At 43.9% G+C, this 60,300-nt stretch overlaps 2 protein-coding genes across 2 annotated transcripts; both read left to right on the top strand.

Annotated features, from left to right (window-relative positions):
• The first annotated feature begins 9,785 nt into the window (after positions 1–9,785).
• Positions 9,786–17,803, top strand: LOC125920758 (carbonyl reductase [NADPH] 1-like). The gene is made up of 3 exons (XM_049627909.1): positions 9,786–10,197; positions 10,762–10,869; positions 17,113–17,803. Exons 1-3 carry the CDS (start codon positions 9,909–9,911, stop codon positions 17,592–17,594), a joined length of 879 nt encoding a protein of 292 aa, XP_049483866.1. The 5' UTR covers positions 9,786–9,908; the 3' UTR covers positions 17,595–17,803.
• A 2,298-nt stretch (positions 17,804–20,101) lies between these two features.
• Positions 20,102–25,941, top strand: LOC125920759 (carbonyl reductase [NADPH] 1-like). Its single transcript, XM_049627910.1, has 3 exons — positions 20,102–20,563; positions 21,114–21,221; positions 25,180–25,941. The coding sequence occupies exons 1-3, from the start codon at positions 20,275–20,277 to the stop codon at positions 25,659–25,661; spliced, it is 879 nt and encodes a 292-aa protein (XP_049483867.1). The 5' UTR covers positions 20,102–20,274; the 3' UTR covers positions 25,662–25,941.
• Positions 25,942–60,300: the final 34,359 nt, after the last annotated feature.

Below are 60,300 nucleotides of genomic sequence, written 5' to 3'. Positions count from 1 at the left end.
TTGGCCCACATGAACTTCATAAACATTGCCTCATCTGGGGGCACACTGGGACTCACACTGAGGGAGGAGCCCTGCCCACACCCCAGTCTCAGCACAGGACCTAATTCTGTTTCTCACCCTTGAGATTCTCCTAAGAAAGCAAGGAGATCTGTATGCTCAATACCGGTTTTGTTGTATGAACAATTTCACTGTATCTTAGAAGGCAACCATTCCCATTCTGCAGATGAAAGGCATATTCCCAAGATGATTGCTCTCTTTTTCTCCTATAGAGTTTCTCCCAAAATTGTTCCCTCAAAAGCTATGAAACTTTAGCATCCTTTTAATCAATCACCCACAACCTTTGTTTTGGGAAGCACGTCAGTACTCCTCAAAGCACTGCTTGGCTCAGAGGAGGGATCCTAAGAGGATAGAATCCTAGTTGGGCTCAGAGTGCAGCCCCAGGAAGGACATATCTGGAATAGCGTCATTAGGGAACCTCCTGGAACGTCTGGTCCCTGCTTTCATGGAGGAACGGAGGCAGCGCCTGGGCTCTAGGAATCACAGCACTGGATCCCAGAACACAGTTCTACTGGCATCTCTGACTGTGGCCAGGCCTCCGCACCACTAGCCCTCCGTGTGGCCCACAGCACCATCAGCTCCACACACAGGACCTCGCTAGCCCTCCACACAGCCATGTGTTCAGACACCGTGTGGCACTGGTGACCAGGGCCAACAAGGCATTGGCTTCTCCATCACGTACAACGTGTGCCTGCAGTTCTCGGGCAACATGATGTTCATAGTGCTGGATGAGGCGTGGGGACAGTCGGCTGTGCGGCAGCTCCGGGCCAAGGGCCTGAGCCCCTGCTTCCACCTGCTGGACATCAAGGACCTGCAGAGCATCTGCGCCCTGCATGACTTCCTGCCGAAGGAGTACAGGGACCTCACGTGTTGGTCAACAACTAGAGCATCATTTTCGAAGGTATCATCTTCGAGGTTAAGAACACTGGAGCTCTTGGGCCAGGAAACCTCTCTTAGGGGACTACCCAGAAGCGGTTGGGGTGGGTGTCTGAAGAGCTGCTGTGGGGCCTACAGCTCTGAGGGGTTCTAGAACGGCCTTCCTAGGGAAAGAGGTCAGATTGGACATGCAGGGAGAACAGAAACTTCCAGGAGTTGCAAGCCTTTCCAGCCAGAGGACCTTGACATTGCCATGGATCAGACTCTCAGGGACTTTACCCAGGTTTTTGAAAGATTCTCTCTGTTGGACTTTGTGCATCTCTATGAATTTTTAACTTATTTTGAAATACACAAAAAATGCCAAAGAGTCACATGTAGAAATGCCATTGTGCCCTCTTATCTTTGCTTCTTGCAATGGGTGCCAAATAACAAAGCTACACAACATCAACCAGCCAGATAATACAAGTTGGGACAAACTGTTCACCTGTCTACACATTACTGAGAACTGACCAGATTGCACATACAACAAAAAATTTTAAGGTGACTGGGGAAATCTTCTCAGATGGCTACTTCTTATTAACCTGTTCTCCTTCTCCCCTACCAGCTAATGATCACACACCCTTACATATTCAAGCAGAAGTGACATGGAAAACAAACTTCTTTGGTACCTGAGACATGTGCACAGAACTGCTGCCTCTAATGAAACCCTAAAGTAGGTGTGACGACTTACAGCGGTACTGTTTCTGGAATGATCTGGCCCTGCCTCTCTGACCGCATCTACAGACCCTCTCCCTGCTCAGCCGCCCCGGCCTCCCTGCTGTATCCCCACCTGGACAGGTGCCCTTCCCCTCAGGACTCTGTACACACGTGTCCAGCACTCAGCAGTGCCCTCTGTCCCACTGGCCTTTCACAACTGGCTTCTTCTTCTCCTTTATATCTTCATTCCAAACTCTCCTCCCAGAGGCCTTTTTCTGGCTCTGTGTCCTCACAGGTGCACTTCCCTGGGGATTTCTTCCTGGACCCTTCCTTCTCCCTCTCCCTCCCTCTGAGTGATCTTATTCAGGCTAGTGGACTCGTCCCTATCCAAACTTGTTTAGAGCCTCCTAAAATCCTTCACCTGCCTAGAACATTCCCAGAGCTCCAAACACATAGTTCTCTTCCTGCCTCTCCCTTTCCTCGGGATGTCCTCCCTTCCCTTCTCAAATTGCAGCCCTCCAGTCCCCTACACATACCCCCATCTAAACATCTAAAACGTGTCCAGATGACACTTGTACTTTCCTAATATCATCCTGGTCACAGACCCCACCATCCACTCACTATGATAAATGAGCTCACAATGCCCACCTCCTGATTATCACTGACCAGATCCTAACAGTTGTCCTTTGGGTTTGTCCCCACCTTCTCCATTCCAGCTCTTCAAAAGAGACTCGGCTGTCATTTCTGAACCATTGCAACCCTTCCTAAGAGACTCTGCTTCTTCAGTCATTTCCTTTCTGGTTATTCTCTGTACTCTTCGAGTGCTCACTTACTCCCAACAGTCTTTTAAGAATGAAGTGACCTCTAAGGGAGTTGTAATAGCCTTTGCAGCATGATATTTTACCATTACCATCCTTTAAATAGGAGCCATCAGGAAACCATAAAAAATCTGCATTGGTTAGAGGAGTTTCCTGTAAATTGTCATGGGGAGTCAAAAGGTAACCTGTCAGTTGCTAGCAATGCCAAATCCTCGGAGTCCAAATACAGTTCTCATTTCAAGATCTCATGCATTAAGTTTCTGACCTGAGTCTGGGTTAACTGCACTGGTTTCCCTGGAGACCTTATGTCTCTTTATGGCCCAAGTTTTAACAGGTAGATGCGATCTTCCTGTGAAGACGGTTGAGGAGGTGAACAGAGAAGCAAATCATCTACATGCTGAGACAAAGGAGAGCCTGCAGAAAACTTACTATCATCCAAATCAGCCTCTAACCGTTGTGTCAAAACAGAAAGGACTCTCTGTGTAGCCCTGGGACATTACTGTCCCTGTGCATTGCCATTCTTCCCAAGTGAAGGCGAAAAGAGACTGGCTGTCCTTATCAACTAGAATCATAAAAACTGTACTGCATAGGGCTATTACAGTGAAAAATTTGCCTTCAGCGGCAATGGATGTCAGTACGTTTGTTCGTGGGTTGGGACAAATAGGGTGCTGAGGTTAACAATGTTATTGGTTGCTCTGGGGTTTTGGACAAACCTCCATCCTCAGCGGTTAGGGTTTTTTGGTTGTTTGTTTTTTCTGTTTTTTACAGGTAAAACAGGTCTGTTACAATGACTTGTGCAGGGGATGAGACTCTTGAGCCTTGTAATCTATTATGAGCTTGATGCCTTGAAGGGCTTCTCTATTTGTAGGGTGTTGATTAATTTAGGGGAGAGGTTTTGAGGGACCTATGTGAATCTTGATGGGATGTACACTGTGGATTCTGCCCATATGGGTTGATGGTTTTACCCATAAGAGGATGATAGCTGATCCAATAGGAATAGATTAACAGCACCCTCAGACTCAGCTATAGTGCCCTCAGAGAACCCGCATAGGAAAGGTGCCCAAGGGTCACTTATTTTCCCTTGTTGGTGATTTTGGTTACGACTGTCAAATTCTAGAATCCCTTCCCTTTTCTGGGAGTAATTCTGGTATGATACGTTTCCAACAAAACTGAGTGCAAGAAATGGATAGGGGCAGGGGAACTAAGAAGAAAAGGGTGTGTATCTGTGCAAGGGGTGAGACACAAAGGAAAAGGTTCAGAGACAGGGACCTGTTAAAGTTTATTAGAGATCCCTCTATTTCAATTGTTTTAGTACTCCAGGCGGTGGAGCTGCTTTATAGCAGCGGGGTTAAGCAATGAGAGTGTAGATCCTGTGCCAATAAGGATAGAGAGAGATTCATTCCCAATCTGGAGATGCTTTGCCCAAGCTGATGAAGAGGGAAGATTGGGAAGAGCCCTTATAGTTCCTCAGAGCCCCACCACTGGGAATCAGGAGGACATGGGAAAAGTTGGCTAGTGGGCTAAGGTGCATGAAGTGCTTCCATGTGTTACAGTCTCTTTCCCAAAGTCCTGATACCTTGCAACAGTAGCAGAAATTACACTTCCGGTTCTGTTTTGGGGCCTTCATTGGCTGCACATTAAAAATTTCAGTAGGTCCTTCCTATAGGTGATTCATCTAGGGTGACCCCAAGCTGGTTTTCCAGGTCTGTTAAATCTGCAGTGGCCATAGTTTCCCATGCTATCCTGGTCCTTTTGACTAAAAGGGAAAGATCCCAAATCAGCCCAGTGAGAAACACAGACTGAAATGCTACCCAGGTGGACTCACATCTAAAGGAAGACCAGAAGTTTTCTTTAAAGACATTTTTGAGTTGACTGTAATTATTATGAACAGATTCATCAGGCCTTTGTATACAACCCTGAATTTTGTTCCAATCAACAGGCTTAGGAAAAGCCACTGTCCTTGCTCAGTGGACATTTCCAGCGAGTATCGTAGCAGAAGTTCAGGGTCTGTTCTTTATATCCTGTTCAAGATGTTCCTGCTGAGCTAGTCTCATCCAATGTTTTGCCTGGCCCTCACCAACAAGCATGTGACCAATTGAGAAACGTGGTTGGTAACGTTTGGCTAATTACGTTAAATTCTTCAGCAAACCTATGGGTGTTCTCAGTGACTTTAGGAAACTCTTTGACTCTGAATTCAGCCTTAGTCCAGGGAATATAAGAAATGTGGGGTCTATTTAGATCTTTAGAAGACTTAACTTGAAAGGGGCAGGTTTGAGTAGGTTCAGGAGAGGAGGAAGCAGAAGGAGCTTCAAATGAAAAGGAAAGTTCAGCAAAAGGATCAGAATGAGAGGGCCCAGAGAAAGAGGAAGGTGCAGAGACAGAGGAAGATGGCTGCCTCCTGTCTGTAAACGAAGAAGGTAGAGAGGAGGGAAAGAGGCCTCAGAAGCCATGTTGTTTAAAAAAATGTTTTAAGTTTATTTACATATTTGGGGGGGGAGGGGCGGTCAGAGAGAGAATTCCAAGCTGGCTCCACACTGTCAGCACAGAGCCTGACTCTGAGCTTGACCTCCCAACGGTGAGATCGTGACCTGAGCCAAAACCAAGAGTCGGATGCTTAACCGATTGAGCCACCCAAGTGCCCCATCATTTTGCCTCTTTCAATTGTGTGCCTCAATGAATTTAGAAACAGTACTTTCCAAAGGGGCAAACAGAATCCAAACACATCTGCAAGAGTCAAGGTACCATTTAAATTTTTTTTTTTAAGATTATTTATTCTTGAGAGACAGAGAGAGACAGAGCATGAGCAGGGGAGGGGCAGAGAGAGAGGAGGAGACACAGAATCCGAAGCAGACTCCAGGCTCTGAGCTGTCTGCACAGAGCCCAATGCGGGGCTCGAACTCACGAACCGCAAGATCATGACCTGAGCCGAAGCTGGACGCTTAACCAACTGAGCCACCCAGGTGCCCCAAGGTACCATTTAAAATAGACATCTCATTCTTTTTTTGTTTTGATTTTATCTTCTTTCAAGAAGAAACAGTTTTTTAACTGAATTTTGAGTAAACCAAGTTTGGAGATATTGAAAGTCCCCCATTATGGCCACTGAAGTTTCTGAAAGTTTGTAACAAAAAACCTCACTAAAAATGGAATCAGGAGGTGTCTGCAGGGAAAGTTCTCATGCCCTACCACTCCTACTCAATTGCAGGCTCAACTGCAGACTCAACAAGAAGAGACGAACTTGACCTTAGAAGGATTTGACCTTGCCCATGGATACTACTCTACTATACCAGCCAGAAATAGAGACACTTTCCTTTTCCCCCCAGGCAACACTCAGCCACTGAAAAGCCACTGCACTTCAGACACCCAATTTATGCCAAGGGACTTTTAATTTATAAAAGCCTTCCCAACTGCCCCCTTTCTTCTTAAAAAAGCATACCTGTCCTTTGTTCCCTGGACTTGTCTACAGGTTTTGCTGCAGCTTGATTTTCCTGACTTGCAGTTCTCTTTACTCTTGAATGTATGCATCTGTTACTGGTAAATTAACTGGCAGTTTTACTTTTAAGGTTAACAAGTCCTGAAATGCTTTTGTTTAAGGCGGTCCATTTAGTTAGGAATGTGCCTACAGAACAACCATAGATTTTAAACATAAAATGAGCCATAGTCCCAAAGGGGAGGGGTGTCACGAAGCATTTTCTTGCAGGGGATCCCATTTTCTTTAGCAGTTTTCCGGGAACAACCTAGTTCCAGAATGACTCAGACCAGAGGCCAGCAGGTTCCAAGAGGAATAGTCCAGTACCAAACAGAACTCGGACCCAAGGCTAGTGCATTTCCAACTGGCACAGTTCTAACTGCAACAGTCCAATCCCGAAAAGAATTTAGACAGAAGGCCTATGCAGCTCCAAATGGTACCATTCCAACAGGAACAGTTCAATCCCAAAGCAGAATAGGACCTAAGACCAATGCAGTTCAAACTGGTACTTTTCCAACAGGAGCAGTCCAATCCCAGAAGGAATTAGACCAAACGAGAAAGGAGTTCCGTTAGGAACAGTTTGATTCTGAGAAGGAATCAGAGGCCAAATGAATACTCTCAGAGATCTAAAAAAAGAAAGAAAGAAATCACAGACAAAAAGCATGGAGCTGGAAGTCCAGGAGAAAAGCTTACCCTCAAACCCTATGGTTGGTGAGAAAGCAGTGAGCCCAAACACCTCCATGGATACCACACCTGCTTGCCCACCAGAGTAAGAGGCCTTGGGGATCTTCCCTGGATCCCCACGTGTGTCACCGAGGAACGTCAGTTGTAAAAATGTAACCTGCCAGTTATTTTACCAGCAAAGTTGGGTTTCTTCGGGAATAAAGGGAATTGCAATCTGGGAAAGCCAAGCTGTGGCAAAACTATAGGCAAGTCCAGGGAACAAAGGACAGGTACATTTTTAAGGAGAAAAGGGGTAAGTCGGGAGGGCTGTTTTAAACTAAAAGCCCAATGGAGTAAACTGGGACGTAGAAGCGTAGTGCTTTTCATTGGCTGGGCTGCTGCTCCAGGGATTTAAAACAGGCATATTTTACTCTGTCTGGACTAGTACAGTTGTGTTCATGTGCAAGGGCAGCTCCCTTGATCAAGTCTCTCTCTCTTCTTCTTGGGACTGCAGTTGACTGGGAGTGGTAGGGCATGAGTTGCTCCCGCTGCCGGCTTCCTGACTGCATTTAGTGAGGTTTCCCATTACTGATTTTCCACAAAAGATAAAGATTGGTGGATTGGAATTGAGCACATGCAGGTACATCTTACTGTCAGTCCTGCCCCCTTTCCCTGTCCTGTCTGAAAAAGTTCTACTATTTCTACCAGTACTGAGTTCACTGAGTTCACCTCAAACAAAGGGCAGCTCTCAAATCTCCCCTGACTCCTTTACTCACCACAACATTGATGTGGGACAAGTTCTTTGTGCCATCACCACACATCCTACACATATCCCCCTTAGAAGGCAAAAATCACTTCTGGCTGATTGTTTTCTCACTTACTGAATAGTGTCATCGCCTGCTGTGTATTTGGTCGTGGACCTGAATGAGGAATGAGTGTTCTTCTGCATTTGCTGAGGCAGGCTCTAATCAAATATTGATCTTGCCTAAGGAAAACTAGACTCAGGGACATGGAAATGCAAGCTATATTCTCAGCATAAGAGCAGGGTTTTCTTGCCTTTGGAAATAGCAGAGTTCTTCCATTATTTGGGGGGATGGCAGCCACAGTGGTTCATGTTATCAGGACATTACCCTCTTCGGGGAGACTATCTGAGAGAAGTCCTAGCTAGGGCAGCCAAAGGAAATACTGTCCGTCCTCCCCCATACTTCAGAAACTTAGATACAAAAAACAATCTTGAATGTTTTGTACCAGATCTCTGTGGGGGCAGAACACATCCAAAAAGTCAATGTTAACCTTGTTGTTTACCTTGGAAGGAGAATATCAGAGTAGGATGACCTTATGGATAGGATACCAAAGGATAATAGATGTGGATTTCTTCTTCTTACTTTTTTAAAAAAAAATGTAAAAAATGTAAAAAAAAAAAACAAAACCTTTTTAAAAAAAATGTAAATTTCTTTCTTTTTAAAAGAAATTTCTTCTTACTTTTTTATTTATTTTGAGAGAGAGAGAGAGAGAGAGCAAGGGAAGGACAGAGAGAGGGAGATAGAATCCCAAGCAAGTTTTGCAATGTCAGCCCAGATCTAATGTGGGGCTGAAACTGATGAATCGTGAGATCGTGACCTGAACAGAAATCAAGATTTGGACGCTTAACCGGCTGAGCCACCCAGGTGCCCAACTTCTCCTTACTTTTTAATGCTTTCTGTAAAAACAGTGTTTCTGAAATAATCTAGCCACAGAAGATATAAGAATCTACAGCAGCCAGGAGCCCACCCCCTATCTTAACCCATCAATCAATGTCAGGGCCATGGAAACCCCTTTCCACATTCCATGTCTTTTCCCTCTCATTTCCCCAGAATTCCTCTTCCTGACTTTGGAGAATATTCTCTTTAGTGCTCATTAGCTGTTATTCTTCTTTTTTCTCATTAAATTATAATATGCATTTATTTCCAAAATATATTATGGAATGACTATTCTGAGGAATCAAGCACACCTGTGAAATCTGAACACTCTTGTTCATCAAACAGTAGCTGTAAAAGTTCTAGGAGCAAAACAGTCTTGTTAAGGCACACACACTATGTAAACCTTAAAGAAGGTGTTATCAACCTTGATTTGAGGTACTGCTTTTCAATGTCCAATAGTCTGGAAAATCACTAGGGGAATCAGCTGGCAGGGGGGAATTACCACAGTAAAGGCACCTCCCTCACACACCCACACTCTGACATATTATAGTTCTAGAAAGGTGGGGTGTATGGACATTACTACATTTGATGTGCTAGGCATTTTATATATTGTCCCCATCAAGAACATGAAGGAAAAACAGATCTCAAGGTCCCATGCACAGCCTGATGTAGACCAAGTTCATGTAGCTTCCAGCCTAATGGTTCTTCTCACTACTCAGGGTCCTCAAATCTTTTATGCTGAGGATCCTGTTCCTCAAGTGATTTCTTTCCCAGTAAGGCTAGAGGGACAGCCGATAAAGAAACTCACCTTGACTGGGGCCAATGGCTTCCCACCACAGAGCCCCTTGATACGTTGAAAATAACACCTATTTATATATAACACATTAACTGTAACCTTAAACAGAACCAAAAAGTAGGGATTTCAGGAAAAAGGGGCTAATGTAACCATTAAATCAAACATTCCCAACAATTTGTTGGCCACAGTGAGCTTCATAAACATTCCCTCCCACCCAGGACCCACTGAAAATCACACAGAGGGAGGAGCCCTGTCCACACCCCCATCACAGCACAGGACCTAATTCTCTGTTCCTCACTATTGAGATTCTCCGAAAAAAGTAAAGGGACTGTGTCCTCAGAGGCAGTTCCCCTGTGCAAGCAACTTCACTGCATCTTGGAAGAAAGCAACCTTTCCCATGCTGCAGAGGAAGAAGGACACATTCCCAAGACAATATCTGTACTCCTTCTTTACTTTTGAGGGTTTCTGAAAATAATTTTAACTCGCCTACCATGAATCACTAGCCCCCTATTAACCCAAAGCCAACCACCTTAGTTTGGGGAGCACGTCAGTCGACCTCAAGCCATTGCTTGGCTCAGAGGTAGCATCCTAAGAGGACACAGTCCTTGTTGGGCTCAGGGTACAGCCCCAGTAGGTATGGATTTGATACAGCTTCATTAAACTACTGGAACTCTGGCCCCTCCTTTCATGGAGGGATGGGGGTGGGGCTTCGGCTCTAGGAGTCACAGCGCTGGATCCAAGAACATAGTTCTACTGTCATCTCTGACTCTGGCCAGGTCTCCGCACCACTAGCCCTCGGCGTGGCCCACAGCACCGTCGGCTCCACACACAGGGCCTCGCTCGCGTTCCCCACAGCTATGTGTTCAGACACCCGCGTGGCGCTGGTGACCGGGGCCAACAAGGGCATCGGCCTGGCCATCGTGCGTGACCTGTGCCGGCAGTTCTCCGGGGACGTGGTGCTCACGGCACGGGACGAGGCGCGGGGACGGGCGGCCGTGCAGCAGCTCCAGGGCGAGGGCCTGAGTCCGCGCTTCCACCTGCTGGACGTCGACGACCTGCAGAGCATCCGCGCCCTGCGTGACTTCCTGCGCAAGGAGTACGGGGGCCTGGACGTGCTGGTCAACAACGCGGGCATTGCCCTCGATAGTAAGAACGTGGGAACTCTTAGGCCAGGAGACCTCCCTTAGGGGACCAGCCAGGGTGGGTTTGGGGCTGGTGTCTAAACCGCTGCTCTGGGGTCCAGACCTCCGAGGGGATCTAGAACGGCTTCCCTAGGGAAGAAGATGGACTGGAGATACAGGGAGAGCAGGACCCTCCAGCAGTTGCAAGCATTTCCAGCCAGAGGACCTTCACACTGGCATGGATCAGATTCTCAGGGACCTCACCCAGGTTTTTCCAAGTTTCTTTCTGATTGGATCTGAGTCATTTGGTAAATATTAACCTATTTTGCAATAGACAACATATTGTAAACAAAGGTACACAGAAAACCCATTGTGCACCCTTCCCTTAGCATCCCCAAGTGGTGCCAAGTTACAAAGCTACACGGCATCAGCCAGCCAGATAATCCACACCGGGACAATAGTGTTACCTAACACAGAAATGGCTGAGAATTCACGTTTGCAAGTGAAAAAAAAAAAATGCTATCGTCACTTCATGGAATATTCTCAGGAGGCAACTGCTTACTGACCTATTCTCCTTCTTCCTTACCAGTTGATGATCACACACCCTTACATATTAAAGCAGAATTGACAATGAAAACAAACTTCTTTGGTACTCGAAACGTGTGCACAGAACTGCTGCCTCTAATGAAACCCCAAGGTAGGTGTGATCAGGGGCCCAAGCAGTGCCATTTCTGGAATGATCTGGCTCCTGCCTCTCTGACCTTATCTAAGGGCCCTGCTCCCTCTCGCTTCTCAGCCACACCTGCTTCACTGCTGTGTCCCCACCACACAGGTGCCCTTCTCCTCAGGACTCTGTACACGTGTGTCCAGCAGCAAGCAGTGTCTTCTGTCCTGCTGGCCTTTCACAACTGGCTCTTTCTTCTCCTTCACATCTTCATTTCAAATTCTCCTCACAAAGGCCTTTCCTGCCTCTGTACCCCTCACAGGTGCACTTCCCTGGGAATTCCTTCCTGGACCCTTTCTCTTCCTTCTGCCTTCCTCTGAGTGATTTTATTCAGGCTAGTGGACTCTTCACCATCCAAACTTCTCAGGCTCCCCTAAAATCTGTCACCTGCCTAGAACATTCCCTAGAGCATTCTCTTCCTACGTCTCCTTCTCCTCAGGATGCCCTCCCTTCCCTCCTCAGATCCGACCCCTCCAGCTGCCCACCCAACCCCCCACCTAAACATCTCAAATGTGTCCAGATGGCACCTGTGATTTCCCAATATCATCCTGGTCACGGACCACTCCATCCACCCACCATGAAAAATGAGGTCATCATGCCCACCTCCTGATTGTCAGTGACCAGGTCCTACAGTTGTCCTATAGATTTTGTCCCCCAAGCTATCTGCATCCCAACTCTCCTCCAACAGAGACTCAGCTGTCGTTTCTGGACAATTGAAACCTTCCTAAGAGATGCTGCTTCTTCTGTCTTTTCCTTTCTGGTTATTCTCCGTACTCCCTGAGTGCTCACTTTCTCGCAAAAGTCCTTCAAGAGCAAAGTCCAATCCTGAGCACAACTCGTAGCGATCTTTGTCGTCAGACCTGCCAAAGTCCAGGCCCATCAACTTCCCTTCACCTTGATCATTGTTTGCACAAACAAACTGCCACAATTCCTTGGTTGTAAACTACTGCAATATTTACCCCCACGTTAATGTGATGGGGAACCACCACCCATTCAGTACACTAATTAAATAAGCTGATACTTTTAGAAAGATCAGGATGTCTGGCTTGAATGAGTACGTGCGTGTACAGTTTACTCTCAGTTCTGCCTCCATTGCCTCTTCATTCCTGGAAACTTCCATCACTTCTTCTACCACTGGCTTCATTGGCACCCAAAGGGCAGCTCTCAAATGTCCCCCGACTCCTTTACTCACCACAACGTTGATGTTGGACGAGTCCCGTGTGCCAGCATCACACATCCTACACGTATTCCCCTTAAAAGGCAAAAATCATACTCTGGCTGATTGTTTTCTCACTTACTAAGTAGTGTGGGTGTCTGCTGTGTATTTGGCCTCGGGCCAGAATGAGGAATGAGTGTTCTTCTGCATTTGCTAAGGCAGGCTCTAATCAAATATTGATCTTGCCTCAGGAAAACTAGACTCAGGGACATGGAAATGCAAGCTATATTCTCAGTGTAAGACCAGGGTTCCCTTGCCTTTGGAAATAAGAGAGTTCTTCCATTATTTGAGGGGATGGCAGCCACAGTGGTTCATGTTATCAGAACATTACCCTCTTTGGGGAGACTATCTGGGAGAAGTCCTAGCTAGGGAAGCCAAAGGAAATGCTGTCTCTCCTCCCCCATACTTCAGAAACCAGGATACAAAGAACAATCTCCAATGACATCCACCAGGTCTCTGCGGGTCAGAACACACGCAAAAGGCCAACGTGTGCTCTGTTTTTCGGTGTGTAAGGACAAACCAAAAGACAGAATTGTGACTTTAAGGATATTGAGAGATAGTAAATGTTGATTCTTCTTATTTTTTTAACCAACTGAATCATCCAGGCACCCCATTCTTACATTTTTTTCAGATTATTTATTTATTTATTTATTTTGAGAGAGAGAGAGAGAGGAAGAGAGAGAGCCAGTAGGAAGAGGCAGAGAGAGTAGGAGAGAGAGAAGCCAGCCCCATGCTTTCATTGCAGAGCCCAAAGGAGCCTTGAACTCATGAGCCAAGAGATCATGACCTGAGCAAAATTAAGAGTTGACGCTTAACGAACGGAGCCACTCAGGGACTCCAATTCTTCTTATATTTTAATCCTCTTTTCAATAACAGTTTTAGTTAAACCATTTAGGCAGAAAATGAAGATAAGAACTTAAAACAACCAGGTGCCTATCACCAGTCTTAACCATGCAATTAGTATCAAAGTCATATAAATCCCTTCCCACATTCCATATCATTTCACTCTCATTCCACCAAAATTCCTATTCCTGAATTTGAAAGATATTCTCTTTAAAAGGATAAGTTGTTGTTATTCTTTCACTCTTTAAATTATACTCTACATTTATTTCAAAAAGATATTAAGGTATAATCATCTCTAAGGAATTGAACAAACATTGGAAAGCTGAGCACTCTTGCTCATCAGATATAAGCTTAAAATACTAGGCAATAATATGGTCTTATTAAGGCTACTGTTAGGAAAGAAACCTTACAGAAGTTGTTCTCAACCTTCCTTTGAGAAGGTACTGCTTTGCAATATCCTGTAGTCTTAAAAACCACTAGACAAATTTGGAGAGAAAGTGACAATAGCAAATGTATCTCACTCACACTCACTCTGACATATTGATTCTAGAAAGGATAGGTGGCTGGACATTTCTAGGTGTGATGTGCTAGGCATTTTATATATGGTCCCCATTAAAAACCTGGAGGAATAATGGATTTCAAGGTCACAAGCACAGCTGGCTGAAGACCGAGGTCATGCGACATCCAAACTAGTGGTTCTTCCCACTACTCAAGGTCTTCAAATCATTTTCCCTACATCTCGCTTCTTCAGATGAAGCCTTACCCAGTAAGGCAAGGGAAACAGAAAATAAAAGGACTCTGCTCTATTGGGCCAATGCCTTCCTTATCGCAAGACCCCCAGGTACCTCAGGGAAAACCACAGGAGGCACATTTCAAAACTTGAAGTGTTTTCTGAAAAACCCTTATCAGTCAAGACACTAAAGAACTGGTCCTCTTGATATTAGAAAACATGGATCCTTCAGGGAATGTGACAAATGTTAAATCATCAAAGGTCATGAGACCAGCTTGGACTTACAGATTCTGAATAGCCTTGAGAGTCAAATGCTGCCCTTGAAGTTTGTGACCCCAGATGAGATGATGTCTAAAATACCTTGTGTTGTGGAGATCACTGTGGCTGTGCTTTAGGACACTGAAGTTTGGAGAGGGAGAGATGTTCCTAAATAGATCCCTGGCCACATACAGAGTAATGGCCTGGATAGACTATAAGCCTGAGACACACGCCAGCCCCACCAGAACAAGAGTCCTTTCGTATCTGGGTGACATGCTTTCACGCTGATTGTGACGGGGCAATTCCTTTACACGCTACCTCATACAGGTCACACACTTACAGTCACACATCCAGTCTCTTTCGCACACACTCACATGCAGACATACGACACACTCAAATGCACTCACACACCCTTATCACAAGGTCTTATGGATGGTCCATAAACTTCTTTTCTTTTAAGTTCACTTACTTATATTTGACAGAGAGGGCACGAGTGAGGGAGGGGCAGAGAGCGAGAACGAGCATCCCAAGCAGGCTCCAAACTGTCAGCACAGAGCCCAACGCGGGGCTCCAACCCACGAACCGTGAGATCATGACCTGAGTTGAAATCAAGAAGCAGTTGCTTAACTGACTAAGCCATCCAGGCGCCCCACCCTTAAACTTCGTAGCGCACGGGCTGCGTGCATTCCAGCTCAGAGTCCTCAAAACGATACATGAAAGCCATGAGTCTACTCTGGAGACCAAATGTTTGGATCAGACACTTGGCTGTATAAACTCCATAAGTACTTCCTATTCCTGCACTTGTGTTTCCTGTCCTGAGCTGTCACACCAGAAGGGTCTACCAACTCACCCAGCTCTCAGGTGAAGCCCGCTGACAGCCAGCCTGCCACTTGCAGATGTGGTCAGTGCAGGGGACAGGCCTGGGTTGAGGGAATGGTTGCAGCATCTACTATGAGGAATTTACCTACGAAACCTTTTACTCCCTGCCAGGCTTCCCTCATATACACAGGTAACCATTTTCACACCTGATACTGGACTTCCTGAGAGGGACAACACAGAATAGACAAGAGGGCAACAGCTTACAGACAGTTAGTAGAGTTTCTCCATTACTGACTATACTAAAGGTACATAAGAAAATGGCTCCAAGCCCCTATGAGTAAATGTTGCTGTCTTTCTGGTATACCAGTTACCCATTGTGGGTTCCTCTGCCCCTGTCTTATTTCATACACTTCTGTGTTTTGCAAATTTGAATCATTAATGTGTATTGTTTTTATTGTGAGACAGGCAGATGATATTTTTGAAAATACAATAAATCTAATTATTGGTATGTAATAAAACCTGAGAGGTGCTTACTAAAACATTTGACAAATAAGTTCCATTAAACTGACACTTAACATGTCGTAGATGAAAGGAAGGACTGGAATAACTGACCCCTTTCTAAAAGGTGTTTATGCTCCTTCCATAATTTGGCTATTGCTGAAAGTGCTGCTACAAACATTGGGGTACATGTGCCCCTAGGCATCAGCACTCCTGTATCCGTCGGGTAAATTCCTAGCAGTGCTATTGCTGGGTCAATGGATAAAGAAGATGTGGTTTATATATATAATGGAATACTACTTGGCAATGAGAAAGAATGAAATCTAGCCATTTGTAGCAATATGGGTGGAACTAGAGGGTATTATGCTAAGTGAAATAAGCCAGGCAGAGAAAGACAGATACCATATATTTTCACTCATATGTGGATCTTGAGAAACTTAACAGAAGACCATGGGGGAGCAGAAGGGGAAAAAAAAGTAACAGAGAGGGAGGGAGGCAAACCATAAGAGACTCTTAAGGACTGAGAACTAAGGGTAGATGGGGGGGGGTGAGGGAGAGGGGAAAGTGGGCGATGGGCAGAGAGGAGGGCTATAGTGTCATGCATTCTCTTTTTCAAGAAACTTGTATGGCACTGCCATTCCTTAGTGGGATGGAGCTCAGAGTTAACTGACTATGACTGTTCTTCCTGAATATTTTCATAAAACAGGGACAGTTTGCTAATTTTAGTGAAGCTCTTATTGTTCATAAATTCTCATAACCTTTCTATTAAGCTAAAGATACTCATGTAAATAGAAAAATAGTAAACTATTTATACATGTCAATATAAGTTCACTTTTATGAATACTGACTATATTTTTGAAAAAGAATTAGTGAGAACTGTGAGATTAACACTGTTAACAGATTTACAGAGATACAATTCACACATCCTACACTTCACCCATCTCAGGTATGCAATTCAGTGGAGTTTAGTAAATGGACAGAGGTGTGGAGCAATCACGACTTCAAGATTAGCACACTGTCATCACCCCAAGGAGAACCGGTGCCCTTAGCACCAGCCCTCTGGTCTCACATTCCCACTGTCCTAGCAACCTCCAATCTATTTTCTGTCTGAACATTTACTTTTCTGGACATCCCATATATAAAGAATCATATAATGAGTAGTCTTTTGTGACTGACCACTTTCTTTTGGGTAATGTTATCAAGATTCATCCATGTAGTAGCATTTCTTTTTATGGCATCTCTTTAACATGTGACTTTTCCATCGCCCCTTCCTGTGACCATATTGCCTGGTGTTTTCTCACTGCTCCCGAGTTGATGAAATCCCAACATAGAGGAAATAGCCACGCACATTAGCCCGTGAGGTGATTTGTTTTTGCCTGGTTACAGCAGAGCAACAGCCCACACCATGCAGTTTTTCTCCTTCAAAAGGTCATCATTAAACTGATCAGTTGTTTGTTGGTTGATAGACACTTGTTCATAGAGCACTGGCCATGGGACCATAAGATGTTAAGATGATCTCGAAGGTGACCTGTGAAGAAAAGTGGTTCTCTACTCATGATTGCAGTGAGTGCCTCCTTACCTTCAGATAGCATGTTTCTATATAAATCACTCTCTCCTCTTAATGGGACACCTGGGCACTGCACTCCCCATTAGATCATTTCTCTGATATCATCTGAGACATTATGAGTGTTACAAGGTTCAAGACTGTATCGTGTCCATCACCTATATAAGAAGACTACATTAACACTCCTAGGAAACTGGTAATTGTCTCCCAAATGGACAAATGCAGGAATTTTGGTACTCATCATTCTCGTGCATGCAATTCTATGTGACTATTTGTGTTGTATTTTAGGCAGAGTGGTCAATGTGTCTAGTATAATGAGCTTTGTAGCTCTTGAATACTGTAGCCCAGGACTGCAGCAGAAGTTCAGAAGTGAAACCATCACAGAGGAGGAGCTGGTGGGGCTCATGAACAAGTTTGTGGAAGACGTAAAGAACAGAGTGCACCAAAACGAGGGCTGGCCTGATATCCAAATACCTACATATGGAGTGTCGAAGATGGGTGTCACCGTCCTGTCCAGAATCTATGCCAGGAAACTGAGTGAGCAGAGGAGGGGAGACAGGATCCTCCTGAATGCCTGCTGCCCTGGGTGGGTGAGAACAGCCATGGGTGGACCTACAGCCATTAAAAGCCCAGAAGAAGGAGCAGAGACTCCCGTCTACTTGGCCCTTTTGCCCCCGGATGCCAAGGAGCCTCACGGGGAGTTTGTTATGGAGAAGAAAGTTGAACAATGGGGACCCCCCTCTCAGTTCCCTTCATGGGTCCCGTTATGATACAGTCATGATTTGACCAAACAGATTACACTGTCTACAATGTCCTTATCCACGTCAAGTACTCACATTGAATTGGTTACTAATTCTGTGAAGTCTTCTGTGATTTCTTCCATAATATATGAGAACAAAAAGTGGAATTAATGACCATAATGAATGAACATCATAGATGAATAAACAATTCTAAGTAGATGTCCACATGTGCAGATTACCCCTTGCCAACCAGCCCAAAAAATTAACAGAACCTAAGTTAGGTCAAGAGAAGGGACAATTTAACACAGGGGTTCATAAACATTAGTGAATGTGCCAGATGGTGAATATTTTGCCTTTGCAGGTGAATGGCCTCTGTTGGACCTACTCAAATCTGCTGTTTAGCTTGAAAGTCACCATAGATGATATATAGACCCATAAGGGGGTGGGATTTCCCTAGCCAGCATACTTTATCAGCCTCTACTATGACATGGGCAACCCCACCACAGATAGACATTCACTGTGGTCTCGTTAAATATCAAAGTCATTGGAGGAAAAGGAGCTGCAAGGTGTGAAATGGGAGTGGGCACTAGAGGCATATCCATGAGACAACCTGAGACAAGGGGGAAAAGGGAATATGGGTTGGTATCAGTGCATATGAAAGAATTACTGTCAAATCTCAAGGCTAATGTGCTATTCATGTAGGGATAAATGGCCACCAAGTGTGTAACATTAACACAGTTCAGCAAAGCCTCCACAGAAGATGAACATATAAGGAAAGTGAAATACTCATCATTGTTGGGGCTAGTTTGGTGGACACATGGGTGTCCGCAGTCCTATTCTTCCCACTTTTCTCTCTGAGAGCTTTCAAGACAAACATCTGGAAATAAAAAGGTCTTGGCTCTGCTGCCTTACGCGACGACCTTGAGCAAAACCCTGCCTGTTGCTGTCTGTCAATCTCCTCAAGTGTACAATTCAGGGGAACTCATAGGATTGCCGAGAAGAGGAAAGGCACTAATACAGGTGAGCAGGCTGCAAACAAGGGCGGTGCAAAGTGCCCTCCGTAGGCGTCCCCAGACTGGGGCCTGACACCTCAGGGCCCTGAGGGGAGCTTCTTACTGCCCCACACCCAGCCTGGCTCCCGGGGGGCCTCCCACCACCTCCCACCCCTCCCAGAAGCATCCATGTGGTACAGACTCCCTCCTCTTGTGATTATTTTCCAGTCTTCACCAGGGGTTTCAGGCTGACAGAAATGAGAACTGATGGGCCCTGCAAGCAAGTGTGGACTAGGGTCCATACTTTAAAAGTCTTTCCCTTCAGGGGCGCCTGGGTGGCTCAGTCGGTTAAGTGTCCGACTTCAGCTCAGGTCATGATCTCACGGTCCGTGAGTTCGAGCCCCGCATCGGGCTCTGTGCTGACAGCTCAGAGCCTGGAGCCTGCTTTGAATTCTGTGTCTCCCTCTCTCTCTGACCCTCCCCCGTTCATGCTCTCTGTCTCAAAAATAAACAAAAATTAAAAAAAAAAAAGTCTTTCCCTTCAGAAGGGCTATGAATTTTCTCTCTGTTATTTGGCTTTTCTAAACAGACCCACGATGAATAACAAATTCTAGGACAAAACAGTAGCATGTCAACTGCTGGGTTGGAAATGTACCCCAGTATCACAGAGATCTTTTTTCCCTGATGCTTTAAAAATAACACCTATTTGTATATAACACGTAGCAACTGTGACCTTGGACAAACATAAGAAATAGGCAGTATAGGCGAACAGGAGATTATGTAACCATTAGATCAAACATTCCAAGCAACTCCTTGGCCACAGTAAGTGTTCATAAACATTCCCTCCCACTTGGGGCCCATTGAGAATTACACAGAAGGAGAAGCCCTGCTCACACCCCAGTCTCAGCACAGGACCTAATTCTCTGTTTCTCCCTCTTGAGATTCTCCTAAAAGAGCAAAGAAGTCTGTGTCCTCCGACAGTTCCCCTGTAAAAGTAATTTCACTGAGGGGTGCCTGGGTGGCTCAGTCTGTTGAGCATCCGACTTCGGCTCAGGTCATGATCTCACGGTCTGTGAGTTTGAGCCCCGTATCCGGCTCTGTGCTGACAGCTCAGAGCCTGGAAGCTGTTTTGGATTCTGCGTCTCCCTGTCTCTCTCTGCCCCTCCCCCACTCATGCTCTGTCTCTCTCTCTCTGTCAATAATAAGTAAACATTACAAATTAAAAAAAAAAGTAATTTCACTGCATCTTGGAAGAAAGCATCCATTCCCATTCTACAGAAGAAGGACATGTTCCTGAGACAATATCCGTACTCCTTTTTTTCTGTTGAGGTTTCTCCAAAATAATATTAGTTCACTTACCATGCATCTCTAGCCCCTACTAACCTATGACCAACACCTTTCTTTGGATAGCAAAGCAGTCCAACCAGAACTAATGTTGGGCCCAGAGGACAGATCCTAAGAGGACACAGTCCCGGTTGGCCTCAGGGTGCAGCCCCAGGAGGTACAGATTTGTTATAGCGTCATTAGGAAACCTTCTGGAATATTGTCCCCTCCTTTCATAGAAGAACGAAGGCGGGGCCTCGGGCTCTAGGACTCACAGCACTGGATCCCAGAAACAGTTTTGCTGGCATCTCTGACTGTGGCCAGGCCTTGCCCTCGGTTTGGCCCACAGCTCCATCCGCTACACACACAGAGCCTCACTCGCGTTCCACACAGCTATGTGTTCGGACACCCGCGTGGCGCTGGTGACCGGGGCCAACAAGGGCATCGGCTTGGCCACCGTGCGTGACCTGTGCCGGCAGTTCTCCGGGGACGTGGTGCTCACGGCACGGGACGAGGCGCGGGGACGGGCGGCCGTGCAGCAGCTCCAGGCCGAGGGCCTGAGTCCGCGCTTCCACCTGCTGGACGTCGACGACCTGCAGAGCATCCGCGCCCTGCGCGACTTCCTACGCAAGGAGTACGGGGGCCTGGACGTGCTGGTCAACAATGCAGCCGTCTTCTTTGACAGTAAGGACGTGGGAACTCTTAGGTCAGGAGACTTCCCTTAGGGGACCACCCAGGGTGGGTTGGGGCCGGTGTGTGAACCGCTGCTCTGGGGCCGTAGCTCAGAGTGGATCTAGAACGACCTCCCTAGGGAAGAAGATAGTCAGGAGGCACAGGGAGAGCAGAACCCTCCAGAAGTTGCAAGCCTTTCCAGCCAGAGAACTTTGGCATTGTCATGGATCAGACTCTCAGGGACCTCCCCCAGGTTGTTGCAAGCTACTCTCATGGGACTTGAGCGTCTCCATGAATTTTTAAATTATTACTAAATATACAAAACCCCACAGGGCCACCTGAAGAGATACCATTGCACCTTACCTTAGCGTCTTGCAGTGAGTGGTGTCAACCTACAAAGCCACCCAGCATCAACCAGTCAGATAATAAATGTTGGGATAAACTGTTCACTATCCTACACACTATTGAGAATTCACCCGATTACACACAAATGCTATTGTCACTGCATCAAATTTTCTCAATGGCTACTACTTATTAACCAATTCTCCTTCTCCCCTACAAGTTGGTGACCCCACCCCCTTACATATTCAAGCAGAAGTGACGATGAAAACAAACTTCTTTGGTACCCGAGACGTGTGCACAGAACTGCTGCCTCTAATGAGACCCCAAGGTAGGTTAATTGTTAACCAGATCTCTATGGGCTCAGAATCCATTCAAAAGGCCAATGTTTGCTCCGTTTCTTGACATGGAAAGACAAACCAAAAGACAGAATTATGGCCTTAAGGACATTGAGGGATAGTAGATATTATCATTTTTTAATCCTTTCTTCAAAAAGAGGTTTACTGAAATAATGTAGCCACAAAAACAAAATAAGAATCTACAACACCCAGGTGCTCACCACCAATCTTAACCAGGCAATCAGTATCAAGGCCATGTAATCCCCTTCCCACATTCCATATCTTTTCCCTCCCATTCCCCCAAATTCCTATTGCTGAATTTAAAGGATACTCTCCTTAAAGGGATGAGCTGTTGTTCTTTTTTCTCTCTAAATTATACCAGGCACTTATCTCAAAAAAGATATGAAGGTATAAGCTGTGGTGCCTCAATGGCTCAGTCAGTTAAGCGTCTGACTCTTGATTTCGCCTCATGTCATGATCTCACAGTTTCGTGAATTCAAGCCCCACGTCGGCCTGTTGCTGACAGCACAGAGCCTGCTTGAGATTCTCCCTCTCTCTCTGACCCTCCCCTGCTCACACTCTCTGTCTTTATGAAAAATAAATAACACATAAACACACAAAAAGATATTAAGATATAAACATCTCTGAAGAATTGAGCAAACATTGGAAATCTGAGCACTCTTGTTCATTAGATATAAGGTTCAAGTAAAGATGGAAATACAGTCTTGTTAAGGCTACACTTACCCAGGAAACTTAGAAAAGTTGCTCTCAACCTTCACATGAGAAGATACTGCTTTGAAATATCCTGTAGACTGAAAAACCACTAGAGAAATTTGGAGAGAAAGTGACAATAGCAAATGTATCTCACTCACACTCACTCTGACATATTGATTCTAGAAAGGATAGGTGGCTGGACATTTCTAGGTGTGATGTGCTAGGCATTTTATATATAGTCCCCATTAAGAACCTGGAGGAATAATGGATTTCAAGGTCACAAGCACAGCTGGCTGAAGACCGAGGTCATGCGACATCCAAACTAGTGGTTCTTCCCACTACTCAAGGTCCTCAAATCATTTTCCCTACATCTCTCTTCTTCAAATGAAGCCTTACCCAGTAAGACAAGGGAAACAGAAAATAAAAGGACTCTTCCTGATTGGGTCAATGTCTTCCTTATCACAGGACTCCCAGGTACCTCAGGGAAAACCACAGGAGGCATATTTTAAAACTTTGAAGTGTTTTCTGAAAACCTCTTATCACTCAAGAGACTGAAGAAATGGTAATCTTAATATCAGAAAACATGAATCTTTCAGGGAATGTGATGAATGTGAAATCATCAAAGGTCACAAAAACCAGCTTGGACCTACAAACTGAATTTCCTTGAGAGTCAAATACTGCCCTTGAAGTTTGTGACCCCAGATGAGTGATGATGTCTAAAATACCCTGTGTTGTGTAGATCACTGTGGCTCTGCTTGAGGACAGTGAGGTTTGGAGAGTAGGAGATAGTGAGAGATTTCCTAACAATAGATCCCTGGTCACATACAGAGTAATGGTCTGGATAAACTGTAAGCCCAACATACAACCTGGCCCCAGCAGTGCGCAAGAGTCCTTTCTGACCTAGGTGACGTGCTTTTCACAGTGACTATGACAGGGCAATCCTTTTACACACGATCTCACACACAGTGTCACACACTCACAGTCACATTCACATACAGTCTCTTTCACACACACTCGCATTCACACAAATCTCACACACTCCTGTGAACTCACACACCCTTAACATAAGGATGTCAGGAGGGCCCATACACTCCTTGGCACACAGTCTGTGTGCCTTCCAGTTCAGAGTCCTCAAAATAACACTTGAAAACCATGAGTCCACTATGATGACAAAAATGTTTGGATCAGGGACTCTGCTGTGGAAGCTCTAAAAGTACTTCCCAATCCTGTGTGTGTCCTGTCCTGAGCTGTCAGACCGGAAGGGTCTAAAGGGTCCCACTTCTAAGGGGAAGCCCCCTGACAACCACCCTGCCCACTTGCAGATGTGGTCAGTGCAGGGGACAGGCCTGGGTTGAGGGAATGGTTGCAGCATCTACTACAAGGAATTTACCTACAAAACCTTTTACTCCCTGCCAGGCTTCCCTCAAATACACAGGCAAGCATTCTCACAGGTGATTCTAGACTTCCCAAGACAGACAATATAGAAGAGAAACAGGGTATCTTTATTACAAACAGCCTGTAGAAAGTTAGAAGAATTTCTCCATCTACTGACTATACTAAAGGTATGTAAGAAATAGTTCCTAGCCCCTATGAGTAAATGCATTGGCCTTTCTGGTATACCAGTTACCCCAGTGTGGGTTCCTCTGCCCCAGTCTTGTTCTTTTTCAAAGATTTCTTTCTCTCTGTTGCAATTTTGAATCATGAAACATAGTTTATTATATTATTACCCAGGCATATAATATTTTTGAAAATAAAATAAATATGTTTAGTGGTAAGTAATAAAACCTGAGAGGTGCTTCTGAAACATTTGACAAACATGTTCTGTTAATCCTACACCAAATACGCTGTAGATGAAAGGAAGGACCAGAATAACAGACCCCTTTCTAAAAGGTGTTCAGCTTAGAAAACTGTTACATTAATAAGATAGTTTATATAATTCATTTTCATTGTTTCTAAACACCACCAATGAGAGCCACAGGGTCATGCATGATCTCTCCCACTGAACTTGTATGGCACTGCCATTCCTTAGTGGGATGGAGGTCAGAGTTAAGTGACCATGACTGTCTTTCCTGGATATTTACATGAAAAAGGGAGAGTTTCCTAATTTTCTTGTACCTTTTGACTTTTTTTATAATTTAAAAGTACTCACTGAAATATAAAAATATAATCAATATTTAAATGTAAAAATAGTAAACTATATATGTCAATATAATGTCATTTTTATGACTACTGATATATTTTTAAAAAACAGTGAGTGAGAAATGTGTCATTGCTTTGCACCTTTAATAGCTTTATTGAGATAAAGTTCACCTGCCATACACTTCACCCATTTCGGGTATGCAATTCACTGGATTTTAGTATTGACAGAGTTGTAGAACCATCACAACTTCAAGATTAACACACTGAAATCACCCTAAGGAGACCCTTTGCCCTTAGCTATCGGCCCTCTGTTACCCCTTTCCCCCTGCCCTAAGCAACCACCAATCTACTCCCTGTCTCTAGACTTCGTTGTTCTGTACATCCCATACACAGAATCGCATAACGAGTGGTGTTGTGTAACTGGCCTCTTTAACGCTGGACAATGTCGTCAGTTGTCATTCATGTTGTAGCATGTACTTCATTTCTTTTTATGGCATCTCTTTAACATGTCAGTTTTCCACTCCCTTCCACGACCACATTGCCTGGCATTCTGTCATTGCTCCCAAGTTGATGAAATCACAAACATAGAGAAAATAGCTTGTAAGTCCGCCCAGTGAGGTGATTTGCTTTTCCTGGCTCATCAGAGTGACAGCCTATCAATGCAGTGCTGTCTTTCACCTTCGAAAGGCCTTCAATAAACTGATCAGCTCTTTGTTGGTCAATAAACATCTGCTCATACAACATCATCTAAGTGACCATAAGATTTTTAGGGGGCTTCAAAGGGGACCTGTGAAGGAAAAGTGAATCTCTATTCATGAATGCGTGAGTGCCTCCTTACAGTCCACTTAACATGTTACTGGATAAGCCATTTTCTTTTTTTTAGGGAACATCTGGGCACTGCCTCCCCATTAGATTCTTTTTTTGACATTATATGAGATATTAAGGGTATAACAATTTTCATGTTCTTCGCTTATAGAGTCTTCATTAACACTCATAGAAAACTGGTAATTGTCTCCCAAATGGACAGATTTTAGCAAATTTGGTATTCATCATTCTCATGGATGCCATTCTATGTGATTTATTTGTGTTGTATTTTAGGCAGAGTGGTCAATGTGTCTAGTATAATGAGCTTTGTAGCTCTTGAATACTGTAGCCCAGGACTGCAGCAGAAGTTCAGAAGTGAGACCATCACAGAGGAGGAGCTGGTGGGGCTCATGAACAAGTTTGTGGACGATGTAAAGAACGGAGTGCACCAGAACGAGGGCTGGCCTGATATGAAAGTAGTCACATATGGAGTGTCAGAGATGGGTCTCACAGTCCTGTCCAGAATCTATGCCAGGAAACTGAGTGAGCAGAGGAGAGGGGACAAGATCCTCCTGAATGCCTGCTGCCCTGGGTGGGTGAGAACAGACATGGGTGGGCCAAAAGGCATCAAAACCATAGAAGAAGGAGCAGAGACTCCTGTCTACTTGGCCCTTTTGCCCTTGGATGCTAAGGGGCCTCACGGGGAGTTTGTTATGGAGAAGAAAGTTGAACAATGGGGACTCCGCCCTCAGTTCCCTCCATGGGTCCCATTATGATACTGCCATGATTTGACCAAACAGATTACACTGTCACCAATGTCCTTATAAAAAAAAAAAAAAAGAAAGGAAGAAAAGAAGAGAAAAGAAAAAGGAAGAAAAGAAAAGAAAAGAAAAGAAAGGAAAAAAGAAAAGAAAAGAATCACTATCCATATCAAGTACTCACACTGAATTGGCTACTAATTCTGTGAAATCTTTTGTGATTTCTTCTGTGATATATGAGTAGAAAGAGTGGAATTAATGACTATCATGAATCAACATCATAGATGAATAAACAGTTCTAAGTAAATGTCCACGTGTACGCATTATTTCTTGCCAACCAGTCCCAAAATCTAATAGGCCCTACTAGGTCAAGAGAAGGGACAGTTTAACTCAGAGGTTGGTAGACATTAGTGAAAGAGCCATATGCTGAATATATTTGCCTTTGCAGGCCAATGGTCTCTGTTGGATATACTCAAATCTGCTGCTGTAGCCTGAAAGTCACCACAGACAATATAAAAACCCATGAATGGGGTGGAATTTCCCTTGCCAGCATACTTTATCAGCATCTATGACAGCCTCTATGACATAGGCATGCCACCATGGACAGACATCCTCTGTGGTCTCTTTAAATATCACACTCAATGGGGAAAAGTCAACTTCAAGGTGTGAAATGGGAATGGGCACTTAAGATGCATCCATAAGACAATGTGAGACAAGGGGGAAAAGGGAATATGGATTGGTATCAATGCGTATGAAAGAATTACCGTCAAATCTCCTCAAGGCTAATGTGCTATTCATGTAGGGATAAATGGTCACCAAGTGTGTAACATTAACACAGTTCAGCAAAGCCTCCACAGAAGATGAACATATAAGGAAAGTGAAATACTCATCATTGTTGGGGCTAGTTTGGTGGATACATGGGTGTCCACAATCCTATTCTTCCCACTTTTCTCTCTGAGAGCTTTCAAGACAAACATCTGGAAATAAAAAGGTCTTGGCTCTGCTGCCTTACGCGACGACCTTGAGCAAAACCCTGCCTGTTGCTGTCTGTCAATCTCCTCAAGTGTACAATTCAGGGGAACTCATAGGATTGCCGAGAAGAGGAAAGGCACTAATACAGGTGAGCAGGCTGCAAACAAGAGCGGTGCAAAGTGCCCTCCGTAGGCATCCCCAGACTGGGGCCTGACACCTCCAGGGCCCAGAGGGGAGCTTCTTACTGCCCCACACCCAGCCTGGCTCCCGGGGGGCCTCCCACCACCTCCCACCCCTCCCAGAAGCATCCATGTGGTACAGACTTCCTGCCCTCATGATTATTTTCCAGTCTTCACCAGGGGTTTCAGGCTGACAGAAATGAGAACTGATGGGCCCTGCAAGCAAGTGTTGGGTCCATACTTTATGTCTTTCCCTTCAGGGGCTCTTGAGTGACTCAGTCAGTTGAGTGTCTAACTTTGGCTCAGGTCATTATCTCAAGGTTCATGAGCCCCACATGGGATTCTGCCATCAGCACAGAGCCCACTTCAGATCTCTCTCTCTCTCTCTGTCCCCCTCCCCTGCTTTCTTTTTCTCTCTTTCAGAATAAATAAACTTTAAACAACCTAAAAGTCTTTCCCTTCAAAGGGGCTATTAATTTTCTCTCTGTTATCTGGCTATTCTAAACTGACCCATGAGGAGCATCAATGTCTAGGACAAAACAATAGCATGTCAACTGCTGGTTTGGAAATGTATCCCAGTATCACAGAGATCTCTTTTCCTTGATACCTTAAAAATAACACCAAATTATATATAACACTTATTAACTAAAACCTTGGTCTACACCAAATATAAGCACTTTATAACCATTAAAGCAGACATCCCAAGCAATTCCTCAGCCACAGTGAGCTTCACAAACATTCCCTCTCACTCGGGGCCCACTGGGAATCACACTGAGGGAGGAGTCCTGCCCACACCCAAGTCCGAGCACAGGACCTCACTCTCTGTATCTCTCTCTTGAGTTTCTACTGAGAAAGCAGGGGATCTGTGTCCTCAGAAGCACTTCCCTGTACAACCAGTTTCACTGCATCTTAGAAGAAGGCAAACTTTCCCATTCTACAGAGGAAGAAGGACACATTCCCAACACAATGGCTATATTCCTTTCTTCCTGATGGGGTTTTCCCAAAATATGTTTAGTTCTACTACCATGAATCTCTAGCTCCTATTAGCCTGTGACTACCCATTTTCTTTCTGAGGAGCACATCAGTCCGTCCTGAACCATTGCTGAGCTCAGAGGAGGGATCCTAGGAGTGGGGAGTTCCATCTGGGTTCAGGGTACAACCCTGGGAGAGACAGACCTGGCATAGCATCTTTAAGGAACCATCTGGAACCTTTGGCTCCTCCTTTGATGGGGGATAGGGCCTCTGGCTCTAGGGGTAACAGCCCTGGATCCTAGAACACAGTTCTACTGACATCTGTGCCAGTGCCCGGGGCCAAAACACACACCCAGTGTCTTATGATGTCTGCTTTCCAAACTCAAGTGCCTCGCTCAGCCTGGTAGGCCTGCAGCCACATGGTGCTGGTGACTAGGTCCAACTAGGCTTTGCCATCATGCGTGTTCTGTGCCAGCAGGTCTCAGGGAACATGGTGCTCGCAAACATGCTTCCCCCTGCCTTACATCCATGACCTGCAGAGCAGCCATGCACTGCTCAACTTCCTACGCAAGGAGTGCGGGGGTCTGGAAGTGCTGGTCAGCAACATGGGCATCGTCTTCTACTCCTCCCCTCTTGGCGTGATCTAGTCAGGTTAGTGGAATCTTCACTACCTCCAATTCATAAAGCCAGCCTAAAACCTGTCACCTGCCTAGAATATTCCAGGATCTCCAGAGCACATATTTGTTTTCCTGCCTCTCCACCTGCACCTATGCCCTCCCTTCCTGCCTCAAATCCCTTTAACCCCATCTAAAACCAACATTTCCTGAGGACACTGATTTTTCTTTTTTTTATTAAAATAATTTTATTAGAAGTTTATTAGAAAGTTTACATAGTTCAAGGGACAAACTGGCAGCATTTTCGACAAGAGAGAGTGTACAATTTTCAAATGACAGAGAAGATTATTTCAAATAGCAAGGTTTTAGGCCTAAAAAATTATTAAATTCATTAAAGCAGCAATGTGATATGTCATATTTTCTGGGAACTGTGAAATGATAGTAGAAACCTTAAATTTAAGTGTAAAGAACACGTAAAATGTAACTAAAGGCTTACTATATTTTTAAAATATTTTCTACATTTTTTTAATTTTTAATTTATATCCAAGTTAGTTAGCATATGGTAGATATTTTTTTTAATTTTAATTTTTTTTAAACATTGACATCCAACTTATTTAGCATATAGTGCAACAATGATTTCAGGAGTGGATTCCTTAGTGCCCCTTACCCATTTAGCCCATCTCCCCTCCCACAACTCCTCCTGTAACCCTCTGTTCTCCATATTTATGAGTCTCTTATGTTTTGTCCCCCTCTCTGTTTTTACATTATTTTTGTTTCCCTTCCCTTATGTTCATCTGTTTTGTCCCTTAAAGTCCTCATATGAGTGCAGTCATATGATATTTGTCTTTCTCTGACTGATTTCACTTAGCATAATACCCTCCAGTTCCATCCACGTAGTTGCAAATGGCAAGATTTCATTCTTTTTGATTGTTGAGCAATATTCCATTGTATAGATATACCACATCTTCTTTATTCATTCATCCGTTGATGGGCATTTGGGCTGTTTCCATACTTTGGCTATTGTCAATAGTGCTGCTATAAACATTGGGGTGCATATGTCCCTTCAAAATGGCATACCCGTATCCCTTGGATAAATACCTAGTGGTACAATTGCTGGGTCATGGGATGTTCTATTTTTAGTTTTTTGAGGAACCTCCATACTGTTTTCCACAGTGACTATACCAGCTTGCATTCCCAGATGCTGCTTTTTCCATTTCCTCTGTTCACTGTAGCTTCTCTCCAGTTTGTGCTCCTCTGGAAGACTGCAACTTATTAACTAGATTCAGGACCCCCATCAGTTTGGTGTTTCTGTGGGTAAACCAGGGATAGGACTTCCTACTGTCATCTTGCTGATGTTAGTCTTCAGATGGTTTTTGCCTAAAGCTGAAAGGTCAACTCTTCCCTGAACCTCTAGCCTACAGGCCTGCCTTGCTGATTTGGATTTGTCAGCTTCCAAAATTGTGACTCATTTCTTATAATTCCTTAAAATAAATCTCTCTCACTCACTCTTTTCCTCTCTTCCTTTATGCATGTGTACACACACACACACACACACACCCTATCAGTTCATTTTTCTCTGGAGATTCTAGATTGGTTAATACGTATGGCAAAAGAAAAAATACTACTCTATATTGGAATAGATGCATTAAATTGGGATTTCCAGCAGAGGACCCTATCCTGGATTATCTTGGAGGGCTCTCAAAGCCATCACATGTACCCTTATTGATAGAGGCAGAGGAAGTTTTGAGGATGAAGAGGAGTCATGTGACCATGGAAGCAGTGAGTGAACTGATGTAGCCACAAGGAAAGAAACACCTTTAGCCACCAGAAGAGGGAAGAGGTAAGGAAGGGTCTTCCCTAGAAACCGGAGAGTGCACAGTCCTGGAAGCACCTTGATTTCAGACCTCTGGCCTCTGGAGCTTCAAGAGACTAGATCGCTGTTGTTTTAACTGGGTACAGTTTGTAATCATTTGTTACGGTAGCCCCGGAAAAGTAAGATCCCCATGTTCCTTGTTTACTTAGCAGTTTGGCCACATTGGTGACTCAGTGTAAGTTTTGGCAGATTACCTTAAAGATCCCCCAGGTAAAAACCTCTGGCATTTCTTCCTGGCAGCTCTCCCTATAGAAGAACAAAGAGTTCGGAAAGTTCTTTGCCTTCAGTCAAAGGCAAGGAACACACACACTCAGCAATTATGTCTCTCCTTCTGCGAGTGCTCTTGGTCTCTGTTGTAGGGCTCCCACCTCTCCCTATACACAGAACATGCTATCCAGCGGGACAGGACACTGTCAGCTCTGCATGCAGTTCAAAAAGAGAGCTTACCACATGCACCTGGGTCCAGGAGCAGGTGACTTTGAAACCTCTTGCCTATCAGTGACCAGTACAGTTTCCTAAATGCAGAGTCTAAGCAAGTGTCCATGAGCTGGGAAGAGATCAGGGGGAAAGAAGTAGTGGGAACAAGAGAGGTTTTGTACAGGTTAGCTGAGTAACAAACATGCAGTAGTGGCAATATCATAATTCAGGGGGAAGCGGTTGATGGTAGAGCCATGCATAGAATATAGCGATATAACAAAAGCAGTTTACAAAATTGTTCTGTAACTTGTTCTGGAAATTCTGAAAATGCCAGAATATCTGTGGCTTCCATTTAATTTCTATCAAGAGGCCCAAGCTCCTTCCCATTGGACTCAGCAACAGCTTGCTTGGTCTTGTGTTCCAGAAAGTTAAGAGTATAAACAGTAAACTGTTTAAACACAGACTATTTCAACAACTGACCTAGTTTACAAATTCTTATCCATCTCTGCCCAGATCCCAGTCTCAATAACTCCTGCCTTAAAACTCACTTATGACTAACTCTTTACCAAAAAACAAACAACAATAACAGAAACAAAAACCCAGACTCTTATAAAACCCAATTGCTCAAATTATTGAGGAGATAGTTTGATGATTTCATTTGGTCAGTGGAACTTCTGACTGACAAGTTTCTAATAAACTCAGCTTGTGGGGTTTTCTTTTCAATCACAAAAGTTTTCCTGGTGCTTTTATGGGGATGTTCAACAGACTTGGAGGTCCAGTGATATAGCCAAAATCTCCTCATCCATTTTGGCCCAAGATCCGACATCATTAACAGCATACATCCCCAAAACCCCTGAGTACCCCTATCTGAGGTCCTCAGCTGTCATTGCCACTGTGTCTCCAACATTAAGTCTGAGTTCCCATTCCTTTTCCTTGAACTCCTTAGCTGAGATTATTTTATTTATTTTTTTTTTATTTTTTATTTTTTAATATATGAAATTTACTGTCAAATTGGTTTCCATACAACACCCAGTGCTCATCCCAAAAGGTGCCCTCCTCAATACCCATCACCCACCCTGCCCTCCCTCCCACCCCCCATCAACCCTCAGTTTGTTCTCAGTTTTTAACAGTCTCTCATGCTTTGGCTCTCTCGCACTCTAACCTCTTTTTTTTTTTTTTTTTTCCTTCCCCTCCCCCATGGGTTTCTGTTATGTTTCTCAGGATCCACATAAGAGTGAAACCATATGGTATCTGTCTTTCTCTGTATGGCTTATTTCACTTAGGATCACACTCTCCAGTTCCATCCATGTTGCTACAAAAGGCCATATTTCATTTTTTCTCATTGCCACGTAGTATTCCATTGTGTATATAAACCACAATTTCTTTATCCATTCATCAGTTGATGGACATTTAGGCTCTTTCCATAATTTGGCTATTGTTGAGAGTGCCGCTATAAACATTGGGGTACAGGTGCCCCTATGCATCAGTACTCCTGTATCCCTTGGATAAATTCCTAGCAGTGCTATTGCTGGGTCATAGGGTAGGTCTATTTTTAATTTTCTGAGGAACCTCCACACTGCTTTCCAGAGCGGCTGCACCAATTTGCATTCCCACCAACAGTGCAAGAGGGTTCCTGTTTCTCCACATCCTCTCCAGCATCTATAGTCTCCTGATTTCTTCATTTTGGCCACTCTGACTGGCGTGAGGTGGTATCTGAGTGTGGTTTTGATTTGTATTTCCCTGATAAGGAGCGACGTTGAGCATCTTTTCATGTGCCTGTTGGCCATCCGGATGTCTTCTTTAGAGAAGTGTCTATTCATGTTTTCTGCCCATTTCTTCACTGGGTTATTTGTTTTTCGGGTGTGGAGTTTGATGAGCTCTTTATAGATTTTGGATACTAGCCCTTTGTCCGATGTGTCATTTGCAAATATCTTTTCCCATTCCGTTGGTTGCCTTTTAGTTTTGTTGGTTGTTTCCTTTGCTGTGCAGAAGCTTTTTATCTTCATAAGGTCCCAGTAATTCACTTTTGCTTTTAATTCCCTTGCCTTTGGGGATGTGCCGAGTAAGAGATTGCTACGGCTGAGGTCAGAGAGGTCTTTTCCTGCTTTCTCCTCTAAGGTTTTGATGGTTTCCTGTCTCACATTCAGGTCCTTTATCCATTTTGAGTTTATTTTTGTGAATGGTGTGAGAAAGTGGTCTAGTTTCAACCTTCTGCATGTTGCTGTCCAGTTCTCCCAGCACCATTTGTTAAAGAGACTGTCTTTTTTCCATTGGATGTTCTTTCCTGCTTTGTCAAAGATGAGTTGGCCATACGTTTGTGGGTCTAGTTCTGGGGTTTCTATTCTATTCCATTGGTCTATGTGTCTGTTTTTATGCCAATACCATGCTGTCTTGATGATGACAGCTTTGTAGTAGAGGCTAAAGTCTGGGATTGTGATGCCTCCTGCTTTGGTCTTCTTCTTCAAAATTACTTTGGCTATTCGGGGCCTTTTGTGGTTCCATATGAATTTTAGGATTGCTTGTTCTAGTTTCGAGAAGAATGCTGGTGCAATTTTGATTGGGATTGCATTGAATGTGTAGATAGCTTTGGGTAGTATTGACATTTTGACAATATTTATTCTTCCAATCCATGAGCATGGAATGTCTTTCCATTTCTTTATATCTTCTTCAATTACCTGCATAAGCTTTCTATAGTTTTCAGCATACAGATCTTTTACATCTTTGGTTAGATTTATTCCTAGGTATTTTATGCTTCTTGGTGCAATTGTGAATGGGATCAGTTTCTTCATTTGTCTTTCTGTTGCTTCATTGTTAGTGTATAAGAATGCAACTGATTTCTGCACATTGATTTTGTATCCTGCAACTTTGCTGAATTCATGTATCAGTTCTAGCAGACTTTTGGTGGAGTCTATCAGATTTTCCATGTATAATATCATGTCATCTGCAAAAAGCGAAAGCTTGACTTCATCTTTGCCAATTTTGATGCCTTTGAATTCCTTTTGTTGTCTGATTGCTGATGCTAGAACTTCCAGCACTATGTTAAACAACAGCGGTGACAGTGGGCATCCCTGTTGTGTTCCTGATCTCAGGGAAAAAGCTCTCAGTTTTTCCCCATTGAGGATGATGTTAGCTGTGGGCTTTTCATAAATGGCATTTATGATCTTTAAGTATGTTCCTTCTATCCCGACTTTCTCAAGGGTTTTTATTAAGAAAGGGTGCTGGATTTTGTCAAAGGCCTTTTCTGCATCGATTGACAGGATCATATGGTTCTTCTCTTTTTTTTTGTTAATGTGATGTATCACGTTGATCGATTTGCGAATGTTGAACCAGCCCTGCATCCCAGGAATGAATCCCACTTGATCATGGTGAATAATTCTTTTTATATGCTGTTGAATTCGATTTGCTAGTATCTTATTAAGAATTTTTGCATCCATATTCATCAGGGATATTGGCCTGTAGTTCTCTTTTTTTACTGGGTCTCTGTCTGGTTTAGGAATCAAAGTAATACTGGCTTCATAGAATGAGTCTGGAAGTTTTCCTTCCCTTTCTATTTCTTGGAATAGCTTGAGAAGGATAGGTATTATCTCTGCTTTAAATGTCTGGTAGAACTCCCCTGGGAAGCCATCTGGTCCTGGACTCTTATTTGTTGGGAGATTTTTGATAACCGATTCAATTTCTTCGCTGGTTATGGGTCTGTTCAAGCTTTCTATTTCCTCCTGATTGAGTTTTGGAAGAGTGTGGGTGTTTAGAAATTTGTCCATTTCTTCCAGGTTGTCCAATTTGCTGGCATATAATTTTTCATAGTATTCCCTGATAATTGTTTGTATCTCTGAGGGATTGGTTGTAATCATTCCATTTTCATTCATGATTTTATCTATTTGGGTCATCTCCCTTTTCTTTTTGAGAAGCCTGGCTAGAGGTTTGTCAATTTTGTTTATTTTTTTCAAAAAACCAACTCTTGGTTTCGTTGATCTGCTCTACAGTTTTTTTAGATTCTATATTGTTTATTTCTGCTCTGATCTTTATTATTTCTCTTCTTCTGCTGGGTTTAGGCTGCCTTTGCTGTTCTGCTTCTATTTCCTTTAGGTGTGCTGTTAGGTTTTGTATTTGGGATTTTTCTTGTTTCTTGAGATAGGCCTGGATTGCAATGTATTTTCCTCTCAGGACTGCCTTCGCTGCGTCCCAAAGCGTTTGGATTGTTGTATTTTCATTTTCGTTTGTTTCCATATATATTTTAATTTCTTCTCTAATTGCCTGGTTGACCCACTCATTCGTTAGTAGGGTGTTCTTTAACCTCCATGCTTTTGGAGGTTTTCCAGACTTTTTCCTGTGGTTGATTTCAAGCTTCATAGCATTGTGGTCTGAAAGTATGCATGGTATAATTTCAATTCTTGTAAACTTATGAAGGGCTGTTTTGTGACCCAGTATATGATCTATCTTGGAGAATGTTCCATGTGCACTCGAGAAGAAAGTATATTCTGTTGCTTTGGGATGCAGAGTTCTAAATATATCTGTCAAGTCCATCTGATCCAATGTATCATTCAGGGCCCTTGTTTCTTTATTGACTGTGTGTCTAGATGATCTATCCATTTCTGTAAGTGGGGTGTTAAAGTCCCCTGCAATGACCACATTCTTATCAATAAGGTTGCTTATGTTTATGAGTAATTGTTTTATATATCTGGGGGCTCGGGTATTTGGCGCATAGACATTTATAATAGTTAGCTCTTCCTGGTGGATAGACCCTGTGATTATTATATAATGCCCTTCTTCATCTCTTGTTACAGCCTTTAATTTAAAGTCTAGTTTGTCTGATATAAGTATGGCTACTCCAGCTTTCTTTTGGCTTCCAGGAGCATGATAAATAGTTCTCCATCCCCTCACTCTCAATCTAAAGGTGTCCTCAGATCTAAAATGAGTCTCTTGTAGACAGCAAATAGATGGGTCTTGTTTTTTTATCCATTCTGATACCCTATGTCTTTTAGTTGGCGCATTTAATCCATTTACATTCAGTGTTATTATAGAAAGATATGGGTTTAGAGTCATTGTGATGTCTGTAGGTTTCATGCTTGTAGCGATGTCTCTGGTACTTTGTCTCACAGGATCCCCCTTAGGATCTCTTGTAGGGCTGGTTTCGTGGTGACAAATTCCTTCAGTTTTTGTTTGTTTGGGAAGACCTTTATCTCTCCTTCTATTCTAAATGACAGACTTGCTGGATAAAGGATTCTCGGCTGCATATTTTTTCTGTTTAGCACACTGTAGATATCGTGCCAAGCCTTTCTGGCCTGCCAAGTTTCAAAGGAGAGATCAGTCACGAGTCTTATAGGTCTCCCTTTATATGTGAGGGCACGTTTAAGCTGAGATTATTTTAAATTCAATCAGTATCCTTCAAGAATTGTTCAACTTCCAATACTAATCCAACTTCTATTCAAATTCCTTGTTGGAAATCTGACTAAGCATTTATTGACAACTTATTCTTCTTTTTACCACTCATGATGTTTTCTGTCTATAAGAGGAAGCTCTTAGTAAGGTAGGGGGCCTACAGAGGTCTGAAAAGTCTACCTCTAAACTGGCCGTGAGGATAAATGAATAAAAGGTCTTACTACTCTGCCTTCCTTTCTTAGACATCTCTGCCTTCGATTGCCCATCAAAACTTTACAACAGCTTTCTTTAGTTTGCTCTGTATGAAAGAAATCGCTTCTAGCAGAAATCTTCTCACCACACTCCATCTTCCAGGGCCATTGATTTATCATTTCAATGACTGGAAATGCCTCAACTTCAGGTTGAGGGGCCCAAGACATGGGTTTTATAGAAGTAACACTTCCTACTGACCGCTAGCCAATTCCATATGGATTCACCTGTTAACTAACTCATCTACAATTCTACCTGGCAGAGGTCTGGCTTGTTACGTGTATTCCCACTTAATCCCAACGCCCTCCTATGTGCCATAATATATGCCATAATTCTACCAAGGGTAATATGAACTTGCAATGGCCACTATGGTGATATTTTGATATGACAAAAATATATGATCTAAGGGGTACATTTAAAAACAGACTAAACAAACCCCTAATATTTTGGTCAACACTTTTGATTGGTATGAGTAAGCTTCAAAAAGAAATTCAGACTCAAAATTGGACATTTACAATATAGCTTAGCCAAAGCTAATGAAAATGGGTCAAGCTTAAAACTGTGTATCCATTAGACTCATCATGAGCAAACACATACCATGTGTAAACCTCCCTCTTTTTCCCACCCACATGCCTTCTCTAACTTCTGCCTCTACCTAGCTATGACTCCCTTTCCTTTCCCTCTAGTCTACCTGAATCACGAAAGGCTCAATAGCCCCTTACAACTGGAAACCTTAAAATAGACTTGAGGGACTTCTAGGTGGCTCAGTTGGTTGAGTGTCTGACTGTTGTTTTTTTTTTTTTTTTTGGCTCAGGTCATGATCTCATGGATTGTGAGTTTGAACACCATGCTAGGCTCTGTGCTGGAGGTGCAGAGTTGGCTTGGGATTCTCTCTCTCTCCCTGTCTCTCTCTGCCCCTCCCCTGCTCGCTCACTCTCTCTCTCAAAATAAATAAACTTTACTGGCGACATAGGTAGGTAGGAAGGTAGGTAGGTAGGTAGATAAAAAAAAAATAGACTTGAAATCATTGCCTGGGTAAGAATTCAGAGACATCAATGACTATCTTAATGTTTATTGAGAAACTCAAAATAGTCTTATGAAATTATAATTCTGGACTGCCAGGCTTATATTGACTTGCACACTGGTGGGCTTCTCAGATGCCAAATCTTAGATGAAAACGACTCGCTAGGATGAAACCACACAAAATGTTAGGAAACCTGAATTCTGGAGGACAGCCTATTAGGACAAGGCTATCAGAATAGAAGACAAGCTCCTAAGGATCCCATCAGAAACATCCCCTGTAAACACTGACTAGACTCTTCCTTAGTTTTATAAATAAGACAAAGATCAAACTATGGTCAATTCAAAGACAGATTATTAAGCAACACTTAGTATAGATGCTAAGGTCAGTCTCAGTGTAGACCTGTTTTTGCGGTTTCTCAATGAATGAAAGCCTTAATAGAGTATTTGACTAGGAAAAGCAAGTTAGGGTGGAAAATAACTCCCTTCCCTCAACTACAGCACTCAAAAGAATACCTTTAGAGGGGAAGAGAACAAACCCAGGATAAAACTCAGAATAAATTTAAGATTTTCCAATGTAAAAAATGACATGTTTCCCATAAAAATAATTGCTGGAACCATAAACAAGGAGATTCCCAGGCAAGTGCACTTGTCCATACTGCAAGCAAAAGGAGGGATGGGAAAAATAATTAACTTGTATTAGCTATGAAATAAAAAGAAAGGATTAAGAGGCCTAAACAGAAAAACAGCGTCCAATTTCATGTTGTACCTTTAAGTTCACCTGGAAACATTTATCTAAATATAAAGGACCACCATACGAATTTATAATTGATGTGGGTATTGGGTTGAATAGGGTCCTCAAAAAATTCATGTGAACGCTGAGCCTGTGGATGTAACCTTGTTTGGAAACTGGGTCGCCAAGTAAACATGATGTCACACTGGATTACAAGAAGGCCCTATGAAGACACTGAGGGCCTCACGTAACAAGAATCCCACATAACAAGAGAGTCGGAGTTTAGGGTGGTGCTTCTACAAACCAAAGGGATGCCAATAATTGCTGACAACCATCAAAGCCTAGGAAGAGGCATGGAAGGATTCTTCTCTAGAGCCTTCAGAGGTACCATGGCCCTGTCAATGCCCTGCTCTCTGACTTTAATCCTCCAAAACTGAGAGAATATTTTTCTTTTCTTTTAAGCCACCCAGTCTGTGGTACTTTGTCACGGCAACATGGAAAATGAATACAATATGGATACTACCAAAAACAGCGAACCTACCACTGTCACAGAACCTTTCCTTCCGAAGTGGATGCCAGCCCACCAATTCTGAACTCCCATTTCCAAACACATAATTATCACTTTTGGACTTTAATAGGATAATCCTTCTTTGTGACACCTCATCTGCTCATTTAAGAGAGAAAAGCCACTCACTAAGCCAAGGGAATTGCCAGATGAAATGACCTTCCAAGAGTTCCTCTTGAAATTCCTAAAGATTTCCTTATTTATAATCAAGTTAAAATTAATTTAGACACTAACTTACCACTGCCTTATGTTTAAATTAACCCCAAATGGAGGTACTCTGGACTGCTTTGGGACAAAGAATTCCAATGACAGTAGAATTATTGGAGCTGAACTCATTAAGGACTGATCCACGTACCTTGAAATTTCACAGTAACCTCGTAGACCAGAAAGTAAAGACATAAAGACCTGTAATGCAAATTATGATAGAAAATGAATCACGCCTTACAGGAATCTGAGAAATCCAATAGACAAAATTATCAATTTGTGCAGGATTTCTGAAGTATAAACACAAATAGGCATACCTTATTTTTCAGTGGTATCAAGCCCCAATACCAAACTATCCTTAATGCCACCTGAAGCCACTTTCTTTAGTCATAGACCTGTCCACTGCCTTCTTTAGCACCCTCTAGATCAGGGCACCAGTGCCTGTTTATTGAGCTTGGTAAGAGATAAAGTGGTAAGAAAGTACTTATACTAGTGCAGGATTCCTCTCTTATATGGATTATATCAGGAAAAGTTGGTCTCCTTGACTATGGATCTACCTGCTGATCTCTACTGTGTATCTCACTGTCTAGTGCTCCCCTACCCTTGTTGACTTGTGTCAAACCTGTAAGACACAATCAGACAACCTCATAAGGGTATTTGGGCCAAAAGTGGGTCACTGGATAGCCCCAATGACTGTTAATGGATTTGTTCTGCAAATTAAAAAAAAAAAAAAAAAGAAGAAAGGAAGGGAAAGGAAAGGAAAGGAAAGGAAAGGGAAGGAAAGGAAAGGGAAGGAAAGGAAAGGAGGAAAGAAACCAACTTGTTAGGTACTGCTCACAAATTAAACAGGGACTTAGCATCTCAATAAACTGATGCCCACTGTCAAGAAATTCCCTAATATCCCTGTGGATACATTTGGCTCACTCATTTTCCCTCTTTTTTTTTTAATTTTTTTTCAACATTTATTTATTTTTGAGACAGAGAGAGACAGAGCATGAACAGGGGAGGGGCAGAGAGAGAGGGAGACACAGAATCTGAAATAGGTTCCAGGCTCTGAGCGGTCAGCACAGAGCCCGACACGGGGCTCGAACTCACGGGCAGTGAGATCATGACCTGAGCCGAAGTCGGACACTTAACCGACCGAGCCACCCAGGCGCCCCTCATTTTCCCTCTTAAGAAAAAGCAGTCTTTAGACCTCCTACTTCAAAGAATAGAAAATCTGAAACCTCAAATTTTAACTCCAACAGAAAATTCTGGGCTGCTTTATTCTGTCCTCAGGCATACCCATCTCACACTTTAAAGAAGGTCCAAAATGTGGTGCCAAAAACTCTACATGCTGTGGTTCAGAGATTGACAGCAGAACCCGACAGTGCCACCTAGACTAAGGATCTCCTTGCCTGAGAAATTCATAAGATTGCACAGGCAGTAGGATAAAACAGAGCCATTCTAGACGTATTACTGCCTTCTCAAGGCAGACCATGTGCCATCTTAAGGAAAAAATGTACTTCCATCCCTATGGAAATCTGTTCTTTGATGGTTAATGTTAATTAAAGAGATCTGGAAACAAAGACATTAGAAAATTCAATAATATGGGGGCACCTGGGTGACTCAGTTGGTCAAGCGTTCGCCTCTTGGTTTCACTCAGGTCATGATATTGCCATTTTATGGGTTAGAGCCCTGCATTGGGCTCTGCGATGGCAGCACAGAGCCTGCTTGGGATTCTCTCTCTCCTTCTCTCTCTGCCCCTCCCCTACTGTCTCTGTTTCCTTCAAAATAACTAAATAAACTTTTTAAAAAATTAATGTTTATTTATTTTTGAGAGACACAGAGAGAGCGAGAGCAGGGGAGGGGCAGAGAGAGAGGGAGACCCAGAATCTGAAGCAGGCTCCAGGCTCTGAGCTGTCAGCACAGAGCCTGATGCAGGGCTTGAACTCCTGAAGCACGAGACCATGACCTGAGTGAAGTCGGATGCTTAGCCAGGGACCCCAAAATAAATAAACTTTAAAAAAAAAAGGAAAGAAAATTGGATAATCTGGATAATACCCCATATCTGGTTCAACAGGCTCTTCGAATTGGAGGTAAGATCTGTTTTCTTGGCTTCAAGTAGACATCCTTGGCTTAGAAGTAGACTACCAACTCAGTATTTGCTAGTGTCACAATGATCAAATATATGACCGCACAGAATCTTAAATTTTGCCACACAGTTGCTGTTTTATCAGCTGATCTTGTTGACAGAAGCAAAACATAATGTCTACTAAACTCAGGTGATCTCCATCATGACTGTGTACTTAACCCAGTGGCATAGCTCTAGATTGATCACACGGTCAAGGATGTGGTCTGTCCCATAGACATGACAGAAGTATCCAAAAATTATGACTGAGAAAAAGGTGAGGAACTTATATCAGCCAACCAGATAAACTAGAGAGAATCTACACACTTTAAATACAGTCAGGCTGTTGAAGCCAAGACAGCTTGAGCAACAGTTTGCTTGGTGGACTCCTATGTTTCCAAAGAATAAGCTCGGGGAAAAACTATTCAGATACAAACGATTTCAACACCTCTCCTAGTTTATAAATTCTGACCACCTTCAGTTTAGATCTCCATGTCTAATTTCTTCCCATGATTAACAATTCAAACAAAACTTTATAAAACCCAATAATGCATAAACAAACAAACCTCAATAGTTCAAGACCCTGGGTGGGGGGGGGCTATTACAAGACCAGGGCTCTAACCCCTGAGCTATGGAGCCGGAGGGGGGGGCTATTAGATGGAACTTATTCAACCAGTGGCTCCCTTGCCTGGCAAGTTTCTGCTAAACTTAAGCTTTTCTTATTTCTTTTTTAGTAACCATATGACTTTACTGATAGTTTCATATGAGGTCTTTGACAGCTCCTTGGGCAATTATCAGAAATTGTAGGGGTGCCTGGGTGGCTCAGTTAGTTAAACATCTGACTCTGGATTTCAGCTCAGGTCATGATCTCACAGTTGGTGAGATCAAGCCCCACAGCAGGCTCTGTGCTGACAAGATGGAGCCCGCTTGGGATTCTCTCTCCCTCGCTCTCTGCCTCTCTCTCTCTCTCAAAATAAATAAACATTTTTAAAAAGAAATCAGAAAAAGTAAACATGGCTTTGTATTCCCTTGAACTTGCTTTCCTCCATGCTATATATAACCAACTATTCTGGGATGGGAAATAGAAGAATAAGGAGGTGGTTTTCTCAGATTGCATATTCCCTTACTTTTCCCAATCTCCAACAACACTATGCTATGTAACTCAAAACTCAGAAGCAAAACTGGCTGTAAGCCACGGTCATTAATAGGGTAGAGTACATCCTCTAGTAGTACAGTTGGGGAAAAAAAAGCGTTGAAACTACCAGATTATAAATCACCAATGCAAACTTATATATGTAGGTGATATGACAAAAAGTTACTATAGCTGGTTTTTTAAAAACTATGACTTCCAGAAGTAACTCGAAAGAAAAAAAACCTCTCCAGGTCACTGTTCTCACCTCTTTCTCCCATGTGATATTACCTGATTCCTGAGTGGGTAAGAGTGTGTGTGCGTGTGTGTGTGTGTGTGTGTGTGTGTGTGTGTGGTGTCGGCAAGAAGACAAGGGGGAACATACAGGTGCAAAGCATCAGAGGTAGCGAGTGGAGGTGGGGCGAGGCAACATTGTGATGTGAGACCTGGAACTCCCAGCACTGTTCACATTGTCGGTGCTGCTAGTGCTATTTCCCACTCCCCTCAATCCCATATCCTAAAGCGCTGCTGTCCTCCATGCACATCCATTCCATGCTGAAAGCCTTGAAGGACCACCACACCCGGGAATGCAACCAACTCTTGCCAAGGCTGGTCTTTAATGATAATTGTGAAGGACAGAGAAACAGACAGCCTCTAACAAAGTGTTGGTTCAAACACTGGCCCTTGTACTCACAGAGAGCCAGGAGAGACCAAAGAAAGGGGCAGACCACTCCAGACTGGTTGGTGGCAGGTTTAATAGGCAGGAAAACTTACTGACAAGCCAGGCCCTGGGTATCCACAAGATGAGTAGATCTCTACACCTGCCCAACAGAATCTTAGAAGCTTTTAGAGAGGTCCTAACCGGTTTCACTCCCATGCCCAGTCCAGATGTTCTCTGCAACATCTCACTCTCTCAAGGCTACGTCCATGAAAACAGTTCCCATGGTGGGGGGGGGGGGGGGCGAGCATACATCGAAGGACAGGGAGGGGTCAGGAGCCTTCAATTGCCAACATCTGACTCGAGGGTCAACCAGCGGGCATGCCCTCTCCATTACCTCCTCCAACAGAATCCTGTGAGAATTTTCAAATTCTTAGGATCTAAGCATTAACTTACATCTCCACCGAGACACGAAGGATGACCAAGCATGGGGAAACTATCCTGGTGTTCAGGAGGAAAGTCAGAAGTTTCAAATAGAAGAAACACAAGACACAAATCCAGGAGGCAGTTTAGAAGAACACGCATCCTGCAAGTTTCAAGCCGCTGATATTGAAGAACATAGTTCTGAATCCAGTTTACAATGTCTACCTAATGATTTAGACCCCTATTCACTGCAAGGTGCAGAAAACCAGACAAAGAAAATTACAGAATTCTCATGGTTTTTGACCAATATGAAATGAAGGTTCAGAATCATGGTTAGCTGCCAAAGACTCCTGACCCAGCCCGTTGCTATTTTGGTCCAAAAACCATCACGGTTATGGCATTGCATTTGGGACACTGTAACCTCATCCTCTAAATCAGGCAGCTGTACTGAAGGTGTTCAGTGGAGGTAACCAACAGCAGAATTCAGGGAGTTGACCTCCATTCCGAGGGCCACCTCAGGTAGGTGCCGTCAAGACTAGTTTTCAGGACGTCTCCTCCTCAAAAGCCATTGTCCCTCACAAGAAGCTCTATACTGAGAGCACGGTGCTCCCTACCCAGATGACATTCAGGCAGAAGCCATCAGCGGCCGGCTTCCGCTGGAGCAAGAAGGCTTTGATCTTCCCACAGATGAGATCTCACCACAGAACTAAGGTTTGCTGCTACTTGAAGCCAGCCCCTCTGCCCCATCAAGATGCACAGGCTAACCTGGGCACAGACATGACCATCCTTAAATTGACAGGCTCTATCTCCAGCACCTACCTCTCCCTAGACCGGAGGCACCAAGGGGTCCTTCTGCCCAGGTCTCCATGCTAACCAGGCTCAGGGTTTTCAGCACTAGCTGCAGATCAGGGCCTTCGGGGCCAAGGAGATTCTAGGCATTAAACCCAGAAACAAAATCCAGGTCCCAGCTGTGCTGCCCCACTTCCCCACAGGCACAGTCAGAGTCCTGTAGCCAGCAGTCGGGTTCCTCTGCCCACTACGCTGGTCTCAACTGCCCCATGACCATCGGGTTGTCACCATCCTGGGCACACTGGCCTTTGCTGTCAGAGTCAGCCTCCTCCCAGGAGTCCTCCGGGTCACCTTCTTCAAGCTCTTTGTACTCCTGGCTCACACCCTGTGTTCTGACTGCCCCCGGAGTTGGCCACCCACCAGGGCTTTGCCCCCAAAACCAGCCTGCAGCACAACCAGAACCATCTCTAACGTCACTGCGCCTACCACCTCCAGCCTACTCTCCCATTTGTCAGCTTAAATTGTCCAGCACAGCAGATAAGCCAGGTCCTCCCACGGACAGCCTCAGAGACTCACGCGCCTCTAAAAATAGTGACACCCCGCGTCCACACTGGAGCTAGCCCACTCCTTCTAGCTAACTAGCTAGAAGGAGACCCCTTCTCATGATGCAGATTTCACTGTCCCATTTAGGGATATGTAGCAGTCACTACCCCAAAGATATCTTCGGTCACAGCTCTTAAACCCATAAAATCTCTTTCATTATATCAGTTTCTATTCTCAGCACACACCCCCTTCCATTTCATGGAATTATCTTGATGTTTCTAAAAATAAAAGGCTTGGGTGGGAAAGATCACAAGTCCCACAGAACGGGGCCAAGTGGCACTTTTTGAGCACCTACTACGCTCTTTACCTTTGCTTTTTGCCTTCAATTTGGGATCCTACTAGCAGAGCTCTTTAGCTTTTTTAAACTGTTACTTTCCTATTGGAAAATAGGAAGCCACATTTGACAAAGCATCCTTTTAATGTGTGTGGTGCCAACTTGAGTTTCATCAAAAATGAGCTTACTGATTCCTGCCAATCGTGTCATAACCCTTAAGGCATTCACTTAGAGATCAGCTCACAAGAGTCACAGATTTCTGGTATACCTTCACTTGATTTGCTATGCATCTTGCTTTTCTGGAGTTGGTCCTATTTGGGGAAATCAGAGTGGGATTCTAGAATTCAGTATTGCACAAAAAGTAAATATGCAAGGTACACTTCTTTCTTACCTGGAACAAGCGTTGGAGGCATCTAAGTAAGGACTGGTAAACTGAGACACAATTAGGAAAGTTGTTGGGGAAATGCACTAACCAGGGAGGTGGATGTTATTATTAACAGCTAACATTTATACGATCCTTAGGCACCCACTAGGTGTGCCTTTTTCGAGATGTTTATGGAGATTCTTCTACAGTCCTTATGATACTTCCTTGAGCTGGTACTATTATAAGCCCATTTCACGGGGGAGAAAACAGGTTTCAAACGTAATGGGACTTCAAAGAAATCAGTGAAACTGAGTGCAGCTAGTCAGTATGCTAAAGCCTTATCATCATTCAGCTTTATGGGGGATCAAGAGGAACACGTGGGCAAAGTGAAAACCCTGAGAGGAGGACGGACCCTAAAGAGTGAGAGAGGCGCCCTCTAGTGACCACCGTGGTGGTTGGAAGCAGTTGGATTTTTTCATTTTTTTTTTATATTTTAATTTTTAAAACCGTCACATTAGCTAACATACAGTGTATACAATGTAGTCTCGGCTTCAGGACTAGATTCCCATGATTCATCACTTACAACACCCAGTGGTCATTCCAACAAGTGCCCTCCTCAATGCCCATCTCCCATGTTCCCTGCCCCCCAACCCCCATCAACCCTCAGTTTGTTCTGTGTATTTAAGAGTCTCTTATGGTATGCCTCCCTCTCTGTTGGTAAATTAATTTTAATTACCTTCCCCTATGGTCTTCTGTCAAAAAAAATTTTTTTTTAAGTTAATGCTACGTGGGGCTTGAACTCACAACCCACAGATCAAGAGTTGCACTGTAGCCAGGTGCCCCTGGATATTTTCTTCAATTAAGTAGTATTATAGATATGTGCTCAAGAAAACTAACAATACAATGCTGATGAACCACCACTCCATTTAAGACCTTTAAATTGTTTCTTCATTCATTTTACATAAATACATGCACACTAATAAAAAAAAAAAAAAGCCAATGAGAGATATACAGTGTAAAGTCAGCCTCCATATCCCCCATGACCCAGTTCTCCCCATAAATAAATACTATTGCCAGTTACTTGTGTGCCCCTCCAGAGAGTGTCTGTTTAAATAAATGTTTTCTACACACAATGGTGCATACTTTAGGCAGAATAATGCCTTCTCCTCAGAAGGTCCACATCCTAATCCCCAGAACCTGTGTATTACTTTACAGGACAAAAGGGACTTTCCAGGGGTCTTTCAGGTTAAGGATTTTGAGATGAGAGTATCCTGGATGATCCAGGTGGGCCCAATGTCATCATATACTAATCCTTAAAGCTGAGAATTTTTTGGGGTTGTGACCAGATGTGGCTATGGAAGGATGGTCAGAGATGCAATGTTGCTGGCATTGAAAAGGCAGGAAGCCACGGATACAGGCAGCCCCTAGAAGCTGGCAAAGGTAAAACAAAGCGAAAGAAAATAAAAAATTATTCTCCCCTAGAAACTCCAGAAAGGAATGCAGCCAGGCTGACACCTTAATGTTAGCCCAACCGAGACCTGCATCAGACTTCCCACCTAAAGAAACGGAAGATAATAAATCTGTGGTCATTAAGCCACTTTGTGGGAATCTGCGGCGGCTACAATAGAAAACTAATGTGCACACTATAAGGTGCCGGGCTTTTCTCCTTAATACATTTTGAAGCCTCATCCATTTCGTTACATTTAGAGCTGCCTTGTTCCTTTTTTTGTTTTTAAGTTAATTTTATTTTTGGGAGAGAGGGAGAGCGAGCACCTGTGGTAGCGGGGGAGGGGCAGAGGGAGAGAAAGAATCCCAAGCAGGCTCTGTGCTGTCAGCACAAGGCTCCTTCCTCGAACCGTGGGATCCTGACCTGAGCCAAGTTCAAGAGCCGAACGCTTGACCGACTGAGCCACCCAGGCGTCCCAGCTGTTGTATTCTTATTAACGGCTACATAGCATCCCATCATATGGGTCTTTAACCATTCTATTAAGGATGGTCATTAGCCTGTGTGAGTCTCACAGGAGTTCTAAATAAATCTGAAATGTGGTAATTCCCAAGTTTTCTCATTTGATAGCACACACAGACGTGCTAATGTTTATATAACACGCTGCAGTGAGCCTGAGGCACAGAGACCTTTTACGTGGAGCCTTGATAGAAAAGGTGACCGGGGCGCCTGGGTGGCTCAGTCGGTTAAGCGGCCGACTTCAGCTCAGGTCACCATCTCGCGGTCCGTGAGTTCGAGCCCCGCGTCAGGCTCTGGGCTGATGGCTCAGAGCCTGGAGCCTGCTTCCGATTCTGTGTCTCCCTCTCTCTCTGCCCCTCCCCCGTTCATGCTCTGTCTCTCTCTGTCTCAAAAATAAAAACAACGTTAAAAAAAGAAAAGGTGACTGCATTTTCTTTATATTACATAATTACAAGAATAAAACACGGAACGCTAAGGAGGATATTAAATATTTAATTAGTATAAAACTTCTAAAGTCTTCAATTTTTTAAGTGAGAAAATTGATTTTTTTTTTCAATTAGTATTTTAACATCAGGCTGTATGCTTGAGACAGTCAATTCCCACTGAGTTTCCCTGCAAACTCTGCGTTAGTAACTACAGAACTGCTAATACTGAGGGTTAGGTTCCTGCAAGTCTCTGGTCAGAACATTTTCAGCAGAGATGCCATATGTGTTACATGGTTCATTTGCCAACATCCTCCCAAAACAAGCCAGTTTCATGAACACTGAACACCTCTCCTCCACGCGATCCTTTTATTTTGAGATGCGTGAGTTTGCCTGTCCTAGCCAAGGGTATAACAGTGCTCCTGATCCCGGGTAACATGACTGTAAATTTCTTTGGCTTTCAGCCTCACAGCAATCCTCCCCACTACAATTCTAATTGTTTTTCTTTTCTTAAAATAGTCATCTCCTAGGGGCACCTGGGTGGCTCAGTTGGTTCAGCATCCGACTTGATTTTGGCTCAGGTCATGATCTCATGGATCCTGGATGGAGCCTTTTGTTGGGCTCTGCACTGACAGTGTGGAGCCTGCTTGGGATTCTCTCTCTGCCCCTCCTCCACTCTAAATCAATCAATCAACCAATCAATCAAGCAGGAAAGAGTCATCTCCTAAATCCACAAACTTAGCCCCCTTTCTATTTTCTCTGCTTCATCACACACTATAGTTGTTACTGTAGCACTTTCCAGAGCGGCCTTATATACAGATCTGCACATTTCTTCTTCCTTTTTCTGGATGTATCCTGTTGTTCATTCATTACCATCAAACTCACAGCCAACAGCACCAAAACATGATGAGTGGCAGAATATGCCACCCCAACATGGGTTACTTTGAGCTGAAGGCCCTGGAAAACAGCAGATGTAGGGAAGTCTCTCTATGACCTTCCTCATCTGCCTGAACACATCTCCTCCAGAAGGAACTCCGTCGTCATCCAGCGCCTCCTGGGGGTGTCTTCGGCAAGGAAGATGGACTCTCATCACAGGAGACGAGACCAGAAGTCGGCACCGCACCCACATACACCGTGTCCCAAACTATCAGACCCCCATCAAGTCTCCTGAGGGTCCCTTCGGCTTTCCTAAAACCACCTGCTGTCCCCCGAGAGGCCTACCTCCCCTCTCCTTCCCCGATGAAGATGGCATTTAATCCTGAGATCTAAGCCACTCGGAGAGTTACTCATAGTTCCCTGGGTATCTCCCATGTGTATGTGAGGTAGACGTGCTTATAAACTTCGGTTTGTCTTCTCTTGTTACTCTGTTATTTCAGGGGTCTCGGCTAAGACTCAGAAGGGCAGAGGGGCAATTATTTTGCCTTTCCTCACAAACTCTTGCCCGAAGGAATCTTAGATACATGGATTTTCTCCATAAAGCAGACCACAGCCTTCCCGAGCTTAGGAAACTACACAGCACCTCGGCACTACACTCGGGCCATTTCCAACAGCAGAATCGCCACCGAAGAGCACAGAAATTAAAAAAAGAAACAAAACAAAAAACCCCATGTCCCTGAATGAACCACAAAAGGACACTTGTATGCGGTATGAGAGAAGAAACAGGAACACAGAGTGTCACTCTTTTGACCTTAGCTGGGTACCTGTGCTTTGGAAGACTCACACGCTTTGCCACTCTGTTCATATCTGCGATGGGTGTGAAAGCCTTGGGAGCGGTGATTTGGGGGTTGGCGAGTAGGCAATTCACAAACAGGGGTTCATGAATAATGAGGACCGGGTGTATATGCAATCCCAGATCAAGATGACTTTCTAAAGATTGATCTCTTCCCCTTTTTTCAGAGTTACCACTGATGGACAACTTCATTTGCACAAGTAAGCAGTAACAAGAGACTGTGTTTCCCTGTCTTCCAGAGATTCTCTGGTCTTGCCATGAACAGGTTTCAGACAATTCAATCTCTTTTTTTAACAAATATATTTTTTTTTAATTTTTTTAACATTTATTTATTTTTGAGACAGAGAGAGACAGAGCATGAACAGGGGAGGGGCAGAGAGAGAGGGAGAAACAGAATCCGAAACAGGCTCCGGGCTCTGAGCCGTCAGCACAGAGCCCGACGCGGGGCTCGAACTCACGGACCGTGAGATCATGACCCGAGCCGAAGTCTGACGCTTAACCGACCGAGCCACCCAGGCGCCCCTAATTCAATCTCTTTAATGCAGAGTTCAGGGAAATGATCCATTCTTTAACTCTAGCAGCCTTTGTTTGTATTCTCCGACTAGTGTTTTCTTGCGATACTGCCAGTGGATTTTATATCCAGTCAAACTTTTCGATCTCAAATCAGCACTCCCCAGATGTGAGTCACAAAAAAATGCAAGTACATGTAACTAAATTTTGCAGGGGCTACATTAAAGTAAAAAGAAACTGGTAAAATTCCTTGTAACGTATTTAACCCAACACAACCAAAAAATATCATCGTTGCAACATGTAATGAGTATGAAGAAGGCTGGTAAGATAATTCACAATTTTTAACTAAGTCATTAATTTTAACATTTATGGGATATCTCTATTTAGACTAGTTACATTTCAAGTGTTTGATAGTCATATCTGGTTGGTGGCTACCATATTGAATAGCATAGTTTTATTACAAAATAACAGTGAAGCCTCTCCTCAAGAATGTACAGATGTTACCTTCCCATCTAATTCTTTTTTAGGATTCACTTTATCAGCCTCATTAGCGATTGCTAGTACACAATTTCTAAACTCTTTCAAAGGCTGCACTTTTGCTTTAAATATCCAAACTTTTTCTATATACGTTCATATATAGGTATACACACATACAAAAGATATGTTCACATGGCCCATGCAATTTTCCTTAAGCTCAGGTGTTCAGATGACAGTTAAAAAACACACTTACTTAGGGGTACCTGGATGGCTCAGTCGGTTAAGCATCCGACTTCAGCTCAGGTCATGATCTCATGGTTCCTGAGTTCGAGCCCCGTGTTGGGCTCTGTGCTGACAGCTGGGAGCCTGGACCCCGCCTCAGATCCTGTATCTCCCTCTCTCTGCCCCTCCCCCACTCATGCTTGTCTCTGTCTTCCAAAAAGAAATAAACATTAAACACACACACACACACACACACACACACACACACACACAGAGCTGACCTAATCTTCACTGCTTCATGAGCCACTTCAAACGATTTTTGGACCGTGTCAGCCTGGGGAGTCAGATGATTTCCCAGCTTAGCCAGTCAAGACTGTCGTGAGAGCCCTGCCTATTGTTCATATCCTGTGCAGGCTCCTCCCACAGTGGATCAGAGTGTCTGTGTGACCAGGCAACAGGGCAAAGCGATGACATGTGACGTGTGGACCTAGACCACAAAAGACATTTGGCTTCTTTCTCACTTTCTCTGGATCACTCACTCTGGAGGAAGCCAGCCGCCAGCCTTGAAGATACTCAAGCTGCCTAGGAAGCGTCCACTTGGCCCAGAACCCAGGCCTCCAAACCAAGGCCTATGAGTCAGTCATGTGGGAAGGGATTCTCCAGCCCCAGTAAAGCCTTTGCTTGACTGCAGCTGCAACTCACAAGTGTAACCTCCAGAGACACCTTCAGCCAGAACCACCCAGCTAAGCCACTCCCAAATTCCTGCTCCATGGAAACTGAGAAAATACAAGTGTCTTCATTTAGACCATGGTGTTTTGGAGTAATGTGTTATGCAACAATAAGTTACTAATACACAGCTTTGATTTAAAATTACAATTGGTAAGGGGTACTACCTCTATAAACTTCTATTTAGATATAAAGTACTTATGGGATCGAAGACATATGGTTTCACAGATTTGATATTTCAGAAAAATGTGTTTTACAGCAGCCATTTCTTTTCTTTTCTTTTTTTATTTTTTTGAGAGGAGGAGTACGAGCACGGGCATGCAAGCAGGGAAGGGGCAGAGAGGAGGAGAAACAATCCCAAGCAGGCTCTGCACTGTCAGCATGGAGCCTGATGAGGCGCTCGATCTCAATCAAGTTGGGAGCTTCATCAACTGAGCTACCCAGGTGCCCCTACATCAGACATTTCTTAAGAACACTTTAAAACAAATCAACTTTTTAAAAAACTTAAGCATACCTGAGCAAGTTAGAATACTGAAATGTTTTATCTAAAATTCTGAAAAAGTTGGGACACCTGGATGGCTCTGTCAGTTGAGCGTCCAACCCTTGATTTTGGCTCATCAGGTCATCAACCCTGGGTTGTGGGATCAAGCCATGTATTGGGCTCCGTGCTGAGCATGGAGTCTGCTGAAGACTCCCTCTCTCTCTCCCTCTTCCTCTCTCCCCCGCTTGCACTCTCTCTCTATAATAAATAAACAAATAAATATTTAAAAGTTTAAAAATAAAATATAATTCTGAAAAACTGATGAAATAATTGCATTTATACATACTTTTGAAAAATGGATTTTGAAAGCCATACGTCTATAAGATCTTTGTTGTATCCACTTTATTATGTTCAATTAATACTTCAAGAGATAAATATTTCAATGACCTCAAAGTTCATTATAAAATCCTATCAAGAACCAGACTTGCTAAACTTCAAAAGTCAATACAACACAAATGAACCCTGAAACAGTATATTAAGTGAAAGAAGTCAGTCACAAGACCACACATCTGATGGTTCCATTCAAATGAAAAGTCCATAACAGGCAAATCTACAGACAGAAATTACATTAGTGGTTGTCCAGGGCTGGGGGGCATGGGTGTAACTACTAATGGGTATTGGGCTTCTTTCTGGGGGTAATGAAAATGTTCTCAATTTATGGTGATGCATACTCAATTCTCTGAACATACTGAAAACCACTGAATTGTATGCTTTAAATGGGTACATTGTTCAGTATGTGAATTTTATCTCAAAAAAGCTTTTTTTTTTTTAAAAAGGGGGGAGCGTTCAGAGAAGAAGAGTTGCTAAATAGCAGAAGATAAATATATCTTTTGACAGAAGCACAAAAGTTATTTTCCAAGGAATGTGATGTCTGGAAATTGATTGCTGAAGAATCTTTTCTTCTTATAGACTGCTGATAATTGAGTGTAGCCATCACCTGTTGAAACATAGAGGTATAGAAAGCAGGAGACAGCTATGAAAGAAAATCAATGTGGCTATCTAGATGATTTAAGTCTGTTTTCTTCTTCTTCTTCTTCTTCTTCTTCTTCTTCTTCTTCTTCTTCTTCGTTTATTTATTTTGAGAGAGAGAGAGACCACAAGCAGAGGAGGAGCAGAGAAAGAGGGAGAGAGAGAATCCTAAATGGGCTCCACATTGCCAGTGCAGAGCCCCCACAGGGCTAGATCTCACAAACCAAGAGATCATGACCTGAGCCGAGACCAAGAGTCAGACACTTAACCCACTGAGCCACCCAGGTGCCTGAAGTCTGTTTTCAAAATGTCTCCACCAAACTTGACTCTACAGTGTAGGGAGGCTTGTGTGATTATGGAATGGGTTATGGTGCAAAGTACTGAAAACAGCAACAGACCCTGGGCAAGAACTCAGCAGATTAGCCATTGTCTATTTTACAAGCCAGGGAGGAGAAGATCTTTTAAAGATTCTGTAAGAGGTTGAATAGTGTCCCCCCCGCCCCCCTACCCCCCAGAATTCATGTCCACTGTGGCCTTATTTATAAAAAGTGTCTTTGTAGCTGTAATTAGTTAAGATGAGGTCATGCTAGATCAGGGAGGGCCCTAAGTCCAATGACTGGTGTCTTTATAAAAAAGGAGGAGGATACAGAAGAGAAGGCAGGGGTTGGGATGATGTAACCACAAACCAAGGAATCCCAAGGAGTGCCAGCGACCACCTGAAGCTGGGAGAGGCAAGGAAGGATTCTTTGATAGAGTTTTAAGAGCGACAACGACCCCGTCAACACCTTGATATTGGACTTCTGCTCTCCAGAACCGTGAGAAAATACCTTTCTGTTGTTTTAAGCCCCAGCTTGTGGTACTTTGTATGATGGTCACAGAAATGGATCCAGACGCCATGTAGTTTGGCCACTAAACCACCAGAGGGCACTGTCTACCAGCAAGTACTGCATACACAGACACTAGGACCCAAAAGAATTACTGAAGTTTACAGACACAGCCATGCCGTGTTCAGATCATTCAAACACTTGTACCTGTTTGATGACGGTAAACAACTTGTAATGTATCACTTAGAAAAATTACAGCCATTATCATCTTGCTTGATAATTTTGTGACCTTTGCAACAACTTGGCTGGGAGCTTTTAAAGAACATCCTTGCCCTGCTGTCATTCTGTACCCCAGGGAGGGTATCTGTAGGATCAATTCCCCCAACAATTTCCCTTCCAGGAATGGGTGCATGTCCTTCATTTCCATAGACAAGGACTAAATCCTCTGCAAGGAGGTAATATTGTGTTACATACTCACCAGAAATGTACAGAAATGGCGGTTTTTCTAACCTTGGCAATACTGCTCTCGAACAAACAGTGAGGTGGGTCCCAAGGACAGGGCTAAGGGCCCTAAGACCATCATCTCCCACTTCAGCTGCCTCATGAGTGTGATGGGTCCTACAGATCCCCAGGCTTCCGGAAACTTTTCTAGCCTAAAATGGCTGATTCCTTTTCAGGCATGGAGTCCAGCCTCTCAGACACAGCCCTGATACTGGTTCATACCAACTGCAGGGAGAACGTCTTCCTCCAAGTCCACAGTGTTCCCAATAAGTATAAGCAGCACCCCTTTTCCCTGAGTCCCTCTGAATACAGAGGCCTGAAACCAATTCCAGGGCGCCACAGGGATAGCCACCGTGGTGGCCTCAAGAACAGCCCTCACACCCAAGCATGTTTGACGAAGGAGCCAAGAATACTCAATGGAGAAAAGACATGATCTTCAGAAAATGATGCGGGGAAAACTGGATAGTCACATGAAAAAAAAATGAAACTAGGCTCCTATCTTATACCACTCACAAAACTTAACTCAAAATGGATTGAAGACATTTTAAGTGTAAGACTAGAAACCATAAAACAGAAGAAAAGTAGGACAAAACTCCTTGACATGGGTCTTGGCAATGATTTTTTTGATATGATATAAAAAACCAATAGGTAAGACTACATCAAATTAAAAGTCTTTTGTGCGGCAAAGAAAACCATCAACAAGATGAAAAGACAACTTACAGAATGAGAAAAAATATTTACAAGCCATATATATACCTGATTAGAGATAAATATAAAAAATATATTAAAAAGTCATACAACTCAATAGCAAAAACAAAAAAACAAACAAACAAAAAGCCCAAATAATCCACCTAAAAAATGGGCAAAGGATCTGAATAGACATTTTTCCAAAGAAGATATGCAAATGGACAACAGGTACATTAAAAGGTGCTCAACATCACCCATCACCCAGGAAATGCAAATCAAAACCATGAGATATCACCTCACACCTGTTAGAATGATTATCACCAAAAAGACAAGAGATAAAAAGTGCTGGTGAGGATGTGGAGAAAAGGGGAACCCTTATTCACTGCTGGTAAGAATGTAAGTTGATGCAGCCACTATAGTAAATAGTACGGAAGTTCCTTTAAAAACTAAAAACAGGGGGTGCCTGTGTGGCTCAGTAGGTTGAGCATCCAACTTCGGCTCAGGTCATGATCTCACTGTTTGTGAGTTCGAGCTCCACGTCGGGCTCTGTGCTGACAGCTGAGAGCCTGGACCCTGCTTCCGATTCTGTGTCTCCTTCTCTCTCTGCCCCTCCCCTGCTCACACTGTCTGTCTCTCAAAAATAATAAATAAACATTAAAAAAAAAAAAAAACTAAAAATAGAGGGGAGCCTGGCTGGCTCAGTCAGAAGAGACTCTTGGGGTCATGAGTTCAAGATCCACATGGGGTGTAGGGATTACTTATGTAAATAAAACTTTAAAAAAATAACTAAATATAGAACTACCATCTGATCCAGAAATTCTACTTCTGGGTATATGGGAAATGGAATCACGAGATAGCTGCATACCCATGTTTATTACAGCGTTATTTATCATAGCCAAGACATGGACACAACCTAAGTGTCCATCGACAGATAGATGGATAAAGAGAGCGCAGTATATACACGATAGATTATCATTCAACCACGAGAAGAAGGAAATCCTGCTGTTTGTGACAACATGGATAAATTTTGAAGACATTATGCTAAGTAACAAAGTAAGTCAGACAGAAAAAGGCAAACACTCTATGATCGCATTTAAATGTGGAATCTAAAACACACACACATACACACACACACACAGAGGACAGATTGGGTAAAGGTGGTCAAAAGGTACAAACTTCCAGTTATAAGATGAACAAGCCTTGGGGATGTCGTGCACAGCATGGTGACTACAGTCAGCAATACTGCATCATGTATTTGAAGTTGCTAGGAAAGTGGGTGGTAAAAATTTTCATCACTAGAAAAAATGTTTGTAACTAGGTATAGTGATGGATGTTAAGTAAACTTAGCATGGTGATCATTTCACAGTACCTACATACATCAAATCATTATGTTTTATACTTTAAACTTACACAAAACTAGGGGCACCTGGGTGGTTCAGTCAGTTGAGCATCCAACTTTGGCTCAGGTCGCGATCTTGTAGTTTGTGAGGTCAAGCCCCATGTCAGGCTCTGTGCTGACAGTTCAGATACTGTGTCTCCCTCTCTCTGCCCCTCCCACGCTAATGCTCTGTCTCTCTCTCTCTCTCTCTCTCTCTCTCAAAACTAAACGTTAAAAAAAAATTACACAAAACTATATGTCAGTCTTCTGGAGTGCTTTTTGTGGCGAAATGCCCCCCAGCTCCCTCAATCTGGGTATCAAGTAACCAGGGTGTCAAACTTGACTCTCCTTTGCCTCCATTGTCCATCTGCCATCAAGTCTTGTGGGTTTATCGTCCAAAATAGTTCTCAAACTTCTACATGTGCCCCCATCTGTACCACTGTCCCTTAGCTACCATCAGCTCTTCCCCAGATAGCTGCAAACAGCTTCCAAACTGGTCCCTGCTTTGACTCCTATGCAATCCATTACGCAAATGGCAACCCAAGGAGCTTTCTGCATTACAAACGGATCATGTGACATCCCTCCCCTGCTTCAGCCCCTCAGTAGCTCCCCACATGCTTAGAGCAGACCCCAAGTTTCTTACCACGGTCAACAAAGCCCTGCATGATCTGCCCTCACAGCTCTCTGATCTCCGCGACCAGCATTTGCCCTTTATGCATGGTGGTTCAGCCATGCTCTCTATTAGGGTTTTCCCAGAAGCAGTCCTCAAGACAAGGATTTTGGTTCAAGTAGATAATTTGAGAGAAGATCCCAGGAAGCGTGGTGAGGGAGTGGGAACAGGGTACACGAATGAGGGGATTCCTTCTGTGCACAACTGGGGCTCAGCTCTGCCGGGGGCCCTCTGTGTGGACATGCCTCAGAGTCATCCCAGCTCAGAGCAAGGAACGTGGGGGGTTTACCCACCGTGTCCCATCGCTCACTGGCGAGCATGGCTCTGGAGACGGAACTTCCCAGCGCTCTGTCAGGTGCCCGCCCGGGGCTGGAGAACACCCTTAGGAAGACACGGGAAGCCATGACTGCCCGGATCAACTGGGGGGTCTGTTTGGAATACCATCAGCCCCTGCTCCTTCAGGACTGCTCACCGTGTGGGGTTCAGACCAGCTACCCTCCCCAAAATGTAACCTGTGACGAGGTGAGGGGTTTGGGCCCGAGCATGGACCAGCTACATCATTAAAACACACCACTAGATTCTGCTGACGTTTTATTGACAGCAAGACTTTCTCAGTGAGCCAAGCGTCACATTACTGTGCACTCCGGTGTAAGCTCCTGACAGGTCATAGTCTGGCACAGTCACAGACAGGTACTTTGAATAGCCCTGTATATTATCCTAGAACATTTCGAGTTTATTCTGACCTCATGATCTCTATCCTCACATTCCTGCTGCCTGAAGCCATATTCTCCTGGCTCCTTCCCAGCCTTCATGTTGTCTATGTGACCCCACCTCGGGAAGGCCTCCCTGATTCCCCATGCAAAATGTCTACCCACCTGTTATCTTTACCTTCTTCAAGGTGCTAATCACAATCGATTTAATCTATGTGTTTGTCGATTGGCATATGGCCCATCTTTCCACTTGAATATACGTTCAACAGGGGCAGCAAACCGGTCATGTCCTCTGCCATCATATCACCAGCACCAAGCACAGGGTCAAGGCTCAATGAACATAGAATGGATGGATGGATGAATGAATGGATGGATGAATGAATTTGCACCAAATCCATTTATGGGATGTCCTCCCCCTGTCAGAAGGTGCTTAGTGCTGATGTGCCCTGTCCTTGGTGTCAAAGGAACACACTTCCCCAAGCTCAACATTGTGCTCCCACACGAGACCCCAGATTGCACTTCACCCACTGAGATATTCACACCTTGGTAACAGTGCTCCAGCACCCGTCTTCCCCACTCAAGCCTCTTCTCCATCCTTGAAGTGTAATGACAGTACCAATGCCTTTGAAGCAGTCCACCTGTGTAGGTAAGAGCACTGGCTTAGGAACTAGACACACACAGCTTCAAACCCCAGCTCTGCCCCTGACCAGTTGAGAACTTGGGTGGATGAGTTCACCCCTGTGAGCCTCAATGTTCTCACCAGGGTTGTTGTAGGGATTAAAGAAGATCACTTGTATACAGCAGGGGTTTTCAGCCTGGGCACTAGTGACATTTTCAGCTGGGTAATTCTTGGCTGGGGTAGGACTGGGGGACTGTCCTGTACATTATAGAATGTTTAGCAGCGTCCCCGGTCTCTACCCACTAGATACCAGTAGCAAAATTCCCAACATCATGTGACAACCAAAAAATGTCTCCAGACATTGTCAAATGTTCCCTCGGGGGAATGGGGGCACAAAATCACTGCTGCTTGACAGCCACTGGTGTAGAGTCTTTAACACAGTACCTGGCAAGTTTATTGCACTAGGTACCTCAGTTTCCTTACCTGTAAAATGGGCATAATGGTGCTTAACTATAGATTGGCGGAAGGAGTAAATGAGACAACGTAAGAGATGTAAATGGGTAATACAATATGAAGGACTAAATAAGTGACTACAGTGTAGAGGGCTTAGCAGAACCTTACACATGCTAGAGATTTTAAAACAAGAGGCTACCATGTGAGGTGACGGATGTGTTAATTAACTTGATTGTGGTAATCATTTCACAGTGTGGACGTATATTGTCATGTTGTGTACCTTAAAAAAAAATCTCACTGTACAACCTAAATCTAGACAACTTTTATTTGTCCGTTGTACCTCAATAAAGCTGGCGAAACAACAAAAACATGCTGTTTTGTGTAAAGAAAAATGAATAACACAATTAACTATCCATATCATAAAAAAATGTATGTCCGTCATAGCTCAGTAAAGCTGGAAAAAGATAGGATACTTTTGGGTAGTTTAATAGAAATAAGATATGAATGGACCGGTTAGTGGCACTCCCCTCGGTACTGGTCAGGACAGTAATGTGGCAGAGAGGGCGCCTGGGTGGTTCAGTCCGTCGAGTGTCCCACTTCGGCTCAGGTCACGATCTCGCGGTTCGGGAGTTTGAGCCCCGAATCAGACTCGCTGCTATTAATGCGGAGGCTGCTCGGGATTCTCCGTCTTCCTCTCTCTCTGCCCCTCCCCCTCTCGCGCTCTTTCTCTCAAAAATAAATAAACTTAAAAAAAATAATTTAGGAGAGAAGAAATTAAACTAGGAATTTGAAGACTTGATTGTATTCCAGTTCAGGCATCAACAGGCAGTATGACCAGTCAGAGGCCTTAATCTCCTCATGTGCAAGTGAACTGGGCCAGACGGTTTCTGCAATAATTCTGCTTCTAGAAAGCAGTAGAATGTGGACACCCATGTTCACTACAGCATCATTCACAATAGCCAAGAGGTGAAAGCAGCCCAAGTGTCCACTGACAGAGAAAACGTGGTGTATACATACAATGCAATATTATTGACAGAGAGAGAGACAGTGCGTGTGCATGAGCTGGGGAGGGCAGAGAGAGGGACACAGCATCTGAAGCGAGCAGGCTCGGTGCTGAGAGCAGAGAGCCCGACGCGGGGCTCGAACTCACGAACCGCGAGATCATGACCTGAGCCGAAGTCAGATGTTTGACCCACTGAGCCACCCGGGCGCCCCGCCGGGCAAAAAAAGGGGACCCCGTCATGCACTACAGCACAGATGAACCTTGAAGACATCATGCTGATTGAAATAAGCCGATCGTACAAAGACCACCACGGAGTGATTCCGCTTTGATGAGGTCCCTCAAGTGGATAAAGGTGTAGACACAGAAAGTAGAACGTGGTTATGAGGGGCTGGGGGAGAGGGGTGAACAGGGAGTTGTTCGAGGGGTCTGGAGCTTCAGTGAGAAAAGACGAAAAGGTTCTAGAGGTCTGTTCCACAATATGCGCATGTACTACCCACTCGCAAATGGTTAGGATGTTCCACTTCATGGGGAGTTCCTTACAACAAAAAAAAAAAATAGAAGAAGGAGGGGAGGAGGAGGAGGAGAAGAGGGGGAAGAGGAAGAAGAGGCAGAGGAGGAGGAGGAGGAGAAGAAGGAGGAGAAGAGGAAGAAGAGGCGGAGGAGGAGGAGGAGGAGAAGAAGGAGAAGAGGGAGAAGAGGAAGAAGAAGAGGCAGAGGAGGAGGAGG

Source organism: Panthera uncia, chromosome C2, assembly GCF_023721935.1.
Source record: "Panthera uncia isolate 11264 chromosome C2, Puncia_PCG_1.0, whole genome shotgun sequence".
Taxonomy (NCBI): Eukaryota; Metazoa; Chordata; class Mammalia; order Carnivora; family Felidae; genus Panthera; species Panthera uncia.
The sequence above is the reverse complement of the archived record's forward strand: the minus strand, read 5'-3'. Positions and strand labels throughout refer to the sequence as shown.

Excerpts from the sequence above, each read along its gene's own strand:
- LOC125920758 (XM_049627909.1), top strand. The coding sequence starts at position 9,909 with ATGTGTTCAGACACCCGCGTGGCGCTGGTGACCGGGGCCAACAAGGGC. Across the intron at positions 10,198-10,761 it reads CGCGGGCATTGCCCTCGATA|TTGATGATCACACACCCTTA; the intron begins GTAAGAACGTGG and ends CTTCCTTACCAG. Across the intron at positions 10,870-17,112 it reads GCCTCTAATGAAACCCCAAG|GCAGAGTGGTCAATGTGTCT; the intron begins GTAGGTGTGATC and ends GTTGTATTTTAG.
- LOC125920759 (XM_049627910.1), top strand. The coding sequence starts at position 20,275 with ATGTGTTCGGACACCCGCGTGGCGCTGGTGACCGGGGCCAACAAGGGC. Across the intron at positions 20,564-21,113 it reads TGCAGCCGTCTTCTTTGACA|TTGGTGACCCCACCCCCTTA; the intron begins GTAAGGACGTGG and ends CTCCCCTACAAG. Across the intron at positions 21,222-25,179 it reads GCCTCTAATGAGACCCCAAG|GCAGAGTGGTCAATGTGTCT; the intron begins GTAGGTTAATTG and ends GTTGTATTTTAG.